Genomic DNA, 72,089 nt, shown 5'->3' with positions numbered 1-72,089 from the left:
CCTTATTTTAGTTAGTCAAATTATTTTTGGTAAACAATTTTAAATAGAAACTCCTAAGTTCCTTAAAAACCTTCTTAGGGCATTAATTGAACCCTTACTCAGTTTTTCTTATTTCGAAGATTTATTTCTGTTTTTGAATCTTTGAAATTTCTTTAAAGTTTTTATCTTGTTGTTTTTTATATAAAAGAAAATCAAGTGGCGGCTCTATAATTTTTCTTAAAATTATTTCAAAATTCTCTTGAAGTTTTTGAAGTAGTTTTAAAAAGTTCAAAACCATTTTATTTTAAATGAAATCAGAAAAGGATAAAACAGAACTGGCTACCCTGTTGGGGATTTATCTAGGTTCTAATCAAAAGGAATTTTCTGACTTTTTGTGGCTAGCTCTTATATGCCTACTTGTTTAAATTTCATATAAACTGTCATTCCATTCATATTTCCTCCACTTTGAAAAACTAACACTCACACACATTGTACACGCAGATTGTACATTGTACTTTACCAAAATTCTTTCAAATCACCTAACTTTAGAGAGTTAACACATACGTGGGGTAAGCAGGAGTTTTACTGCCGTGGGACCACGTGCCTTCTCATATAGGAAATACAAGTCTGTGTCTACCCAAATCTTAAAAACTTAATATAGATCCATGCTGCAATTTTAATTTAGGTCATGCATGAATATACCATAGTCGAGTTGATTCTTGGTATCGACTCCAGATTTAGGATATCAACCTACGCGTCGATGGGTTTTATGACCCAACAATCAACATGCATATTTTGTGCAATGGGATATGTTAGAGGAATCGTTGTTAATTGCTCGAATCAAGCTATCATAATCTTGAATATCTGACGTTTAGGCTCACACCTGGGATAAAAGGGTCACCTAATTTTGGATGCAAATATTTAGGTGCTATTATGTGGTAAACTTATCTTATATGCTATGTGTTGCTTTGGTTAAAGATAAATGGATACACTGTCTAGAACCTTTAGGAAGAAATAGAAATTCACTATCTAAAATTCCGCCCAAGACATTTTAGGTCCCTAAGTCTCCCGTAAAAGTCATCAACCATTCTTCATTAACTTCTTTTTAAACACGTTCCTATTCTTCTAGAAAAAATAGTCATGGAATCAAAATCTGCTGAAATAGAAAGAAAGATAGTGGAGTTAGCCCAAGAGGAGGAAATGCTAAAAGTAGAGACCAAGAGAGTGATTTACATTCTCTCTTTTGCAGTTATGTAAATCCAGGCACGCCCATCACTGATAACATGCAGATTTACAAATGTGACTTCACAATGTTTGAAGATACCTACCCTGGAATCTATTCAAAGCTCATTCATGCCAATATTCTAGAGCTATTGGAAAGGAAGCCTAGCATGACGTCTAATGCTTGAAGGAAATTCAAAGAGGCCTGTCGCTATCATAGAGGAATCGGAGGGCATAACTTAGAGACTTGCCACCCTTTTAAAATAGATTTGGAAATCCTGGTGGATACTGGAAGGGTTGAGTTGTAATTTCCACCATACCACCTGTAGAAGATTAAGATATGGAAGAAGCAGAATGAAGCGGGAATGCCCGCACCTATCTAAGATCTAGTCACTAATCTTGTCCCTTCTATTGTCATTTTCCTTTCATATTTTCCAGATGTAATTTATTCTTATGATATTTTAGTAAAATAAAGTTTTATCCTTGACTATTTGTACTACGTATTGCCTGATTTCTCCTTGTGAGATACGTAGGCAACCTTTCAGCCCGAACCCTATCCTTTACAATCATTAACTCTCATTTGTATCAAGAAAAATCACATGAATCCATAGACAGCTGATGGAGATGCCTAAAGGTTTAGACTTGGCAAACTTCCTATTAAAAGACCCACTTATCCTATATCAATGGACAAAGTCCTTCCCGTTAATTCCTTTCAAGTCAATACCCACTTGTGAATCAATTCACCTAAGATAAAAACAACTTTATGTGTTTACTTTATGTTGGATATCTTGTGTTATTTAATACTAATAGGATCTAACATAGTTGCCTCTATTTTTACTTTATTAGGTAATCAAGTAAGTAGAAATTGATTTGTGTTGACAAAAAGTTGGTTGAACATCAATACTTCACTAGATCTAAGGCAAATGAAAAGTCCTCCCTTGACCTTCGCTTAGTTACTAAAAAAGAAAAAATGACGGGTAGTAGCTAGGAAAATTCTCTCATCAAAATTACTATTAGGGAAGGTGTGCTAACAACACAAGGTGAGATGATCGCTGAAAATAAGGAGAATGAAGGATCTTAAAAAAAAGTACAATGAGCAAAAAATATGGCTAATTTAGCCATTGTCGCTAATACGCCAGCGTTGGATAACCGTGCTCTTCCACTTCGATTCCCTTCTCTTAGCTCTCCTAGCAATGGGAACCAACCAAATGACATACCCTCCACTTCTATGCCTAGACCTCCTGCTAATCCTATTAATCCATCATGCTAAACTCATATTCTCCCACCTATAATACAAATTGTGAAAATAATCCAAATTCTTACCATCCCCAAAACTTCATTACAAATTACTGAAATACCTTCCTAAATGCCTTCATTTCCCAAAACACTCATCCCACTTTTAATACCAATCTCAGCACTCCCTAAAACTTAGTTCCCACATATCAAAATGCCACTCGTACTTACCAAAAACCTTTAATAACCCAAAATATGACTCCCACTACCCTCTAGCCACCGTAAAACCTGCATCTTACCATATATTCCCTCAAAACCTAGAAATTAATCACTATGAGAAGATTAAAAAAGAGTGTAAGGTGCCTGAAGACAAATATATTAGGGAGCTACTGCTGATAAAGAAATAGATCGCCAAGATGAAAAAAACACATGGTTTTTCTAATGCAACGAGATTCAGTTATGATGACCTTTGCATCCACCCCGATTTGAATTTGATCAAGGGATTTAAAGTTCCTAAGTTTGAAACATTCAATGGTACTAGAAATCCTATTGCCTACTATAGAGGATATTGTGACCAAATGATAGGTGCTGGTAGAAATAAAGCATTATTGATGAGGCTCTTTAGTCGAAGCCTAAGTGGTGAGGCATTAGAATGGTTTACTTCACAAGAACTGAAAAATTGGCCTGGATGGAGTGTTTTTGACTAAGGTTTGCCAATAAATTTGCCTACAATATAGAGATGGTTCCTGACCAATATTCTTTGTACCATAATAAGTAGAACTCTAATGATTTCTTTCATGAATATGCCCATCGTTGCTGGAAAGTAGAAACAAAAGTACAACCTCTTATGACTAAAAAAAGAAATAGTTGCTGTATTTACCCAAGCTTAGGAGGAGGAGTTCTATGATAATATGATATTGGTAGTTTGTACTACCTTTGCCAATTAAGTTAAGATCGGTGAAATTGTTGAAGAAGGACTCAGGCCAGAAAAAATCAGCAAAGCCTCTGCACAACTATCCTCATGATTCCCAAAGAAAAAGAGAGATGTCTTTCGTATCCTCTAGTCTGAACCCAAATCCAAAAAAATCCTTTGAGTCTAATTCGGGGAAAGAATCATCACTATATATATGCCCCCAACTCCATAAAATCCTCAACCTGTATTTTATACCAATCTAGTCCCCAAGTTCCATAACCAAATTTCTCTACCAATCAATAGAATTACCCAGCTCTATTGCCAAATTATCAGCCCACTTACCAAGCTCTACTTCCAAATTTTCAAGCCTTCTAAACTGCCCTAGTTAACCAGAATTACCATCAAGTCCCTTCCCTTACCAGCCAAAATGACCATAATCTTCCTTGCCTCAAGAAAAAAAAGCTATTAGAAGTTTTACTACTTTTGCTGAAACTAGAACTCAATTGTTCAAGATATTAAAGGAAATAGGTCTCATCCAACCTATCCCACTAAAATTCATCAATATTATCGATTCTTCCATGCCTATCAGCATTTAGAGGGTGCTGGACATACGACTGAGGACTGTATTCATTTAAATCACAAGATTCAATATTTGATTGATCACAAGGTGATTTTGCTTCATACAATGCCACCAAATATTACTATAACCCACTTCTAAACCATAAAGAGCAGCCATCAGTATGATAGAAATAGATGATGAATGGATGGTGAACAAGTTTATAGTTCAGGAAAACCCTGAACAAATACACAAAGTGATAGGAATAGAAAGGGCAGTGGTTGCCTTAAGCAATACTCAGAAGCCCAAATTTGTTGTATTCACCATACTTTATCAAGCCTTTACCTTGGTGCCCGCAAGAGTAGAATTTGTAGTGGAAGCTGTCGTTGCACAAGGAATAACTAGATTAGGAAGATGCTATACTATAGAAGAGCTTGGTAACGATGCATACAAGAAGGGTGCTAAAAAAAGGCCAATCACTGAAGGAGAAATTGAAAAATTTTGGAGAAGAATGCAACCGAAAGAATACTCTATTATGAAAAATTTGGAGAAGACCCCTACTCAAATTTCTATTTAGGCAGCTTATGTGTTCTCAATATCATAGACAAGCCTTGTTGAAAGTCCTTGAAGAAGCATACGTACTTGTGGCACAAGTACTGAAAATTTGGTGGCCATGGTAAGTAGAGCAGTGAGAGACCATCATATTAGCTTTGGTGGAGATGTGTTACCTTTCAAAGGAGTAATGCATAACAAGATATTACATATCACTGTGAAATGCCAAGATAATATCATTAATAGGGTACTAATCGATGGTAGATTAGTTTAAATATCTGCCCATTATCCGTTCTGACTCTGTTATACTATTATATAAGAAAAATTCGTCAAAAAATAGTAAATATACGAGCTTTTGGTGGGGGTCAGAGGAACACCATTGGGGAAGTTAAGTTACATCTTCAAATGAGGCCTACAAAATTTCTAACTGAGTTTTAAGTGATGGACATTACCACATGGACTGTTTCTTCAACGTTACACCAATTAGTGAAATTTGTATGGGAAAATAATAAAGTGGTCATGTATGGTGAAGGAAGCCATCTGAGTTGCCCTAATGGTTATGTTGCTATGATTAAAGAAGTCTTGAGAGAAAGTGATTTTTATATGGTAGAGATTGAGAATACAACTGAGAAATACCCAACTTCGTACAAGCCAATGTCTTTGATCTATAAGATGTTGGCCACTGTTATGCTGAGAAGCATTTTCTATCCCGGATGCAACTTAGAAAAGAATTTGGATGGAATCGTTGAGCCTATTGCGATTTTAGAAAATTTGTCCAAATATGGGTTAGGTTATGTGCCAAATGAAGCAGATGAAAGGGGGAGAAAGAAAAAGGTATAGAATTGGCAAAGAGGTTATCTCCTCTCTACTAGTCATTTCCTATATCTGTAAAGCCTACAAACAATGGTCTCGAGGAAAAAATTGGGAACTTATTCTATGAGTGTGATACTATTATAGAAGATTTCCATGAGAAGACTGAGATCAAGATAGATGAACCAGGGGAGAAGCTGTCGAACTAGACTTTCACCCTAATCATTACTCCCCGATTGATGTGGTAGATGAAAGGACAAAAGTTTACTTTTACAAAATCGATGGTAGTCCCAATGAAGCCCGAGACCCACCTTTTAAGTTTTATTTACTTCATCACTTTATATACTTTCTAAAAGGTTTAGAATTGCACTAGTTTGGATCATAGCCAACGTTTGTAATTTTCTAAATTTTGATGAAAGCCTCCCTTATTGCGAATATATTTGTCATCTATTTTTAGTTGCATTATCTGATCACTATAATCTAACTTATGTTGTTTATTATTTCAGTAATAATAATGTAAAATATTCCAATGTCATGTCATATCAAGAGTTAAATAAACAAATTAAAGCGAACGATGATGAATGGGAAAAGTATGATGAGGAAACAATCCACCTGAAATCAGGATTGAAGCTCTCACCTTACTCTCCCCAAACTATTAACAGAGGAATTAAAATATTTTGAGGATCGAAAAAGGCCCAACCTAGAAGAGACTGAACTAATTAATCTAGGTGATCAAGGTGAAGTCAAAGAAACCAGAATCAGTGTGCATCTAACGAATAAACAAAAAAGAGAACTCATCAGGTTACTTAAAGAACACTTTGATGTATTTTCTTGGTCCTATGATAACATGCCAGGATTGAGTATAGGTATCGTGTCACACAGGTTTCCAATTGATTTGGGGTTCAACCTGTGAAGCAAAAGTCTCAAAAATTCTAGCCAGATCTGAGTCTGAGAATTAAGGAAGAAGTCACTAAGCAAATCTAGGCCAATGTGGTTTAAGTCATGAAGTACCCAACATGGATATCTAATATTGTTCCAGTACCAAAGAAGGATGGAAAGATCAAGATTTGTGTAAATTATAGAGATCAGAATAAAGCAATCCTAAATATAACTTGCCATTACCTAATATCGATATTCTCATTGACAACTATGCGAGACATGAAATACAATTATTCATGGATTGTTTTGTCAGATATCATTAAATATTGATGGATAAAGAAGATGTAGAGAAAATGAATTTCATCACACCTTGGGGTGTTTATCACTATTGGGTGATGCCCTTCGGTCTTAAGAATGCCGGTGCTATGTATATGAGAGCCATGACAACCATATTTCATGATATGATTCATAAGGAGATTGAAGTGTACGTGGGCGATATGATCCTCAAGTTTTGCAAGAGTTCATACCACTTAGTCCACTTGGGAAGGTTCTTTGATTGATTATGAAAGTACAATTTGAAGTAGAATCCTACCAAGTGTGCTTTTGGGGTACCAACCAAGAAGTTGTTAGGTTTTATAGTTAAACTAAATCCTACCAAGTGTGCTTTTGGGGTTCCAGCAGGGAAGTTGTTGGGTTTCATAGTTAGCAAAAGGGGAATTGAGCTTAAACTCTCAAAAATTAAAGCGATCCAAGAACTGCCTCCTCCAAAGATAAAGAAAGAAGTAATGAGTTTCATAGGAAGATTGAATTACATCAATAGGTTCATAACTCAGTCAATGGTTATTTGTGAACCTATCCTCAAGATGTTAAACAAAGATTCTATCATGACCCGAACCAGGCTTGGCTGTAATGGGTATCTCAAACCCACCACGGGTCAGAGACCACCCCCCTATCCTTACCTCAAGAGCACAATAATAATGATAATAAACTATAGAAGTTAACCAAATAGAAATAAGGATAGATAAGTAAAAAATATTCTAAAAGTCAAATCAATAATCCAACCCACACTTGTCTACAAAGCCTCTAAACTAGGAATACCAAACTAAGTCGGGACATACCTCCGACTATGATAGTCACAATTCCCAAAATTTGAAACCCACCCTATGAAATGACAAAGCCTTTGGAAGGATAGAGGGTCACCACTTCACAACAACTCAAGGAATGTACCGAATCACTAAATACCACACAAGTTTAACAGAAAAGCCCTCGGACCCTACATCATGAAATGATGCAACATTTAGGGAGGGTGAATAGGGCAAGAACTGGCATGTAACTCAAGAAAAGTGATAAAAGTAATGCCAATGCCAAAAACCAGTCAAAATCACATGCGCAACATTTATATATACATATATAAGATGCCAGGATAGGGACAATGGTCAATTAACATGATAGTTCAAATCATTAGCCTGAACTATGTAGCTTGCTCTGTCCTAAAAGAACCCATGGGCTATATGGGTTCATATCCTCCTGCTGAAAGGGTCCAATTTGTATGTTAGCCACATGAATCAAGGAAAAACCAAGGGAAAGATAAAAGTCACCAAGGCAATAACCATCACAATACACACACACAAATATATATAATATATATATACGATCATATATACCCCAACGTAGGAAAATGTGGTTTCCAATATTTATCTCCCCAGAACTTGCACCTTCACGGCGAGCTACACAATCCCTTTAATTCCAAATTAAAATAATTTGCACATAAACCCAACCATTAACAAAAAGGTCTTATATTAAAGCATTTTCCAATATGGTATTGTCATACCAATTATGCTTGTAAGCTTATCTAATTATGCCAAATCAATTCATGTAATCAATAAACTCCCAAGTTCCATTTAAATCCAAAAACATACCCACCAAGAGCCTTTCAAATCCTTTTTAATCCATTTATTCTTTAACGTAATGCAATGGTTTTAAAGATAAGTTAAATTATACATATATCCATGTTCAAAACCAAATTTACTAGATGGGTTGAGGTTAATGCCAATTCCAAGCCAAAATCCAACAATTTGGGGAAACCCATCTTCCCCATTTCCATCCCTAAAATAATGCACCCATTCAGTCCCAAAAACCAAAGCATGGATGACATATTCAAAACATGGGTAAAAAATTCCAGAAATAAATAACCAAAAACCCTCAACCCAATTTCAAACCCAACCATTAAATCACATGAATATTGAATAACTTATGTCATATTGTAAAATACAAGTTTAGGAATGAGAGACATGCCTGAAATACCAAAGAATTTGAAAGGGAGTCATAGTTCAGGGCTTGACTGTCTGATTTCTTTTTAGAAACCATACTGTTCTTGCCTTGAGATTTAAAGAGAAGAAAGTAGTATTTTGATTTATGATAACTAATGTTAAATGGGCCTTTAGGGTATTTTTAAGTTGTGGGGTAAAGTGTAAAGAGAGTAAAAGATCAAAATGAACCCAATTAAAATGTGAAGGAAAAATAAGGTCCAGTCATCACGAGTTAGGTAATGGCTCAGGAGGTCTAACTACGAGTTGTTACCTGGACTCATTACTTGGGGATCAAAATCTTGGTACGTCACTATTATGATAATGAGTTTCACACAATGACTCATTGTCTGATGTCATAACTCGTGATTAGAGCAAAAATCCTGGGCGACCTCACTGTTGAGACAACAAGTCTTCCTAACAGCTCATTAAGTGACCTCACGACTATTTACCTGGACTGTTACCACTACCAGTGTTGAAATTATTTCAAAAACTAGGTTACTTTAATTACTTAACTCTTGGAGGGTCTAAAACTCAAGAACTTGGGGTGTCACTGATGCGCTAATGAATGGACCAAAGAGTACCAGAAAACTTTTGACAAGATCAAGAATTATCTATTTAGTCCACCGGTGCTGGTTCCACTAAAAGAAGGAAGTCCTTTGTTGCTGTATTTATCGGTCTCAGACAATGCATTTGCATGTGTATTAGGCCAACATGATGACACCAAAAATAAGGAAAAAGCAATTTATTACTTGAGTAAGAAGTTCACTCCATATGAGGCTCACTATACTCGATTAGAAAAGACTTGTAGTGCATTGACCTAGGTGGCCCAGAAGATGAGGCACTACCTGACATCATATATAATATATCTCATTTCTAGAATAGATTCTTTGAAGTACATATTCCAAAAGGCCATGCCCATGAGGAAATTGGCCAAATGACAAATATTTTTGAGTAAGGTTGACATTGTATACGTAACTCAAAAAGTAATTTAGGGGCAAGCCCTTGCGAATCATCTAGCAGAGAATCTAGTAGATGAAGAATATAAGCCACTACGAACTTATTTCCCTAATTAAGAGGTATTGTTCGTAAGAGAAGACATTGCTGAAATATGCCCAGGTTGGAGAATGTTCTTTGATGGGGCGATTAATTTCAATAATTCAGGAATTGGTGCGGTCTTAATATCAAAAACTGGTTAACATTATCTGATTACCACAGAACTGTGCGATCCATGTGCCAATAATATGGCTGAATACGAAGCTTACATTCTCGGTCTTAAATTGCCTATTGATATGAATATTTGACAGTTACTTGTCATTAGAGATTCTAATCTATTGGCTCACTAGGTTCGAGGTGAATGGGCTGGAAAGTACCCTAAAATCATGCCATACATAGAATTGGTACAAGAGTTATGTAGAAGATTTAAGAAAGTGAAATTTAAGCATGTTCTAAGGATATAAAATGAGTTCGCCGATGCTTTGGCCACTATATCCTCCATGATTCAACATCCCAAATCAAAGTTACATTAATCCATTAGAAATAAGTTTGAAGGAGCAACTGGCACATTATGCACAAGTTGAGGCACAACCAGATAGAAAGCCATGATACTTCAATATCAAGAGGTATCTAGAAGCTGGGACATACCCAAAGATGCAACTGTCAATTAGAATAAATGATCCACAAGATGAACAATAATGACTTTTTGAATAAGGAAGTCTTTTACAGGAGGGCCCCCAACTTGGGATTTTTGTGATGTTTAGATGTATTGAAGCAACAAAATTACTTGAATAAATTCACGCTGGAATGTATGGACCATATAGGAATGGGTTCATTCTAGCCCAAAAGATATTAAGAGCCGAATATTTTTGGATGACTATGGATAGTGACTATAGCAAGTTTGAGCAAAAATGTCATCCGTGTTAGATACACGGGAATCTGATCTGGGTGCCCCCATATGAACTTAATGCCATGAGCTCACCTTGACCATTTGTATCTTGGGGCATGGAGGCCATCCACCCGATTGAGCCACCGGCTTCTAATGGATATAGATTCATCTTGCTTGCTATCGATTACTTTACCAAGTGGGTGAAAGATGCTTTATAAAATGGCCAAACCAAGAAGGTAGTGGTAGATTTTTTCAAAAACAACTTGATTTGTCGATTTGGGATACCCGAGTTAATCATCATGATGGAGCCAACTTGAATAGTCATTTGATGAAAGAGATAAATGAAGAGTTCAAGATAACTCATTGAAATTCAATCGTATATCATCCTCAAATGAATAGAGCAGTATGAGCTGCCAACAAGAACATCAAGAAAATCTTGAGAAAGATGGTCGATAGTAATCGATCATGGCATGACATGTTAGCTTATGCCTTTCTGGGATATCTCAAAACAGTCAGAACTTTGACTGAGGCAACTCCTTATATGTTAGTCTATGGGACAAAAGCAGTAATACTTGCTGAAGTTGAAATACCATCTTTAAGAATCATCCAAGAAGCAGGATTGAATAATGAAGAATGGGTACGCACCCATCATAGACAACTTATGAACATTGACGAAAAGAGGACGAGTGTTGTATGCCATGGCCAATTATATCAACAACAAATGATTCCTACTTTCAACAAAAGAGTAAGAACTCGTATGTTCAAGATTTGACAATTAGTACTCAAACACATATTTCCTTACCAAGAGAAATACAAGGGAAAGTTCGCTCCAAATTGGCAAGGACCATATATAGTCTGTAAAGTACTAGTTGGAAGAGCCTTGATTTTTCCTTAGATGGATGGCGAAAGGGGCCCCAAGCCAATCAATTCTGATGTAGTAAAGAGATACTATGTTTGATGTGATGTTTCTTTTGTGTTTATTTCCTTGTAATTGCTTTTCTCATCATTAATCATTTTTATGCTTTGAAATAGCTTTAAAATTCCCCATCCTTATGTACGAACTATGTTTGACCTGAATTCGCAATAATGAGATACGTAGGTGGCCTTTGTCAGCTTCGGTCACCCTTTTTAATTACACCTTTATTCTTTTTTATGTTGTGGGAACTATGTTTGACCCGATTTTTGTTCAACGAAATATATAGGCACCTCAACGGCTTGGTATAGCACCCTAGGAGATGGAAAGGGGGTAGAATCTTTGAGATGGAATCTCAAAAATTCAGAAGAAGGAGATCATCCTCTCACGTTGAATAAAAAATAACATAGGCATATGGTAAGAGCGAATTTTGAGGGAAATATCCATAACTGGGGCAGAAATTTTAAGGAAGTCCTCAAAATTTCCATACCGTACTAAAGTGTTCAAAGAGAAGACACCAAAGATTCATTGAAATCGAAAGAGCTAAGTCAACTTTATGGACCTTTAACTACAGAGCTCATTGACTGAATGACAGATGTGTCAATGGCTCAAGCAAAATTGTTTATTAAAGCTAGTACATGAAATGACTTAATTGACAGAGACCTCTCCTAGTTTTATTTTAATTTTTTTAAAAGTACTTATTGTAAATTAATCTATGCTATGATTTTGGCTTACATCGACCCACCCGGGGAGTCCAAGAAGGAGTTAGAGGATGACAAATACCTGAAGATGACAATGATAGGAGCTGAAGACCAAAAAAGTCGACACATATTAGTTTTGCTAAAAGACTAACAACTTTTTTGTGGATGTAGATTATCTTGAAGCCAACAAAAAACCAATAAAAGCACCATTTATTCAACACATTCCTTTAGTTTAGAGGAATACAACAAAGCCAAATATCCAAACACCAATAAAATATGACAGGATGGTCAGGAAGTTGAAAGTAGTTGAGTTTTCCAAAACTAACAAGTTTTTGGTAGTTACAACTATCATCGTACATGGAAGGAAAAATGATGACTAACTCAAATCCCCAGCAAATCAAGGATCATAAAGAATATATGGCTTTCAAAAATGGTATATGTAGAAGGTCCAATATGATTATGGATGGTCAAGGTGATGTTTTCTACAATCACTAGGTTATTTGCATCCATCCTTATATTTATACTTCATCATATCATGCCAAGAAGGCTAGGTCGAGATGGCTATGCCTAGAGGGCTATGCTAAGAGGGCTATGCCATAAGGGCTATGCCAAAAGGACTATACCATAAGGGCTAAGCCAAGAGGGCCATGCCATAAGGACCATGCAAAAAAGGCCATGCCAAGAGGGCCATGCCATAAAGGCCACGCTAAGAGGGCCATGCCAAGAGAGCCATGCTATAAGGTCCATGTCAAAAGGGCCATGCCAAGAGTGCTGCGCCGAGAGTGCCATGTCGTAAGAGCCATGTCCTGAAGATCATATTTCTCTCTTCGACTTGTTTCAAAGAGACAACAATCCAAAGGCATCTCTAAATTGTATTTGATGCCCATGATTCAAAGTTTTCTATATCTATTAATCACAGAAAGAAAAATAGTCTAGCGTTGAAGGATATTTTGAAGCATTTCCATATATATATATATATATATATATATATATATATATCCATTACTTACATAAAGGCAAAAGAGTCTAGTTTTGAAGGATATTTTAAAGTATTTCCATATGTATCCATTAATCATGCAAAGATAGAGGAGTCTGATGTGGAAGGATATTTTGAGATATTGATATCTGATCAAATCACGCAAAGGCAAAGAAGTCTGGAGTTGAGGTATATGCATTGTCTTCAAGTGCATCAATTACTAAAGATTAAATGGAATTCACTACCAAATCTCAAGAAACATATGGTTCGAAGGATGTCAACAAGTTGTTACTCGAAGACGTACGGCGTACTAGATATTTCAAAAGTTGTCAATCTTTGGGTCATCGATAATTCAAATTATTTGAGATAGGATAGTGTGCAAGATTATATGGGAGTTGATAGTCCATAGGTCATCCATAAGCCAAAACAATATCCTAACCAGATAATGTGCAAGGTTACCCAAAGATCGACAGTTTGAAGGTTATCCATAAGTCACAACTAAATGCTTACCAGAAAATATGCAAAATTATCAAAATTGATAGGTACAATGATTATCTATAAGCCGCATTATATCCAAGATCGATTATGTGTAGGATTACCCACAGACTACCAATTTGATAGATATCTATAAATCATATTGTATCCAAGGTCGGATGATATGCAAGAATGCATGAGAACTAGCGATTCAAGGGATATCTATAAGTAATCTCTTATCCAAAATCGGATAATGTGCAGGATTTCCCCAAAGCTAGAAACTCAAAGGATATTTGTAAATTGCCTTATATTCAACATCAAATGATGTGCAAGTTTATAAAAAGGTTGACCATTCAAGGGATATCTACAAATTGTATTGATACAAAAGATGCACAAGACTAACCCGAGGTCACGTACGAGAAATATTATAGGTGACTAAAAAGGTTGCCACATTAGCGTGTGATTATATGGTTGCAGAGACCATGCTATACAGTGTCATCGATGCCCAAGAGGGTCACTATACTTTGAAAAAAATTTTTGATCATCAAAACAACTATTTTATCTAATGATTGAGAGGGTTGTTGCGTCTGTTATCATAAGAATTATTGCTATCTAAGGTATATGAGAGGATGGCATCTTTTTTTGGATAGCAACTCATGCTGAGATATGGTAAACGACTATTGACCCCTTAGTGAATTATGTTTATCACCAGCAATTTTGTTTGAGATATTGTTGAGAGCATCCAAAATAATGAAAATTTCAAACCAAAACCATAGGTGTGGACGACTACAAAAAGGATGCAACACAACGTGAAATTTTTTCTTAGCAGTAAACGGGGACATAGTCTAAAGAGGAATATCAAACTCTTTGGACGCAAGCTAAAAGATGACTTACACCTCCATCCAACCACATCCCTATCATAAGGCATGTGGGTGTTTTGGGATTTTGGTTTTAAATTCACTTTTGGAGTATTTCTAAACTCATGCCAAAAGTAACTTTCCTTTTCCTTCAAATTTGGGTGACATACACCAAGAGCTTTGGGAAGAATGTTCATGTAGCTCATATTAATATATGTAAGGGCCCCATATTTTGTAATTTAGATAATTACGAGCCTCTAGTCCCTAGCTCAATTGTCCGTCGCTCATCCTAAGTCAAAGGTCGTTTTAGCATAAAAGACTACCTTTTTCTCCGATCGAGTAGAACTATAGGCAGTATGATTCCTTGAGTCTCAGAAATATGTAGGATGAGATCTATGTGGAAAACTCAACTTCACTCCCATGTACCCCCAATCCCCTTATTCCCCTGCTTTTTAGTTTCACCAAAATTTAAAAATTGAGATAGCTTGTGAATTTTTTAAAAATCGTACTTAAAAATCAAGCATTATGAACTACAAGTGGCCTGAATGCTCATGTAACCTGAGATATGTAGAAAATTTGATGTTGGATTCCGACCATGATTTCCTAAAAATTGTCCAAAAAACCAACCTCTTTTGAAAAATGAATTTGTGGTCAGACAATATTAGGAACGTCAAACTCACTTTGCCTTGGGTTACTTGTATTCACCCTACCTAAAGGGAGGGGGCAGTTGTTGACACCTAATTTTTGCCTTCCATGACTAAGTTTAATTCTGAGTTTCTTCTATTTCTAATAAAATTATAATATTTATTTTATTCGAATAAAAACTTTTCCAAAATACTTATCTTGGTAATCTTGTCATTTTAAGCAAGATTATATATTTCATATTCTGACATATGAAATCATATAATTTTGTTACTTAAATAATTATTTACTAAAAATTAAATTTTAAATTAAATTCAAACGGGTAAAATCTTGATTTAAATATGATTTGTTCTCAAAAATAATTTATTTGTAAAAATATTTATTTAATTTTGTTAAACCGAGAAGTTCCTAATTAAACTGGTTGATAATTCGTATCAGATTTTATTTTAATTTTAGCTAATTTATTGAATTTGATCATAATTAAAATTAATTTAGCTACAATTGAAATGCAATTGGCCAATTGATTTTCAATATGATCTAAATTTAATAAAATTTATTGAAATTATAACTTTGGGTTATTTATTAAATAACCTATCCCTAAACCCAACTCCTATAACCCATCAACCTAACCACCACCACCCCATCCCCTTTAAATTGCTACATGCCAAATCCAACACCAACCAGCCCAACCTGAATACCCTAATACCTGGCCTACTACCCTTTTTACCCCTTCTCCTCTAACCATACCAACAACAGCTTTAATGCGTACAACAACAGCGTCAACATCGGCAAACGTCGAACCCTAGCCACCCAATTCTTTTACTGTTACCCTCATTATACACCAATAACAACTAAGAAATTTATCTACTTTCGCTGCCCAGATTGTGTTTGTCCATTTTTGGTAAGAAGCCAACAGATGCATCATATATACTGATTTATGAGCATTTTAAGAAAATCAAATTTGAATCCAATATTTTAAATTCGAAAACCCTAATATCCCCCTCCGAAAAACCCCAAGTTCCCCTATAAAAAGATGCTAAGGAAAAGAGGTAAAAGAGAGGATTCTAGGGAAAAAATTGGGGATTCTAGAGGGGCATTCTTATAACCCCACAGAACCAATAATTCATGAATTCAAAAACTTACTTTCAATGAAAAGTTGAACTCTGACGGGTTGAAATCATAACATCGGCAGAAACAAACCTAATCTTTGATAGTGGAAAATCCTAACAAGCTCATAGTTTCGGTTGGTTGCCCCAAAATGGGTAATTACCTTGTTAATTTTCTCCATTTTAGTGTCTAGATATTTAGTTTCTTTTAGTATTGGATTCAAATATTTGTTTTGAATTTATGGCTTGGCTGATGTGCACTGGTCTTTTACTGCAATGTGTGAATATTTGAAACTGATTAATAATCATAGTAACTGCTTAGATTTTGGTTGTCATGGTTGAAGGTCTAGCTTATTGATTTTAATATTTGGTGCTATTTGAATCTTGATTTAGGCTTTTGTCAATTTTCACCTCTGTAACACCCTAGAAGTTCCCCTTGGATATCACACAGTGCTCAAGACTATGAACAACCCTAAGCTAACTCATAATATCTATTCAGCTAGAAACTCACATAACAAAAAAGATAGCATGTATATAAAATAAAGATAAACCATTCCATATCTTAATATGAATCCCTAAATTTGGAAACCTGAAATAAAATTCTTGAACTTGGAACATAAGCAGCCTGACAAGCCTCTACTGGTAACTAGAGAGCCACTGGGATAGACCCCAGCTGACCCAAACTTGATTGAAAATTAAAAAATAAAATACTTGCATCAATGAGCAGAAGCTTGATAAGCTGGGCCCTCGGACTATGAAGACTCCTCAAAAGTTAGGATGTAGGTGATGATTTCCATAGTCAATCGTGTTGCTGGAAACAAGCACTAAAACCTACCCTTGCCATCAGAATAGAACCTTAACTTATGCAAACATTATACTTCATTCATATTGGGAATAATCTTAACCTACGGTGGCTCGTTGTTTCCAGGAATTTAGGATATGCTCATCCGTATTCCCTTGTAGGTGCTAAATACTATTCCCAGAATACATATGTGCTCATACTTAAGAAATCCACCTTAAAATAGCATAAAGGTTTATTGAATAAAAACCAGTTATTCTTCTCTTTACCTTAAATCATAATCAAGATGAACAATTGTGTATTTCATTTATCCTTAGATCAAAAGATCAAGCTTTTCTTTAAATTATATTATGGAACATATCAATTGAACTTAAGAGCATAAAGTTCTTATCAATTTAGTACTTATACTTATGACTTGGAATTTATACTTTAGTTATAGAAAATCATAAAAAACTATCATGCTAAATTTTCACCTTGAAATCATTCAACAATATCCCAATCAAGATAGTGAAATTCAAATCACAATATAAACTTTACAAGTCAAAACATAGATATATGCAAACCTTGATATACTTAAAGCTTTCTACCTGATGGTAATGTCATATTCAAGAATATGGTTATATTTGGTATGAAACCTAATTAAAATAATTAAATCAAATATTAAAATCCTATTTTTTGAGAAAAAGGATGATAGAACAACCTTGTTCATTAACCTCATATACTTGGGATCGCTTTTGTTGTGAAGAGGGCTTGAACTTTGAGACTTGAAAGATGACTGGGTGAGAAAACCCTAATATTGATGTTCTTGAATATGATAGGACGAAAGTGTTTTAATTGATTGAAAATGGAGGAAAATAACACTCTTTTTAGGTTATAAGTCATGGGTTGGGAGTTATAAGAAGGGAAAAAACTGAAAGGCCCTTTAACTGAACATTACAGAAATTGGTTATCAGTATATATGAGTCAACCATATGACTCATATGGTGAGGGTATGAGTTAGCCTCATGACTCATAAGGTTAGTAGGATCAAAGATAGTATTCATTGGTCAACACGCGAGTCTAATCTTACGACTAGTAACATCACCATACAACTTGTAGTCCCTCACTCGTAACTTGGATAGAAACTTAGACAACCTAGGCTGCTAATCTTACGACCTATCTTCATACAACTTGTATAATGACTTATGACTGTAAGGGTTGAGTCATACATAGAACAAAATTTTAACCATCTCACACTATGTTGCATATTACTACAACATATAACTCATATGTTGTAGATTCAACTCAATAGAATGAGTCGTATGATGCACAGAGGCCTTCAAACAAGGGGTATTACAATATCTCCCCCTTAGAAATATTCATCCTCGAATGTGATTCATCTTGGATTGGGATTTGGAAAAAAATCAACATCTCTACACCGAACTAATAACTAAGATTGTATCTATCATAAGGATTCAATCATTCACAAAAAAAGATATGACTTAAGAGTACTTAAACAAACTTAATGAGGAAGAGTTTTGTCTGAAAATAACTGTTTACCTTCGGCAAGAACTGAGTTGGAAGAAAAGATATGAGCATACTTCATCATCAGTCTGCTTCATCTTCCTAAGTGGCCCCTTCATCCAGTTGGTTTCTCCAAAGAACCTTTACTAACGTTACTTCCTTATTCCTTAGCCTTTGGACCTACCTATCAAGTATCTCCACAAGGATCTCCTCATACGTCAATTTATGCTTGACCCCAATATTCTCTAGGGGAACTACTAAGGATGGATCTCCAATACACTTCTTAAGCATTGAAATATGAAACACTAGGTGAACTGCAGCTTACCGCAATGGAAGGTTCAATTCATAAGCCACCTTTCTTATACGCTTCAGTACCTCAGATAGACCAATAAATTGTGGACTCAACTTCCCTTTTTTTCTTAAATCTCATTATCCTCTTCATAGGTGACACCTTCAAGAATACCTAATCGCCCACTTCAAACTTGAGCTCTCTCCTTCTTACATCGGCATACGATTTCTATTGGCTTTGAGCAATTTTAAATCTCTTACAAATCAATTAAACTTTTGCCATAGCTTCAAGAATTGAGTACAACCCAAACAAAGCCACTTTACCAACCTCAAACCATCCTATTGGTGATCTACATCTACGCCCTTACAATACTTCAAATAGAGCCATCTGAATACTAGCATAATATTTATTGTTATAATCGAACTCAATCAAAGGTAGCTAGTAATCCAAAATTTCTTTAATGACTAAGACACACACCCTCAGCATGTCTTTTAATGACTGAATTGTACGTTCAGCTTGACAATCGGTCTGTGGATGAAAGGCAGTACTAATCTTAGCCTTTGTACCAAGGCCTTTCTGAAAAGACTACCAAAACTGTAAAGTAAACTACGTGCCTCTTTCAGAAATGATGGATAAAGGTATCCTATGAAGTCTTACTAACTCGCTGATAAATATTCTGGCACAATCTTCCACTGTATCTGAAGTTTTGACAGGTAGGAAATGAGTTGATTTAGTTATTCGATCTACTATGACCCAAATTGATTCATGCTGACGTCTTGTATAAGGCAACCCTGTGTTTAAATACATATTCATAATTTCCTACTTTCAAGTAAGGATACTAATTTCTTGCAATGTACCTCCCGGCCTCTGGTGCTCAACTTTAACTTGTTGGTAGTTGGGACACTTGTACACAAACTCTGCTATGTCTCTCTTAATACCATTCCACCAATAAATTTCTCGTTAGTCTCGGTATATCTTAGTAGCACCCAGATGAATAGAATACCTCAAACTATGAGCCTCGACTAGTATCATTTCCCTCAACTCGTTTATATCTAGAACACAAAGACTACCTTGATAGCAAAGTGCACCATCTCTCCCTTAGGAGAAAAACTTAACCTTCTGTTGCTAGACTACTTCCAATATTTGGCTAAGTATGGGATCATTTCACTACTTCTCGTTCACTTCTACTACCAAGGATAATTCTGAACCTTTTTGAACTACTATTCCCCCATCTTTAGTGTCGAGCAAATGTACTTCCTAATGGGATAATCTATGCACCTCTTTGGCCAGTTCCCATTCTTCCTCTTTCACATGGGCTACACTACCTATGGAAAAACTACTCAGTGCATCTATCATCACAGTGGCCTTACTCGGATAATAGAGCACACCAATGTCATAATCTTTTAATAGCTTAAACTACCTTCTCTGATGAAGATTTAGCTCCTACTGAGTAAATACATACTGAAGACTCTTATGGTCCGTGAAAACATCAACATGCACACCATAGAGGTAATGACTCCAAATTTTCAAGGCGAACACTACGACAGCTAACTCCAAGTCATGAGTTGGGTAATCTTTTCATGATTCTTAAGTTGAATGGAGGCATAGACTATTACTATCCCATTTTACATGAACACATAATTTAACCCAACTCTAGAAGCGCCATAGTACACCACGAATCCGTCTAACCCCTTCGGTAAAGCTAACACTGGAGCCAAAGTCAATCTATCCTTTAGCTTTTGGAAACTCTTCTCACACTTATCTGACCATATAAACTTTACTTTATTTTAGGTCAGCTTAGTCAATGGTGCGACTGTAGAGGAGAACCCTTCAATAAATCTTCTATAATACCCAGCCAAACCCAAAAGCTCTAGATATCAGATGGAGTAATAGGTCTTGGCTGGTGCTTTACTATATTAGACTTCTGAGGATCTACATAAATACCGGCCCCTGAAATGACATACCCCAAGAAGGAAAAAAATTCCATTATTTTTATAGACGATATACTAGGATATTTTAGAAGTGAGGAGGAACATGCAGACCATTGGAGAATAGTACTACAGACCCTCAAGGACTATCAACTATATGCGAACTTTGGAAAACCTTTGGAAACTCACTTACTACCCGAACTGACTAAACTTCGGGTCTTTAGACTAGTATCTTTGACTCAAATTAAATGGTAGATACACCCTTTTAATATTAACTTTCTGCCCTTATGATAAGATATTAAATAACCTTTGGGATATGTAGAACTACTCTCCCACTCAAGAACTGTCTCACCAAAAAATTAAAACTTCACCATACAGGTGCGACAATCTATTGATGCATAGCATAAATAAAGCCAATCTATGCCCAGAATGATATCAAAATCTATCATCTCCAACTCTATTAGGTCTGCTAGTGTGATTTTATGGAGGATGGTAATAGGAAACTTCCTATAGACTCACCTAGCAATAACTGACTCACCCACGAGGGTAGAAACTAAGAAGGTCTTAGAGAGGTCTTCAAGATTTACCCCAAAATTTACAGCAACCAGTGGTGTTACATAAGAAAGACTTGATCCCGGGTCTAACAACACATATACAACAAGGTGAAAGGAACAAAACATACCAGTGACAACATCTGGTGAACTCTCCTGCTCCTGTCGGGATGGTAAAACATAAAACCAATTCTAGCACTGACTGCCAGCGACACTGGATGATGGGCCCTATAGAGAAACTGGGCAGCCTGGCTGAGCTGCTGAATTAGTAACTTGATACTGAGGATGGGCATCTCTACCTCACTTTTTAGCATAAAAACACTCTTTGATCCCGTGGACCAACTTGCCACAGCCATAGGAACCCCCTTTGCCCATCAAACACTCACCAGGATGGGTCCTTCCATACTTTGTGTATGTCAAATAATTGGGCCTCCCACCTATACTGTTCTGAGACCTAGAATTTAAAGTCACGCCTCACTGATCTTGCCTGGTCCTGGGTGCAGGAGAACTGGATGAAAATAGTGCTGGCACTGATGAATGACCCTAATACTGTGAATGGCTTCCCCCACCAAACCTTAGCTGACTATACTCAAACTGTCCAGTCCTAGATCTCTTGTTTCTTTTCTCCCTTTCCTTCAACTTTTTTGCATTAATATATTGAGAATGAGTTATTAATCGAGAAATATCCATATCCCCAATCATCATGGCAGTCCTACACTCCTTGACCACCAAGTCAGATACCCTAGTAACAAACATACTCAAACGAGCTCTAGAATTAGATAACAACTTTGGGGCATACTTAGACAACTTAGTGAACTTAAGGCATTACTCCTTTACTGTTATAGAGCCCTGCCTCAGGTTTATGAACTCTTTCACTTTAGACTCCCTCATCTTATGAGGAATTAACCTATCTAGAAAAGCATTCTAAAATACCTGCCAACTCATAAAGTTGCATTCTCACCCCTACTATCCTTCCATATAGTGACCCAATCATAAGGAATATTCTTCAACCTATAGGATACCCACTTTATACTCTCCTCTTCAGTAACATACATGATCTGAGTAATCTTTCTTACCTTATCAATAAAAAGTTAAGGATCTGTATCTGCCTTTGATCCATAGGACTCAGGTGGATTCATCCTCATAAAGTCCCAAATCCTGGCTGCAGCTAAGTTACCATTTTTCTATAGTGGGATGGTTGCTTGTTGGTTTCCTTGAACATTGGCATTCACATCTTGAATTAATGCTTAAAAGGCAGCTCAAAATTTACTATGAGATACATTTTTATTCAGATGGTGTGTGTGCAGGGGTGATTGATCACTATTTCTACATATATTAGCTCGGAGAGGAGGATTATTTTGCTATGTAAAGAATGAGTTGAGACAGATAGAGACAACCATAAGCATGATAGATGATGAAGGAAATAACGATTTTGAACTCATTTCATAGCTTCCTACTTATAAATGTAGCGCACTTCACATTCATGATCAAGACTCTACGTAACGCGGCTTATATGAATCCCGAGGACTCTTTAAACTTGGATCCAATACCAAGTATGTAATGCCTCAAAAGTTCCCCTGGACGTTACTTGGTGCTCAAGACTAAGAATAGCCCTAGGCTAACCCATGATATCTATTATGCTTGATACTCACATGACAAGTAAGATAGAATGTATAGAAAATAAAGATAAACCATTCCATAACTTAATATGAATCCCTAAATTTGGAAACCTTAAACAAACTTCTTGAACTTGGAACATAAACCGTCTGACAAGCCTCTACTACTAATTAGAGAGCCACTGGATAGACCCCAGCTGACCCAAACTTAACCATAAATCAAATACTAAAATACTTACATCAATAAGCAGAAGTCCGATAAGCTAGGACCTCAGACTATAAGGACTCACCAAGAGTTAGGATGTAGGTGATGATACCCGTAGTCAATCTTGCTACTGGAAACGAGCACCAAAACCTACATTATAAAATAACATAGCACATAAACATATCTGTGGGTCAGTATGTCTGGAATGTACTGAGTATGTGGGGGTGAATGCATAAGTAAACAAAGAACTGAATATTTATATATATATGTAAATATATATGCACTTTCATATAATGCATGCGAAGTGTAAATGACTCACCTTGGGCTTGAGTATGAACAACAATTTCAAGATCATAAAACATGGATAATGAAGCGTAAGAGTAAACTTAGTGAGCCCTAACACTTAGTTTCTAAAATCTTTACTTTTAAGTCTTTCTTATGGGAGATTCTTCTAACCGACATAAATCATGTAAGCTACTATGGATCCAACGTCTTACCCACATTGGGAAGAGCTGTTCTACTCTTTTCATTGGAATAGAACATTAAATTAAGTGATTACTATACTTCATCTATATTGGGAAAAAGCTTAACCTACGATGGCTCATAGTTTATAGGAATTTGGGATACACTCATCCGCATTCCCTTCTCGACGCTAAATACTACTCCCAAAATACATATATGCTAATACTTAAAAATTTTACCTTAAAATAGCATAAGGTTCTATAGAATGAAAACCAGTTATGCTTCTCTTCACCTTAAATCATAATCAAGATGAACAATTATGGATTTCATGTCTTATATTTAGATAAAAAGATTAAGATTTTCTTTAAATTATATGATGGAACATATCAATGGAGCTTAAGAGCATAAAGTTCTTATCAATTCAATACTTATATTAGGACTTGGAATTTATTCTTTACTTTATAGAAACTCATAACAAACTATCATGCTAAATTTTCACTTTGAAATCAATCAACAATATCCCAATCAAGATAGTGAAATTCAAATCACAATATAAACTTTACAAGTCAAAACATGGATATATGTAAACCTTGATATACTTAAAGCTTTCTATCTCATGGTAATGTCATACTTTAAGAATATGGTTAAATTGGGCCTGAACCCTAATTCAAAACAAGTAAATCAAATATTAAAATCATGATTTTTGGGCACAAGGATGAAAGAATAACCTTGTTCATAAACCCCATATATCTGGAATTGCTTGTATTATGAAGAGGGCTTTAACTTTGGGACTTGAAAGATAACTGGGTGAGAAAACCCTAATCTTGATGTTCTTGAAGATGAGAGGAGGAAAGTTTTGTTAATTGAATAAAAGTAGAGGAAAATAATGCTCCTTTTTAGGTTATAAGTTATGGGTTGGGAATTATAGGAGGGGTAAAGGCCAAAAGGCCCTTTAACCAACTATTACAGAAATTGATCGCCAGTCTACATGAGTCAACCATACGACTCATATAGTGAGGGTACGAGTTAGTCTCATGACTCGTAATCTTGGTAGGATAAAATATGGTATTCACTGGTCAACATACGAGTCAAAACTATGATTAGTAACATATCCATACGACATGTAGTCCCCCACTCATAACTTGGACACAAACTTAGAGAACCCAGGTTACTGATCTTATGACCCATCTTCATATGACTCGTAAAGTAATATTACGACTCTAAGGGTTGAGTCTTACCTTAAACAGAATGTCAACCATCTCACACTATTTTGGATACGACAACAACATACAACTCGTAAATTGTAGATATAACTCAAAAGAGTGATTCGTATGATGCACGGGGTATTACAACCTCATATGGTGAATTCTCATTCAACGTAATTTGTATATTATTTAATTTTTCACTGAATATTGGATTAGTAAATTCGATCAAAGTTTAAAGGTTTATCTTCGATAAAGTGTTTTAAGTTTGACATCTTTATAGAAATTAGTTTGGTCACGATATTGTTATCGACTTAATTGTGTATTTGTAACTCCTTTTTTCTTCTAGAGACCTAAACTCTTTTGGTGTTCAGCTTTCAGATCCCCTTTTATTATTAAAGGTTGTAGCTTTTGACAAGGTTGGTCTCATTTATCTAGTTAATAATGAACTTGTTTAAATAATAAGCTCCCTGATCTCTTTGTTTCCTCATATAAAAATGCACTGTTTCGTAAAAAAATCAGTTTTCTTTAAACTCTAGTTGTTCTTCTCAGAAAATACGTATTTAAGTTGCCTCTCTTCTAAGCGTAACTTATTTGATGTCAATTAATTAATGATAGAGTTCTACTTGAATTTTTTTTCTCTACCATAATTTGTAACTGTCCATAGTGACTCATGTTAGTGACGAACATAGATCTTGTGTGTTGTTGCTGTGTTTGACTCTGCATATGCACTTGTTTTAATGTTGTTGCAAATGGTTATAATCTGCCTCTTCTAAATTCATGGCTATCATTGCTTTTCTTGAATAGCAGAGATACTTTTATTTACTTAACTTTCCATAAATTTGCACTTTTTGCTCATTTTTTGGATTTTGAAATAACCTAATTGATTCAGATTTGCACGGTAGCACTGTACTAATATGTGGTCCTTTTGATTCATAAAGTGAACTTGGTTGAAGTTTCAAATTGATTTTGGGATGATCTGTTAATGACATGATTGAGTTTTTGAGGTGTAAAAAATTCTTTTCCCTTTCTTTTTTAAGAATAGTAGTTGTAATTTATGTATATCTATGTCGTGTATGGCACCATTGATTCATTGTTTACTAATTCTTATCTTTTCTATGTGTGAACTCCCTTATCGAGTCCTTCAAACTCCCACTCTCTTGCATTCCATTAGATCAATACCAACCTCCATTGAGTCAAGCCTTATTAGAGTCCAAAAATGGACTGATATGCATGAAATAACACTAGTGTACATGCTGGTATGCAATGGTATACAGTGGATATACACTGGAATAACTGCATATGTACATTATTATATGGTCTACATGAAAATTAGAAGAAAATATGGGTTCTTATACTCTGATATACGATGTATATATAGAAAGACACATAAAATAGGACATGTATAAATGTGGTATATAATGTTGGAAAGTGGACCTAAAATCCATAAAACTTGGAGCCCAAAAGCAAGGCAGCTTATTGATGGGCCAAAGAAAAGGCGCAACTTTAATTCTTGTCTTTCATTCCTTGTGCTTTATAATTTATCCTTATTTATTTGTATTGGCTATCACTTTAATCGATTAATCTAGTGATCCCCTAAGTCCTTGGCCATCTATTTTGTCTTGCTCAATTCATAATTTTCTCACCTAATTTATCTCTTATCTAAAAAGTGGATTAAATTGGCCCCTTCGGCTTTTTCTTAAACAAGTCTTTTAAAAAATTAAGTATTTTATTCCAAAATGTCATTTGTTTTGTTCATGTAATTAATAGTCTATTTGGATTAAAGAAAATTTTCTTCAAACTCAAGAAACTAACTTTTCTCGTTAATTCTAACTTTTTGTAATTAATAAGATACTTTTAATTTGATACTCTCTTAACATTTTTCAAAGGTGTTTTTATAACAAAATGGACGTTTCTATAATAATGATAATAATAAATAAATAATAAGAAGAAATAAATATATCCTCTTTTTCCATAAAAACACCAACTTATTTCCTATTTAAATTCAAATTTGTAGCTTAGCTTAAACAGGTCTTTATTTTTTTCAACTAGAATATTTCTCTTTTAAATAAAAAAATGCCTTTTTAAAAATATAATCTTTGAAAACTTAGCCACCTTATTTTAGTGAGTCAAATTATTTTTCGTAAATCTTTTTAAAAGGACGCTCCTAAGTACCTTAAAAACCTTCTTAGGGCGTTAATTGAACCCTTACTCAATTTCTCTTATTTCAAAGATTTATTTATGTTTTTGAATCTTTGAAACTCTAAAAAGGTTTTTTCTTGGTGTTTTTTATAAAAAAAAATCAAGTGGCGACTTTGTAATTTTTCTTAAAATCATTTTGAAATTTTCTTGAAGTTTTTGAAGTAGTTTTAAGCAGTTCAAAACCATTTTCTTTAAATGAAATTCAAAAAAGGATAAAATAGAAATAACAACTTTGCCAGGGATTTATCTAGGTTCTAACCAAAAGGAAATTTCTAACTTTTTGTGGCTAACTCTTATGTGCCCATTTGTTTAAATTTCATATAAACTATCATTCCATTCATATTTAATCCACTTTGGAAAACTGACACTCACAGATATTGTACATATGATTGTATATTGTAATTTTCTAAAATTCTTTCAAATTACCTTACTTTAGAGAGTCGGCGCATACGTGGGGTGAGCGGGAATTTTATTACCCTGGGATCATCCTAGGAAATCCAAGTCCGTGTCTACCCAAATCTTAGAAAACTTAAGATAGAGCTATGCTGCCCTTTTAATTTAACCCATGCATGCATATACCTTAGTCCAGTTGATTCTTGATATCAACTCCGCATTTAGGATATCTACCTAAGAATCGATGGATTTCACAACCCAACGATCAACAAACATATTTTGTGCAATAGCATATATTAGACAAATCCTTGTTAATTGCTCGGATTAATCTATCATAATCTCAATTATCTAATGTTTAGGCTCACCCCTAACATAAAAGGGTCACCTAATTTAGAACGCGAATATTTACGTGCTATTATATGGTATAATTATCTTATATGCTATGTGTTGATTTGATTAAAGATAAATGGATCCACTCCTATCTTTTTCTAGAACAATTAGGAAGAAATTAAACTCACTATCTAAAAGTCCGACCAAGATATTCCAGGTCCCCAAGTCTCCCAGAAAAGTCACCAACCATTCTTCATTAACTTCTTACTAAACAAATTCCTGTTCTTCCAAAAAATGGTCATGGAATAAAAAACTATTCAAACAAAAAGATGGATAGTGGAGTCATCCCAACTGGAGGAAATGCTACAAGTAGAGACTAAGAGAGTGATTTACATTCTCTCTCTTGCGATCATGTAAATTCAGTTATGCCCATCACTGATAACATGTAGATTTAAAAATGTGACTTCACAAAGTTTGAAGATACCTACCATGAAATCTATTCAAATCTCATCCATGCCAAAATTCTAGAGCTAGTGGAAAAGAAGCCTAAAACGATGTCTAAGTCTTGGAGGAAATTCAAAGAGGTATGTCTCTATCATGGAGGAATCTGAGGGCATAACTTAGAGACTTACCATGCTTTTAAAATAGATTTGGAGAGCCCGATGGAGATTGGAAGGGTCGAGTTGTAATTTCAACCTTATCACCAATAGAAGATCAAAATATGGAAGAAGCAGAATAAAGCGGGAATGCCCACACCTATCTAGGATCTAGTCACTAGTTTTGTCCCTTTTGTTGTCATTTTTCTTTCATATTTTCCTAATGTAATGAATTCTAACAATATTTCAATGAAATAAAGTACTATCCTTGCCTATTTGAACTACGTTTGACCTGATTTCTCCTTATGAGATATGTAGGCAGCCTTTCGGCTTGACCCCTATCCTTAATATCATTATCTCCTATTTTTATCAAGAAAAATCACATGAATCCAAAGTTAACTGATGGAGATGCCCAACGATTTAGACTTGGCAAAATTCATATTAAAAGACCACTTATCTAAAATCGATGGATAAAGTGCTGCCCGTTAATTTATTTTGAGTCAATACCCACCTGTGGATTTATTTACCTAAGATGAAAACAATTTTACGTGTTTACTTTATGTCAGATATCTTACATTATTTACTACTAATAGGATCTAACATAATTTCCTTTGGAGTTTTTTTTCTTACTTTATCAGGTAACTAAGTAATTAGAAATTGATCTATGTTGACAAAAAGTTGGTTGAACATCAATACTTCACTAGATCTAAGGCAAATAAAAATTCCTCCCTTGACCATCGTTTAGTTACGGGAAAATGAAGAATGACTGGTACACGATACAAAAATGCTCTTTCCAAAATTACTGTTAGGGATGGTGTGATAATAGCACAAGATGAGATGATCACTGAATTAACTAGGAGAATGGAAGAGGTTCAAGAAGATGTACAATGAGCAAAATGTATGGCTAATCTGGTCATTGTCGCTATTACACCAGCCTTGGATAACTGTGTGCTTCCACTCCAATTCCCTTCTCTTAGCTCTTCTAGAAATCTAAACCAACCAAATGACATACTTTTTGCTTCTACGCCTAGACCTCTTGCTAATCCCATCAATCCATCATGCCAAACTCATACTCCTCCCACCTATAATACCAATCGTGACAATATCCAAATGCTTACCATCCTAAAAAATTTACTCCAAATTACCAAAATACATCCTCAAATGACTTTATTAACTATAATCCCAATGTCAATGCTCCCTAAAACTTAGTTCCCATCAATCAAAACTCCACTCATACTACCTAGAACCATTTGCTAACCCAAATTATGCCTCTTGCTACCCTCCATGCCACTATAATACCAACATCTTACCATATATTTCTTAAAAACCCAGAAATTAACTAATATTAGGAGATGGAAAAAGAGTGTAAGAAGCCAGAAGACAAATATACTAGGGAACTATTATTGATAAAGGAAGTGATCGCCAAGATGAAGAAAACATATAGTCAAGAGGGGGAGTTCTATGATAAGATGGTATCAACAATTCGTGCTACCTCTACCTTTTTAGTTAACATCGGTGAAATAGTTGAGGAAGGACTCAAGACAGGAAAAATCAGCAAAGCCTCTACACAACTTGGATCCTCGAAATTCCCCAAAAAAAGAGAGAAGATGTGTCTTTCGTATCCTTTAGCTCAAACCCAAAATTAAAGAAATCCTTTGGATCCAATTCCAGGAAAGCATCATCACCATTTATATACCCCCTAATTTTACAAAATTCTCAACCCATGTTTTATACCCAACCCAGTCCCCAAGTTCCACAACTAAATTCCTTTACCAATCAATAGAATTTCTCTACTCTATTGCCAAATTATCAGCTTACTTACCAAGCTCCACTCCCAAATTAACCTATCCCACCAAAGCCCTAGTTAACCAGAATTACCATCAAGTATCTTCCCCTATCAATAAAAATAACCATAATATTCTTCTCCAGCATCAAGAAAAGAAATCTACCAGGAGTTTCACTGCTTTGACAAAAACTAGAACTCAATTGTTCGAGGGGTTGAAGGAAGCAGGTTAAACAAATTCCCTTTGTGAAATATAATCTTTGGAAACTTAGCCACCTTATTTTAGTTAGTCAAATTATTTTTGCTAAACCATTTTACGCGGATGCTCCTAAGTGCCTTAAAACCTTCTTAGGGCGTTAATTAAATCCTTACCCAATTTCTCTTATTGGAAAGATTTATTTCTATTTTTGTATCTTTAAAATTTCTTTAAAGTTTTTTTTCTTGATGTTTTTTATACAAAAATCAAGTGGCGAATCTATATTTTTTCTTAAAATTATTTTGCAATTTTCTTGAAGTTTCTGAAGTAGTTTTAAAAAGTTCAAAACCATTTACTAGATCTTGATAGATATCCACTATATCTTGATAGGCAATCAATATAATATAAATATATTTACAACAGAAAAAGTATTTTCTAACGTGGGCTTAAAAATGTAATTATAGAAGGGATTCTTATTCATAGCCCAAATAAATTATTTATAATTAATATAGACCCAATATGAATGGGAGCCTTGGGGTAGTTGGTAAAGTTTCTATCATGTGACCAGGAAGCCATAGGTTCATGCCTTGAAAATAGCCTGTAGTGGAAATGCAAGGTAAAACTTCATACAATACACCTTTATGGTGGGGCCCTTGTAATATCCCTCACTTTTCTAAATTCAGTCCATCTCATAGTACATGTACAAGAGGCTTAAAACCTAAAAGTTTGGCTAAGTGTTGGCACTTAGTTTTATTTTTGGGGTTTCCAACTTTGAGGATTTTTTAAGGTGACCTTCTCGACCCCGAGATGTAAGTTTTTAAGTTGATTCATGTTTAAGGGTGTAAGTAGCATGTCTCGGGAAAGTTTCAGATTTTTTGGATGAGGTTTGGACCCCATTTGGTTTTCCAAAATAGTAGCTCACCACGATTGGACTGCGTCTGGATGAGTATAACGATGAAGGGGTCATCTCATCGCGGTGAAGGTCAATTCAAAATTTTTTCAATTTCCAGTGAGTCACCACAATTGCATTACATTGCAGTTGAAATCATGATGATAGCCTTGGCGTATCACTATGAGGGTCTAATCCAGGTTTTAGTTACAAATTTTGATTTCCTAGGGAAAGTTTATTCTTTTACCATGGCCCTAATCCATGAAAAATACGGGATTAAAGGTCCCAAAAGCACATTTGGTCGTCTTTTATTCAAATTCTCTCCATTTAAAACCATTCTGTCTCAAGAACAAACCCTAGCACTTTAAAGATTCAAGCTCAAGTTCAAGAAACCACCAAGAACCTTCAAGAATTCTTTAGTTAAGGTATGTTAGATGTTCATTCATGGGTTCCTTTCACCCATGGAGTCCAAGAACCCAATTTCAAGTTTAAAAGAATGATTTTTACATGTTATCATGAATTTTAACCGTGAATTCCGACAAATTTCAATTTCATATTATGTTTATAGATGATTTGTTGTTAAAGTTAATACCTACACGTTTGAATGATGCTTACTCATTGGTTTGTAACTTAAATTATGATTCAGTATTGAAATCATGATATTACTATTTGTTTAAAACTATTCCCATGTTTAAACCATGAATTGAAAGTGTTTGATAAAATGCCCAAAAGAATGAGTTTTGGATAATGGTTACTTTTCATGTCCTTAAGGTTTTGTACGGTCTTGTTGTTATTACTATCGAGTCCTGGGTGTTTTGAATACCCAAAATATAGCTGCTTATCTAGTCTTCAGTGACTACAAAATGGTTTAGGATAGTAATGAGCAGTTTCAGTTTAGTCAGCCACCATAAAGAGCTAAACTTAGTTCAGTCTAGTATTCAGTGTCTTTTAGTTAGGAGTAGGATTTAGCACCAAGTGAATGCAGGAATGATGACTTCCTTGTCAGTTAGGCAGATTCATTAGTAGCAGTAGCTGTATTCCAAAACTATGTAGCTTGCATAGGATATGAGGAGTCATCTATCATTTTAGTCTTGACTACCTCTCAAGGGTCACTTGTCAATTTAGGATTGACACCTTGGTCCTTCGGGACATCAGTTAGTAGATGCACCCAGCCATTGTTAGTACCTGTGGCATGGTACTAACTCCCTTTCAAGTAGAGTTACAAGTTGGACCCTCATAGTACATTGAGGCATGTCGGTTATAGTTAGGTCCCACTGTCTCAGTTCAGTATTCAGTATAGAGTACAGTTTCAGATGTACTTGACCATAGCATACAATTATCCATTGTTTAGTATGTGTATGTCAGTACTTTAATTTACAGATTATTTTAGTATCATTTTATATGCTTGGTCATGCATCCTCAGATTTTACAACTTTCATGTATACTATTATACTAGCCATCTCATGCTATTTTTTCAGTCATGTATTATTCATGTTCATAAACCCATATATATCAACCTAACCTTATTTAGCATATCATTATAATAAAAGTACTAACCGCATACTCATTTTTTGTACTATGATGCCTCATATCATAGGTTTGGATGCTCAGGTTCCTGACCGCACTTAGACATTCCACTGCATAAATAGTAGCAACAGTGGTGAGTCCTCATGCTCCGAAGACCAATGATATTTATATCAGCATTTATTTTTATTTTAGTAGTCCTCCAGAGTTAGTTGGGGACTTATCCCATCAACTCCATAGTTTATTTAGAGGCTTTCAGACTAGTACAGACAGATAGTCAGTTTTCAGTCAAATTATCAGTTGCTTTATTAGTATTGATAGTATGTTTCAAATGTGTTAAACTATGATTCAGTATTGATTTTTTCGTTGTTAAAAACCTAATGGCATTTTTATTTAAAGTTCCACACATATCTTTGTTATTTTGTTCAGTGCTCACAGCAGGTACTAACTCATAGGTTAGCTTGTGGTCCTTTATGGTTGTAAGCACTGTGTGGCGTCCAGGGTGTACTCTTGGGGCATTGCAAACTTGGTATCAGAGCCTAAGGTTTTAAGGTGTGCTAGGGAGTCTTAAAGCTACGTTAAGTAGAGTCTTATGCATGTGTATGAAGCGCACCACTTACGGACATAAGGCTATAAGACGTTTTATGAAAAGTTTCCCTTTTTTCAATATACATGTCATTCGAATAAGCATGAGCCTAAGTTAAACTCTTTGTATAACTTAATCTTCCTTTTGTTTACAGAACATACCACCCAAAAATACTAACAGAAGAATAAATGGAAACCAGCCAGCACCTCCGCCTGTTCAGGAAGATCCCCTGAATGAGCACATTTTGCATGCTGAGTTCAGGGATACTTCCACTACTTTGGATCACTTAGTAGCAGCCTAGAATAATCAGCCGATTGCCTTTCCAGTGGTAAATACTACCGCAGCCAGGATTTAGGACTTCACCCAAATACATCCTCCTTTATTTCTTAGATCCAAGTCTAACAAGGATCCGCAGGAATACCTTGACACGATTCAGAAAGTAACAGACATTATAGGTGTGACTTCTAGCGAAAGTGCTATATTGGCTGCTTACCAGTTACAGGATATAGCTTACACCTAGTTTAAATAGTGGAAAGAAGATAGGGGCACCGATATAGGGCCTATAGAATGGGAAGAGTTTGCTACAACATTCTTAGATAGATTCTTCCCTTAAGAGCTGGAAGAAGCTAAGGTATTAGAGTTTATTAACTTGAAGCAGGGAAACATAAGTGTGAACGAGTATTCTCTTAAGTTTACTTAGCTAGCCAGGTATGCTCCTCATGTAGTGACTGATAACAGGTCTAGGATGATCAAGTTTATGTTTGGGGTATTTGATAGTGTGGTCAAGGACTGTAGGACCGCAATGTTAATTAAGGAGATAGATTTATCTAGGTTTATGGTCCATGCTCAGTAGATTAAAGAAGAGAAGGCTAAGGACAAAGAGAGAGAGAGAACAAGAGGGCTAGAATAGGTAGCTTTAATTTTACTTAGCCAAAGTCAGAGGGTGGTAACCATCTTCAATTTTTTCAAAAATATTCAGTCCCAGCTCCGTCTTCGGCTAGTGCACCAGTGCCTAAATTCAGAAATGATAATCAGGATAGGGCGCCAGGATCTAAGTCCCAAGGCAACATTAACAGTGGTTGTACAATTCCTCTTAGCCAGAAATATAGTAGAAACCATCAGGGACAATGCAGGGCTAGTAGCAACGTGTGTTTTAGGTGTGGAAAACCAGGCTACAAGATTCAAAAGTGTTGAGTAATGGAGCAGAAGGGTATGGATGTGCACTATTAGGGCCAGTCTCATTTGTCATCAACACCAATAGGTCGCCTGACTTAGCAGGGGGCCACTTCCAGTGCTACCAGCGGTCAACATCCAAATAGTCTTTATGCACTGCAGTCCCGATAGGATCAAAAAAGTTCTCCTAATATGGTTATAGGTATGTTATAGGTATTTTATTTACATGTTTATAATTTAATGGATCCCGAAGCTTCTTTTTCTTTTGTGACCCCTTAGATAGATGTCAACTTCATAGTCAGTCCTGAAACCTTAATAAATCCTTTCTCAGTATCTACCCTAGTAAGTAAGTCTATTATAGCCTGATCGGTATAAAAGAACTGCCCAATTATAGTGTCTAACAAAGTTACATCAGTAGACCTTATAGAACTAGAGATGACGGATTTTGACGTCATTCTCGGCATGGATTGGCTTCATTAATGATATGCTTCAGTTGATTGTAGAAAAAAATTGTTCACTTTCAGTTTCCAAATGAACGAGTCCTTGAATGGAGGGGTAGTACCATAGTGCTTAGGGGTCAGCTTGTTTCGTAACTTAGAACGAGGAAAATGATATCCAAGGGGTGTGTCTACCATTTTCTGTGAGTCAAAGACTCTAGTTATGAAACTCCAAGTCTTGAGTCAGTGTCTGTAGTAAGGGAATTTCCTAATGTGTTCCCTAAAGACCTTCCCAAAGTTCCTCTTGAAAGGGAAATTAACTTCGGAATAGACCCTCCTCTTATAACTAACCTATCTTTATTTTACCATATCAAATGGCTCTAGCTGAACTTAAAGAATTAAAGGAACAACTAAAAGACCTCTTAGATAAGGAATTCATTAAGCCAGTGTTTCCCCATGGGGTGCACCAGTTCTTTTCATACATAAGAAAAATAGTTCTCTCAGGATGTGCATTGATTACCGTTAGTTGAAAAAAGTTACCATCAAGAATAAATATCCACTCCCCAAAATCGATGACTTGTTCGACCAACTTTAGGGTGACAGTTAATTCTCTAAGATAGACCTCAAATCCAGCTATCATCAGCTCAGAGTTAGATAATGTAACATTTCAAAAATAGCTTTTAAAACTTAGTATGGTCACTTCAAATTCCTAGTCATGTCTTTTGGTCACTCCAATGCTCCGACAGCTTTTATGGACTTGATGAATAGAGTGTTCAAACAGTACCTGGACATATTTGTCATATTCTTCATTGATGATATTCTTGTATATTCCCATAACAAAAATGATCATGTAAACTACCTCAAAATAGTATTACAGACTCTTAGAGCCCATCCATTGTTTGCCAAATTTAGTAAGTGCAAATTTTGGGTAAGATCAGTAGCTTTTCTTGGTTATATTATTTCCAGTGATGGCATTAGAGTTGACCCTCAAAAGACTAAAGCTGTGAGAAACTAGCCCAGACCTATTTCTCTATTAGATATTAGGAGTTTCTTGGGTTTGGTTGGATATTACCAATGGTTTGTTTTAGGGTTTTTGTCTATTGCATGCCCCATGTCGAGATTGATCCATAAGAAAGTAAAGTTTCAATGGTCATCTTCTTGTGAGAATAGTTTTTAGAAGTTGAAGACTTGACTCACCTCAGCCCTAGTTTTGACCCTACTAGATGGTGCAGATGGGTTTGTTGTTTACTGTGATGCATCTAGGGTGGGTTTGGCTTATGTTCTTATGCAGAGAGGAAAGGTCATATCCTATTCCTCTAAACATCTTAAGTCCCATGAGAAAAATTATCCTACCCATGATCTTGAGTTAGCAACTGTTGGTTTTGCCTTGAAAATTTGGAGGCATTATCTTTATGGGGTGCATGTAGATGTGTTCACGGATCACAAAAGTTTGTAGTATGTATTCTCACAAAAAAATTTAAATCTTCGCCAGAGAAGGTGGTTAGAATTATTGAAGGACTATTACATAAGTATTTTGTATCATTTGGGTAAGTACAATATGGTGGCGGGATACCCTAAGTAGATTGTCTATAAGTAGTGTTGCACATGTTGAGGATGATAAGAAGAAGTTAGTTAGTGAAGTTCACCAGCTTGCCAGATTAGGTGCTCATTTGGTTGATTCAGTTAAGGGTAGTGTTTGGGTTCAAAATAGTTTATAATATTCTTTGGTTGCCGAAGTGAAAGAAAAGCAAGATAAGGGTCCCAGTTTGGTTAAGTCGAAGGAGTCAGTCAGAGATCAGAAAGTAGAATTTTTCTCCTAAAGGGGAGATGGTGTGTTGCGTTATCAGGGGAGACTGTGTATGCCATGTGTGGATAACTTGAGTCAAATAATTTTTGCAGAAGCGCACAACGCACGTTATTCTATTCACCCAGGAGATACTAAGTTGTATCATGACTTGCTAGAATTCTATTAGTGGAGCGGTATAAAAAGGGATGCCGTAGAGTTTATAGCTAAGTGCTCTATTTGTCAGCAGGTTAAGATTGATCACCAAAATCCTAGCGGCACTATTTAGGAGTTCAGTTTTCCCACTTAGAAATGGGACGAGGTGAACATAGACTTTATGGTGGGTTTGCCCCGTACTTGTCATCATTATGATTTGATTTGGGTCATTATGGATAGAATGACCAAATCAATCCATTTCATACTTGTCCATACTTCTTATCCAACCGAGGATTATGCCAAGCTCTATATCTGAGAGTTAGTCAGGTTGTACGAAGTTTCATTGTCCATTATTTTTTATAGAGGTACTCAGTTTACCTCTCATTTTTGGAAAGCTTTTCAGAAAGGTCTTGGCATCCAAGTCACCTTAGTATAACCTTTCACCCTAAAAAAGATGGGCAGGAAGAGAGGACTATTTAGACCCTAGACGAAATGTTTAGAGCATGTGTTATCGAATTTAAGAGTAGTTGGGATGATCATTTTCCATTAATTGAGTTCGCCTACAACAACAACTATCACTTAGTATCCAGATGGCTCCGTTTGAGGCTCCATATGAGAAAAGTTATAGATTTCCAATTGGTTAGTTTGAGGTAGGTGAGACTGCTTTGATAGGGCCTGAGTTAGTATATGATGCATTGGAGCAAGTTTAGTTGATTAGAGAGAGGCTTAAGATAGCCCAAAGCCGCCAGACATCTTATGCAAATGTGAGAAGAAAAGATCTCAAATTTTATATTGGTGATTTTGTATATTTGAGAATCTCTCTCATGAAGGGAGTGAAGAAGTTCGGTAAAAAGGGGAAGCTCAGTACCCTATATGTTGGCCCTTACAGAATCCGTAGCCGCTTTGGAAAGGTAACTTATGAGCTTGATTTGCCTGCAGATTTGGCTTCTGTACTTCCAGTGTTCCATGTTTCTTTACTGAAGAAGTGTATTGGTGACCCAACTATTGTAGTGCCCTTAGAAAGCGTTGATGTTCAGGACAATCTCTCTTATGAGGAGTTGCCAGTAGAAATCCTCAATCGTCAAACTCGTAGACTAAGGAATAAAGAAGTTTCCCTAGTTAAAGTTCTTTGGAGCAACCTGTCCGTTGAGGGAGACACTTGGGAAGCAGAAGTAGATATATGAACCAAGTAACCTCATCTTTTCTCCACAAATTCAGGCTCAACTTAAGGTAATAGTTTTACTTTTATTATCTCTATTCCATTCTCATTTCCAACTATGTAATCAGTCTAATATTATTTCATACATTCGTCCTCGAATGAGACTAATAAAGCTGAGACTGAACAGCTTTGGCGCATCGTGATGAGGGTCTAATCCGGGTTTCAGTTACGAATTTTAATTTCCCATTTATAGTTTAATCTTTTCCCATGACCCCAACCCATGAAAAATATGGGATTAAAGACCCTAAAAGCACGTTTGGTCATCGATTATTCAAATTCTCTCAATTTAAAACTATTCTCTCTCAAGAATAAGCCCTAGCCCTTCAAAGATTCAAGCTCAAGTTCAAGAAAACCACCAAGAAACTTCAAGAATTCTTCAATTAAAGTATGTTAGATGTTCATTCATGGGTTCCATTAAGGTATGTTAGATGTTCATTCATGGGTTTCTTTCACCCAAGGAGTCCAAGAACCCAATTTCAAGTTTAAAAGAATGATTTTTACATGTTATCATGAATTTTAACCACGAATTCCCATAAATTTTGATTTTATATTATTTTTATACATTATTTTTTGTTGAAGTTAAAACCTACACGTTTGAATGATGATTACTCGTTGGTTTGTACCTTAAATTGCTATTCAGTATTGAAATCATGATATTAATATATGTTTAAAACTATTCCCATGTTTAAACCATGAATTGAAAGTGTTTGATAAAATTCCCAAAGGAATGAGTTTTGGATAATGGTTACTTATCATGTCCTTAAGGTTTTGTACAGTCTTGTTGTTATTACTATCGAGTCTTGGGGATTTTGAATACCCAAAATATAGCTGCTTATCTAGTCTTCAGTAACTACAGAATGGTTTAGGATAGTAATGAGCAATTTTAGTTCAGTCAGTCACCATAAATAGCTACACTTAGTTCAGTCTAGTATTTAGTGTCTTTTAGTTGGGAGTAGGATTTAGCTCTAAGTGAATGTAGGAATGATGGCTTTCCCATCAGTTAGGCAGAATCGTTAGTAGCAGTCCCTATATTCCAGAACTACGTAGCTAGTGTAAGATATGAGGAGTCACCCATCAGTTTAGGTTTGACTACCTCTCAAGGGTCACCCGTCAGTTTAGGCTTGACACCCTGGTCCTTCGAGACATTAGTTAGTTGATCCACCCAGCCATTGTTAGTACCCATGGCACGGTACTAACCCCCTTCCAATTAGGGTTACAAGTTGGACCCTGATACATTGAGGAATGTCGATTATAGTTAGCTCCCACTGTCTCAGTTCAGTATTTAGTAAGAGTACAATTTTAGATTTGCTTGACCATATCATACAGTTATCCGTTATTCAGTATCAGTATGTCAGTACTTCAATTTACAGATTATTTCAGTATCATGTTATAGTCTTGGTCATGCATCCTCAGATTTTACAGCTTTCAGGTATAATATTGTATTAGCCATCTCATGCTATTTATTCAATCATGTATTATTCATGTTCATGAACCCATGTGTATCAGCCTAACCTCATTTAGCATATCAATACATTAAAAGTACTAAACGTGTACTCGTTTCTTATGCTTTGATGTATCATATCATAAGTTTAGACACTCAGGTTCCCGACCGCACTTAGATACCCTAGTGCATTAGCAGTAGTAGCAGTGGTGAGTCCTCATACTCTAAGGACCAATGATGTTTATGTCAGTATTTTTTTTCAGTTCAGTAGTTGGGGTCTTGTCCAATCAACTCCATAGTCAGTGTATTTAGAGGCTTTTAGATTAGTACAAGCAGATAGTCAGTTTTTAGTCGTATTATCAGTTGCTTTATCAGTATTGACAGTATGTTTCAGATGTGTTAAACTATGATTCAGTATTGATTTTTTTGTTATTAAAAACCTTATGGCATTTCTAGTTAAAGTTTCGCCCATGTCTTTGTTATTTTATTCAGTGCTCACAGCAGGTACCAAATCATGGGTTAGCTTGTGGTCCTTTGGGATGTAAGCACTGTGTGACATCCAGGGTGTACTCTCAGGGCGTTACAGCCCTTCCCAGAGCCCCACGCATAATGGGAACTTTAGTGTACCGGGTTGCCCTTTTTTATATCCCCTATATCTTTTACATCTAAAACAACCAACATATTTTTAATTGAATTTTATGAAGCCAAATCAATTTTAATGTTATTCTTTTGCCATCTTTCCCGAGCTACCATACTCATTTTTCTCTTTTCATTTTTAAAATCTATATAACATAATACATATACACTTTAATTCTTTACATATACTTATTATACACTTGTATATTGCATATACATCCTTGTACATTATTAGGCATTATATATGCATTGTATATATCATGTATATCTAATGTATATTCTTTGTATAACCATTAATAAACATATTTAACCAATGGATGATAGGTGAACCTTGAATTTAAAGACATCCAATTAGGTTATTATTCCCGAGTACATCTTTTAGATTTCAATTTTTAACAGTGTATTGTGAGTTAAAAAATTCAAACTATATTAAGTCATGCGAGAAAAGAGATACAGGGAAAGGGTGAGGGAGATGATGTAAAGAGAAAAAAGAAACTATGAGTTAGGAAAAATCACACAGAAAGAAAAAGAAAGAAATTGAGATTTGGCTTTAAAAAGAAGCGGCTTAAATATTTTTTCTACTTATAAAGGACAAAGGGCTAAATGAAATTGTGCCAAAGTAGACATGTTGACCTGCTCCCTGCTTTGACACAATTTCATAGGTCCGTCCTTTCCCTTGCCTTATTTTTTTTAATTTTAATTTGTTTGTCTTATTTTTTAATGTGTTATATATTTTAAAAAATACGTAAAAAATACTATAAATCACAATAATTAACAATTTTAAAAATTTAAAATATATAAAATATTTGATTGAATCTCAAAATTATATTAGTTCCACTTAAATTGGAATATAATAAAAAGTATTATAAATAACAATAATTAAAAATATAAATTATTTTAAAAATATAATTGACTATTAGTGCTACAAAAGTTTGGACAGGGAGAGTAACATATAGTATTTTAAAATCACATAAAAATATTATAAATTACAATAGTTAACATCTTAAAATATTTTTAAAAAATTAATCTGTTATATATTTCAAAAAATATATAAAAATACTATAAATCACAATAATTAACAACTTAAAAAATTTAAAAGATATAAAATATTTGGCTGACTCTCAAAATTATATCAGTGCCACTTAAATTGAAATAGAAGAAAAAATATTCTAAATCACAATAAGTAAAAACTTAAATTTTAAAAGAAATATAATTGTCTATTAATGCCATACAAGTTTGGGTGAGGAGAGTAACATATATTATTTGAAAATTACATTAAAATTACTATAAATTACAATAGTTAACAACTTAAATATCTACAATATATAAAACTAGTAATTGGTTATCTAAATTCTACTTGTGTCATAAACTGAGACAAAAAATACCATATATTGCATGGACCCTCGATATCTAGTATTAAAATAAATGATTTTTTAAAGAAAATTTATGTTTGTTGATGGAATTATGAAGAGTTAACCAATCTTTTTATATAATTTTTCAATTTTGGTATGATTTTTAAATGTTTTAAGTTATTATTTATTGTAATTTATAATACTTTACATAATTTTCAGATAATATATGGTATTCTCTCAGTGTTAATTTATGTGATACAGATGAAATTTGGAGAGTCAACTATTATTTTTGTATATAGTTTTTTTAAACATATTTTGAGTTTTTAATTATTGTGCTTTATAATACTTTCTACATTATTTTTGGATAATCTATGTTACTTAAAATAACTTTTATAATTGTTAGTAATTAAATAGCAAGTGAAAGTTCAATTATATTTTCAATTTCTTTTAATCTCTAATTTTTTTACCCATGTATTGTCAATTTTATTCAAAATAGAGGCCCCAAAATTGGCCAAATTTAAAATCTTAAACTAACCCAATTCAATAATCCTCAACCTAGCCCAAATCCTAATTTTAATCTCAACTATCCACACCTTTTGATCAGACAGTCCCTATTCATTCTCTAGTATTTTTTTTACTTTACCTGTCACCCATGAACTTAATCTAATTCCTCAACCTCAACCGCCATACTCTCCTCTCCTCCTCCCGCTGTAATGATCATCTTTATTGATGAAATATGTGCATTGTGTGTTTATGTGTGATTTGATTGTTTTAGCCCTTCCTGTAGTTGCATTATAGTATTTCTAGGGTGTAGGGGTGATTGACGTAGTCCTTAACGCATTTTGGTACCATTTATGCGATATTGTGGTTTTTGATGGTTTCAAGTACCTTATTTTGGACTATGTGGATATCTTTTGATCCGTGTGATGAATGACTGAACGGACTATTCCAGTAGCTCCAGAATATCGATTTTAGGCAAGAAAGACCTTTAGTTCGAGTCCCGGTGTACCCGAGCTCATTTCAACCTATTAGTCAGAAAATTAGAAAATTAGAAATATAGGTGTGGGACCCATATTTAGTCTAAACGACCTCGGATGGAAAATTCAACTTTAACAGCAGATTCGGAATGTTGATTTTAAGGTGGTAACATATTTGGTATGATTTTACGTCTTTTAAATCTCATTTCGATCTTCGGTCTAAAAAATTATGATTTTGGATTTCGGGGGTCAATTTTATTGAAGTGATGTTTTTTCAAAAATCTGATATTGACATTGGATTTGGGCATCGAATTTAGTGTGATTACATAGTTCATTTGCATATATCAAATTTCGAAAGAATCTCGAACACCCCGTTGAAATCTATTTGGACTTAAAAATCTGGTGCACCAGGTTGCTGGTGTAACCAGGAAACTTAAAGGGTATATCACATTCCCTAAGTGCGATTTATTCCTTACTTTACTTGGTACCCAAATACAGTATAAATAGCCCCTTTTATCTAATTTTTGCTCATTCTTTCACCTCACTCTTGAAAGTTAAACCCTAAAATTAGTGTGAGGGCTTAAAGTAAAGCTTGTGGGTGCTTGAAAAGTTCGATTAACATCTATTTCTTGATTCTCTTATGGATTTAAGGTAAGAAATCAACCCTTTTCTTAGTAATTCTTGATTAAATTCTCAAAAACCCAAAAATTCTAGGGCTTGATTTTGAACCTCAATTTCAATTGAACAATATTTTAATCTTGTAATTACTAGTTTTCATCAATTTAACCTCCAAACAACTCCGATTCTTGATTTTAACCCGGATTTCAAAGATTTTACCCGATAAAACTTAAAAATAATTTTCTTTGATTTGAACTTCATTTTTGAATCAATTTGACTTGAGTTTTTAGTTGTAGGTTCCTCAAAATAGGGGGAACACATTTTTAAAGTAAAATTATGATTTTGCCTTTTTTTTTGAAAACCCATTTCAAGGGTCTTTTTTGACTCCGAAATAAAAGTAGTCCATATGTATGTCGTTGGATTTACTTTAATGTGTAGATTCCATATTTGATGTTTTCAGTGGAGTTCAGGATTGTTCATGAAAATTAAGGTCATGGGTACGAAGTGTGGCAGATCAATTTTGATTTTTGAAGTAGGTTATGATATAGCTCTTTCAGACTGGGTCGGATAGTAAATAATGGTACAAAATTTATGTTAAGGGTAAGAGCTAATAATGAAAAATGGCTATCTATGTGTTGTACCCGTGTGGGGGCCTATATGTAATGTAATTATTGAAATTGAGATATTATGTGATATGTGTGACCGTGTGGGGTCCTATCTGATGTTTATAGCCTTGAATATATGTGAATAATTGTATTGTGTCGTTGAAATACCTAATGTGGTATCATTGGTGCATATTGATATGTTCATACTTGTTATATGAGACATATGGAAATTCATGAATGAAACAAAAATAATGAGTTAATATTGGCTCACGTAGTTGTGGAAATGTATAATTCTGATTGGTTGTGGAAATATATCATTATGATTGGTTGTGGAAATACATCATTGTGATTAGTTGTGAAAATATTAATTGTGATTAGTTGTGAGCATTACATTCTCATATCATACTTATTCATGAAATGTTGGTACCACCGTGGTAACATTAGAGAAACACTGGCAACATTTTTTATAAAACCCTCCCCGAGGAAAGAGTCGAGTAGGAGATATTGTAAGACCTTATAATACCCTCCCTGAGGGATGTTCCACAGAGGAGATATGATATATGTGAATTGCATATGAGTTGACGAGCCCCTAATGGATCCGGCGTTGGGAGGCTTGCCTCCGTAGGTGTATACGGGGATTATGCGACAATCTCAAAGGTTGTGAGATGACCTCGTGCATCATCATCATCATTGTTGACACCTAATTTCTTCTCTCCACGACTAAATTTAATTCTGAATTTCTTCGGTTTTTAATAAAATTAAAATATTTATTTCATCGAATAAAAATTTTTCATAATATTTTTTGTACATAATTTTGTCATTTTAATTAGCGATTATATATTACCGTGTTTAGTTATACGAGATTATATAATTTGATTACTTAAATATTTATTCTATGAAATATTGAATTTTAATTAAGGATTATTTTGAAAATAAATATAATGATTAAAATCTTGATTTTAATATAATTTATCATCAAAATAATTTATTTGGACAAATATGCATTTGATTTTATTAAATCAAGAAGCTCAGAATTAAAAGAAGTATAATTACTATCGAATTTCAATTTAATTTAGCCAATCTATTAAATTTGGCTATAATTGCAATGCAATTCGGCAATTAATTTTTAATTTAGTCAAAATTAAATGAATATGGCTAAATTTTAAATCCCAATTGGATTTATATTTTAAATAATCCCAGAATTCTCAAAAACTCTCATAACTTCTACCCAATTTCCACCAAAAATAATTTTAAAAATTATACTACATTGTATAATTCCCCCAACTTTGTCCTTTTTCAATTTTAAAATTCAAAAATTGTACTATATTGTACAATTTCCCACATCCTTTTTTCTTTTTTTTTTTCAAATTCCAATTTTGAAATTCAAAAATTGTACTACATTGTATAATTCCCGCCACATTATCTTCAACCTCACCTTATCTTCAATATTTAGATTCCAAAACCACGCCTAAATGACTTTTCTCCCACATTAGTGGAGGAAAGGAAGGAAATCCGCATTCTCCCCTATAAATACTACTACTACTTTGTTAGAAAAGGGGGGTTGAAAAGTAAAAAAAAAAGAGGCTAGAAAGAAGGGAAAAAAAAATCCTTTTAAGAAAAATAGTTATTTTTATTTAGTAAAAATTTTTGTTTCATAGAATTGATCGGCTAATCAAAATTTTTGAGTTGCCGGCGATGTTTTTCGGTGGTAGTTGATTTCGACGAAGCTCGTAGTCTCATTTAGCTGCTCCCAAAAAGTATCTCGAGTCTAAATTGACTCCTCTCCTTTTGCATCTCATAATGGGTCAATGAGGCTCACCTCTTTGAGTCAAGTCCAAAGTTTAAACTCAAGGTCCACTACATGGCGTGCGGGTGCTAAAAGATAGACGAAGAAGGAAAATGGGTCAAAACCCATTGATGAGGTCACTAAGAGACTTGAAAAGTCTCGATTTTATTATTGTCTTATTTTTATTTGTTCATTTAGTCATTTATTTATTCATTCATTAGGGTCTCTAAGCCAAAGTTGTATTTTAATACAGGTGAGATAGATTTTGGGCCTCAAAGGTATGAAACCAAGCTTAGGATAGGTTGTGGGCTGAAAGCCCAATATTTAGATTAGGACAGGTGCAAGTGGGCTAAAAGCCCAATTAGATTAGGACAGGGTCTATTGATTTGGACTCAATGACCTAAATCTTTTATTTTCTCCCCTTCCCCTTTTACATGCTTTGTTATTAATTTGTTTAGACCTAGTTAAAATTCCTAATAAGTCATCCAAATCTATTTTACACAAGTATTTTCCCTAAAATCAATTGCTTTTCAACAATCAATCTTTCTTTTTGAAGTTAGTTAAAAGATATTTTCAAATAGTCCAGATAACCGCAAGTAGCAGATACTCTTGGTGCCTTAACAACCTTCTAAGAGTATTAATAGAAACCGCTTATTCAGAATCTTCAAACTTAAATAATTTTTTTTGTCTTGGATCGTTTAAGTAACTTTCAAAGGTTTTCTTAATTCCTTTTCAAATAAATTAAGTGGCGACTCTAAATAAGTAAAAATTTCTACAAAACAGAAATGACGACTCTGCTGGAGAATTTAATTAGGTTCTAACCAAATCTTTGATTTCATCTTTTGATAAACTATTTAATCACTTACGTGTTTATATGTTTTGATTTTGCAAAATTTAATTATTGCAACACATAGCATAATCCCGCATTGATTTATTAAATTGTTTTGGGATTTCATGGATGTCCTGGCCCCTGTTGTTCAACTCCAAATAAAGTGTTGGAAATACGAACGCTTATTAGCACATGAGGCGTCTGATGGCCGTTCGTATTTCTAAACCTAAGTCGTCCGCTTGGGAACCTGGTTCAAACCTACTCTAGACACTAGGATAGAGCAAAACCAAAACCTTATTTTAGGCATGAGCCTAGGATGATCCAATACTCGAGGGAGTATTGGGCCCATTAGAAAACTTGTCCTGTGTCTATTGACCCCGAGTCAATTACAGATGACTTATATTTATGTGCTGAAGAAATATATGTTTGTTTAATTCAATTCATTATCCTTTGGGAGTTGAGAGAAAGCTTTCTTTGCTTACTTTCGTGTAAGGATGCCTCAATTATACACCAATTGAGAGAGGAATCAAAGTAAGCCAAGCAAAAAATTAATCGATTTGGATGGTTGCATCTAGGGAACAACTATACAGAAATAGTTTGATCATCAACAGATCTCTGCAATGACAAGAAGTGGACAAAGCTAAGAGGGCGAAGGCCGATAGAAGAGCATTCAGGAACTAGTATTTCCTATCCCCTGCGCGGGACATTATTCTTTTTCTTATGTTATTTTCCCTTTCCCTAAAGATTGTATCCCTTACGTGCAACTTTTGTAGACATTTATGTCATTTATGTATACCTATGAAGGTTTTTGGGGATAATGGATTCTTTAAAAAGGTGTGTATTTTCTTTAAAATTCGATAGGCCTAAACCCTTGGCTCAAAAAGGTCACCCAATTAGGATACACGTTTATTATAATATGGTTGTGTAATATAACTGTTTATGTGATTGTACGTGTTATGTTGATTCGAATCAAAGGAGAATTGATCCAATGCCATTTTCCATAGAACATCTTTAGGCAGAAATATACCCCACTATACAAAAGTCCAACCAAACATACTCCAAGTCTTCCAAGTTTCTTAGAAAAGTCTGCAGTCATTCTTAAAACTTCCAAAATAATCGCGACCATTTTAGGAAAGTTGACTTTAGAATCAGAATAAGCCATTATAGTTTTGAACTATATAGGGCTTGATTTCTCCTCCGTGAGATACGTAAGCATCTTTTCTGCCCCGCCCCCATCTTTAAAAACTCTGTTGTCCTTCACTTTCTTGAAAAAGTAATAAGATCGGATAGAAGAAAAGTTGAGCCTTCCTGATAATCCATATCATTGAGCAAAATCCTGTTCATTGAAATTCTCGAGTCATCATTACTTCATGGATCAATTTACATGAGATAAGAAACAACTCTATGTGTTTACTTCCTACTTTATTGTCTTACTTTGCTTATTACTAACAGAATCTAACACCTCAGTGTTTGAGTTATTTTTACCTTGAAGGTAATAGAAACTATTCTGTGTTGGCACAAAATGACCCTATTTTACTAGATCAAAGTGAATAAAAGACCCCCTCTTGATTATAGCTTTGTTACAGAAAAAGAAAAATGACTAGTTGTAAAACTGGGCTCTACCAATTATTTTTCAAAACCTGTAAGTGATGGTCTCGAGGATGGAATAAGAAAATATGAGTGAAGAATTTTCCAAGATACCCGAGATTAAGAAAGATGAATTGTAAGAAACATTGCTGAATTGGACTTCCACTTCACTTATTACTCCCTGATCAATAGGTAGCAGTAGTTTAAAACTTGCAAAAGTCATGTCATGTCAAGAGTTAGATGAACAAAGTGAGGGGAATGATAATGAATAGAAAAAAGGTGATGAGGAGCAGTTAGTGAAAGATATAAAGGAATTTGAAAAACTAAGAGAAGCCCAACTTGGACAACACTGAGATAGTTAACTTGGGCAATCATGATGAAATCAAAGAGATAAGTGTTAATGATCACTTAGCAGAAGCATGCACAATTATGATGCGACAAAGAGATACTATGTTTGAATGATGTTTTAGTTTTATTTCCTTGGTTTATTTGTAATCGTCTTTATGATAGTATTTGTTTTATGATATGTAATTAGCTAGAATCCTTTTCCTTTACGTACGAACTACGTTTGACCTAAATTCCCAAGAAAGGGATATGTAGGCGGCCTATGTCAGTTTCGATCAACTCCTTAGGAAAATTTATCCTTTCCTTTCATGTACGAACTATGTTAGACCTCAATTCCCAAGAAAGGGATACATAGGCCGCCTATGTCGGATTCGGTCAACTCCTTAGGAAAATTTATCCTTTCCTTTTATGTATGAACTACGTGATGACCTGAATTCCCCAAAAAGGGATACATAGGCGACCTATGTCGGCTTCGGTCAACCCATTAGATTTTTCTATAAATCCTTAGCGTAGTCCTGAACTACATTTGACCTGATTCCTGCTTCAACGGGATACGTAGGCTCCCAAATGGCTCAGTCATATATCCCTAGGAAATAGAAATCGGGGCAAAATTTTTGAGAAGGAATCTTGAAAATTCACAAGAGGAAGATCATCTTCCTAAAACAAAGAGAGTGAAGACTAATAAAGACTTTAGATCCCCTCGAGCTGGGATCATCTCAAACAACTTTAAACTGGGGCAGAAATTTCAAGAAGGTCCTCAAAATTTCCACTAATATATTGGAATATATTTCAAATCCCCTAGCACTAGAGGTCAAAGTCAAGTTTTGCAAATCACCAACTGCGATAAAGTCTAGATAGACTAAATCTTTGGCTATGATAAAACTTCTGATAGAGAGTCTCAACAATGCTGAAGCCCTAGCAATTCTTCATCAAATATTAGATATTGTCATAACCTAGAGGAAGAAGTTCATCGGGCTTTTACATGACATGAATGGCAGAGATTTCGTAAATCTTTTATAGAAGTATTGAAACTAGTTTTTAGAAAAATTAAGATTACTTTCAAAAATCCATGCAAATATTTTTACTTAGTAATTGCCAAAGCATCTATTGGGATGGGGAGTCAGGGTGGAAGTACCAACATGATGGAGTACTCGAAAGATGGCGAGGAGTAAACCCAGATTAAAGAAGGTCAACACAGAGTAGTTTGATTCAAAAAACTAATCATTTTTCTGTGGATGCAGGGATCAATACACAAAAATAAAAGTCTTTTTCAAAAAAATAAATAAATCTTCAAACAGGTTGCAAGCCACACCAAAGTACATAATGCTCAAGAACGGTATTTTCGGGTAGCCCCAAAGGCGGGTTTAATATCTATTTATCGAGGTCCTTTTAAATTATCTATGTAGGACAAACAAAGATGCCTTATCTTCTTTATGAATATTGTATTTAGGATTCTTTATATAAAAGCAATCGCTAGCATAAGCGACTTTGTGTCTATTAAATATTTTCTTTTAGCGCAGGTGCATTCAAAGAAATCGGAACAGTAAATACAATAATCAAAAGGATCAATTACCAGGAAGAAGAGTGGAAATTCTTCCTCAAAATTCATTAAAGTGAAAAGAACGGTATTTGAGTAACCCTAAAAAGGATTTTACCCATTCATTTATATCTGGTGGGTTTGCTATTTAAATACTTCTTGGAAAAATGATGAATAACGGATTAAACCATTCAGATTATGATGCCAAGTGTATGACATTTAAACTTCTATAAATTTGATTGTGGTCACCAAAGAGAGCGACATTGTGTCTACTAATTGTCTCCATTGAGTATAGGTACATATGGAAAGAAAAAATGCAGACAAACGGACTTAGGTGAAATCATTTTCATTGCCAAGAAGGCCATTACACAAAGGATTATCAACATTTAATATCTATTGATACACGAGACACAAACGCTGGAGTCAAAGATATCATCAGCATTCAATATCTGTTGACACACGAGACACAAATACTGGCGTCAAGGAAATCATCAGTATTCAATATCCATTAACACACGAGACACAAATGCCGGCGTCGAAGATACAATCAGTATTTCATATCTGTTGACATGCGAGACACAAATACTGGCGTTGAGGATATCATCAGCATTTAAATATCTATTGACACGCGAGACACAAATGCTGGCATCGAGGATATCATCAGCATGCAAAATCTGTTGAAACATGAGACACAAATGCTGGCATCGAGGATATCATCAGAATCTAATATCTGTTAACACGCGAGACACAAATACTGGCGTAGAGGATATCAACAATATCTAATATCTGTTGACACGCGAGACACAAATGTTGGCATCGAGGATATCTCATCATTTTATGAATTAGAATCTGAATGCATCAAGAGCACACGATTTGAAGGGATGCCTTTAAGTCGCTATATAAAGATGAGTGATATATGAGATTTCTTAAAAGTTGACAATTTGAGGGTGATTTATAAGTCATAAAATTTGAAAGAGGATAGTGTACAAGATTACCTATGAGTTAATATCCCATAGGTCATCCATAAGCCACAACGACATCCTAACCGAATATTGTGCAAGGTTACCCAAAAATTGGTAGTCCAAAGGTTATCCATAAGTCGCAACTAAATCCTTACTGGAAAATATGAGAGATTATCAAATTGATAAGTCTAAGGGTTCTCTATAAGCCGCATTATATCCAAGATCAATTATGTGCAGGATTACCCAAAGACTAGCAATTTGACAGATATCTATAAGTCATATTGTATCCAAGGTTCGGATGATGTACAGGAATACCTGAGAGCTAGCGATTAGAGGGATATCTATAAGCCATATCTTATCCAAGGTCAAAAAATGTATAGGATCACCCAGAAGCTAGCAATTCAAAAGATATATGTAAGTTGCCTCGTATCCAACATCGAATAATGCATGAGATTATCCAAAGATTGATAATTTGAGGGAAATCTATAAGTCTTATTGATACAAAAGATGCGCAAGACTTATCCGAAGGTCACATGGAAAGAATCATTGTCAATAACCAGAGATGTTATAATGCTACATATGCAAGGCATTATAGGTGACCAAAAAGTTACCGCATCAACAAAAGATTACATGGTTGCAGGGATCATTCTACATAAAGTATCGTCGATGTCCAAAAGGGCCACCCCACTTTAAAGACACATTCAACTGACAAATGAGCTAATTATGCAACAACCAAGAGGGTTGTTGTAATATTTTATTGCAAGTTATTTCCTTCCAAACAGCTACATAAAAGGATAACTTCACTTTTCAGGCAACAACTCACGTGGAGATATGGTAAAGACTATATACCTCTTTCGTGAATTATGTTTAGCACTAACAATTTTGTTTGAGACATTGTCGAGAGAATTCGAGAGGATGAAAATCTCTAATCAAAACCACAGGTATGGACGACTCCAGATAGGACGTAACATAACGTGGAACTCTTTCTTAGCAGGAAAATGAGATATAGTTTAAAGAGGGACGTCAAACTCTTTGGACGTGAGCTAAATGATGATTGCCACCACGATTCAACCACACTCTTGTTAGAAGGCATATGGGAATTTTGAGATATTCTGGTTTCAGCTTCACCTTCGGGATATTTCTAAGCTTATACCGAGGGTAAATTTTTTTTTTCTTCAAATTCGATTGATAGAACACCTAGAGTTTTGGAAATTATGTCTGGGTAAGTTCTTGCCTATGGATGTGAAGGATACCACATTCATGGTTAAGAGGTTACAAACCTCTTTTCCACAACTCGATCAACTTGACACTCATCTTGAGCCAAAGATCGTCTGAAATAAAAGACTATCTTTTCTACCGATTAAGTTGAACTATAAGTAGTCTGATTCCTTAATTCTTGGGGATATGCAGGCTGGGCTCTTTGTTGAAAACTAGACAGCATTCCAACACCCCCCAAATCCCTCTACTTCCTAGCTTTTTAGTTTTGTCAAAAACTCCAAAAATTGAGATAGCTGCTGATTTTTTTGAAAATCATGCTTTATAAAATACAAGTGGCCTGAATTCTCATGTAATCTGAGATATGTAGGAAACCTGATATCAAGATCCAACCATAACTCTATAAAACTCATGCGAAAGCTAACCTCTTTCATATTTGAATTTGTGGTCGGACAAAAATTAGGAACGTCAACCTCCCTTTGCCCAGGGTTACTAGCATTCATCCTACCCAAAGGGAGGGGATAATTGTTGACACCTAATTTTTGCCCTCCACAACTAAATTTAATCTTGAGTTTCTTCAGTTTTTAATAAAATTAAAATATTTATTTCATCTGAATAAAAATTTCAAAATATTTTTTGTACATAATTTTGCCTATTTTTAGTAGAGATTATATATTATCGTGTTCAGTTATACGATATTACATAATTTGGTTACTTAAATATTTATTCTATGAAATATTGAATTTTAATGAAGAATTATTTTGAAAATAAATATAATGATTAAAATTTTAATTTTAATATGATTTATTATCAAAATATTTATTTGGATAAATATACATTTGATTTTATTAAATCAAGAAGCTCGGGATTAAAAGAATTATTAATTCGTATCAAATTTAAATTTAATTTAGCCAATCTATTAGATTTGGCCATAATTGAAATCAAATTGGCCATAATTGCAATGCAATCCATCAATTGATTTTTAATTCAATCAAAATTAAATGAATATGACTAAATTTTAAATTCCAATTGGGGTTATATTTTAAATAACCCCAAAATTCTCAAAAACTCTCATAATTTCTATCCAATTTTCACAAAAAATAATTTTAAAAATTGCACTACATTGTACAATTCCCCCCAACTTTGTCCTTTTTCAATTTAAAATTCAAAAATTGTACTATATTGTACAATTCTCCCCAACCTTTTTCCTTTTTCTAAATTTCAATTTTGAAATTTAAAAATTGTGCTACATTTTACAATTTATCACATTATCTTCCACATCACCTTATCTTCAATTTTTAAATTTCAAAAACACCCCTAAATGTCTTTTCTCCCACATTGGTGGATGACAAGAAATAAATCTCCATCAATTTCTATAAATACTTTTCTCCCACATTGGTGGAGGAAAGGAAGGAAAACTCCATTCTCTGCTATAAATACTACCACTACTTTGGTAGAAATGAGAGTTGAAAAGTAAAAAAAAAAAAGGCTAGAAAGGTAAAAAAATCATTTTGAGCAAAATAATTATTTTTATTTAGTAGAAATTTTTCTTTCATAGAGTTGGTCAGCTGCTCAAAATTTTTGAGTTGCCAGCGACGTTTTTCGGTTGTGGTTAATTCCAACGAAGCACGTAATTTCTTCATTTTTTACTAAAATTGAAATATTTATTTCATATGAATAAAAACTTTTCAAAATATTTTTTGTACATAATTTTCTCATTTTATGTAACAACTATATATTATCGTGTTCAGTTATACGAGATTATATAATTTGTTTACTTAAATATTTATTCTATGGAATATTGGAATTTAATTAAGGATTATTTTAATGCTAAATATAATGATTAAAATCTTGATTTAATATAATTTATTATCAAAATAATTTATTTTAATAAATATACATTTAATTTTATTAAATCAAGAAGCTCAGGATTAAAAAATATTAATTCGTATCAAATTTCAATTTAATTTAGCCAATCTATTAGATTTGACCATAATTGAAATTAAATTGGCCATAATTGCAATGCAATCCATCAATTAACTTTTAATTTAGTTAAAATTAAATAAATATGACTAAATTTTAAATCCCAATTGGGGTTATATTTTAAATAACCCCAAAATTCTCAAAAACTCTCATATTTTGAGTTGCCGGTGCTGTTTTTCGGTGGTGGTTGATTCCGGAGAAGCTCATACTCTCATTTTGCTTCCCTTAAAAAGTATCTCGAGTGTAAATGGACTCCTCTCCTTTTGTATTTGCAATGGATCAATGAGGCTCACCTCTTCGAATCAAGTCCGAAGTTTAAACCCAAGGTCCACTACATGGCACGCGGGTGCTAGAAGATAGAAAAAAAGGAAAAAAGATCAAAACCCATTGATAAGGTCACTAAGAGACTTGAAAAGTCTCAATTTTTATTATTGTTTTTATTTATTTATTTATTTATTCATTCATTTGGGCCTCAAAGTCAAAGTTGTATTTTAATAGAGGTGAGGTGAATTTTGGACCTCAAAGATCAAAAAACTTGCTTAGGATAGGTTGTGGGCCGAAAGCCCAGTATTTAGATTATGACAGGTGCAAATGGGCTAAAAGCCCAATTAGATTAAAACAGTCTATTGATTTGGGCCTAATGGCCTAAGTCTTTTATTTTCTCCCCTTCCCCTTTTAAATTCTTTGTTATTAATTTGTTTATACTTAGTTAAAATTCCTACGAAGTCATCCAAATCTATTTTACACAAGTCGTTTCCCTAAAATCAGTTTCTTTTCAGCAATCAATCTTTCTTTTTGAAGTTAGTCAAAAGATATTTTCAAATAGTTTGAATAATCTCAAGTTAGCGGATACTCTTGGTGCCCTAACAACCTTTCAAGAGTATTAATAGGAACCGCTTAATCTGAATCTTCAAACTTAAATGATTTTTTTGTCTTGATCGTTTAAGTAACTTTCAAAAGTTTTCTTAATTCCTTTTCAAATAAATTAACTGGCGACTCTAAATAAGTCAAAATTTCCACAAAACAATCATCATATATATTGCACTTACTTTATTGTCTTTATGTTATGTTACATTGCCATATTGACTTGTCATCTATGTATTTGTCATACATTGTATTTGATGATCTTGTATCTACATGTTCTCCCTTATTCTACTTATATATGACATAATGAATACTTGTGTTCTATATTGGTATGTTGTTATAATATATGTGATAAATTAGAACTATTAGTGCAAGTGGTATGGGCTACCATTATGGGATATTTTCTGATTGCAGGTGACGTACCTTTAGTGTGTATTTTGTATGCTTTATTTTCTACTTTACTTGATCGGTCTATGATACCTACTGAGTACAAGTGGACTGTACTCACTCTTACTTCACCCTTTTGGTGCAAATTTAGGTTCGGGTGCGCTGACTGATTGATTTTCAGAGCCTTCAGATTTCTTAAGATAGCGGTTGGACATTTATAAGTCCAGAGTTCACCTCTATCTTTCTATATTAATTATGTATCTATTAGTGTCCGAAGACAGATATTTTTATTTGTGTTGATTTTATTCTTTTCTCTTTTATTATATCTACGTGGTTTAGCTTCATTCTAGAAGCCTTACCTTGGGGGAATTTCTGTCTTTTGCTCGGGTATATTAGTTTGGGTGAGAGACTTACTTGTCAAGTTATGTGACAACAAGTGCCATCATGACCCATCATTTTTTGGGTTATGACAAATTGGTATCAAAACCAGGTTTCATTGGTCCCAACAGTGTAATAACAGAATGTCTAATAATGCCATGCAAATCGGTACGTAGACGTTCGTATCTATTTTTGAGAGGCTATAAGACGTGTTTAGGAAACTTTTCTTATTTTATTCTTATCATGCAAAGTTTTTTCATACCTTGTGTTCAGAGTTATGTTTTACAATTTTTACATAGATGGTGTTTCTTATACGACCTATTAGTTAAGAGATGGTGCTAGATATTGGTGGAGGTTGCTTGTGAGATGTAGATCTCATGATTCTCCTGAGATGACTTGGGATCAGTTTGCTGATGCCTTCTTGGTGAGACTTGTGACTTTTAATTTGAGAGATAGTATGCGAGATGAGTTTGATCAATTGGAGTAGGGCTCTCTGATAGTTGAGAATATGAGGCATGCTTCCATGCCCTGTATAGATATTTCTATAATAACATTTCCATTGAGTCTAAGAAGGTTTAGAAGTTCATGAAGGCTTTGGATGTTTTCTCTTCCGTTGGCTACATCTAAGATGGTTATGTTGGTTTTTTTTTTTGAGTATTGTGGATCATGCTAAGATGACAGAAGATATTCTTAATGCATCTCAGGGAGGCACCAAAAAAACACGGTATTTTGGTGAGTTCTGGAGTCAGACCTCTAGAGGTAGAGATTTTAAAGGTTCTCATGGATACCATGGTAGGCCAATGTAGATGGATTTATAGAGTTCAGTTGGTAGATCTTCTAGTTCAGCAGTTCAAGGTGGCTGTTCGGACCTAGTTGTGCTTTCTCCTATTGAGACTGGTCATAGAAGTTGCTATGTGTATGATGAGATTGGCTATATATCTAGGGACTTTCCCCGCTGGGTAATTTGGGCTACTCTTATTTCAGCTATGAGAGATAGGGGTACTACCAGAAGAGTGAGAAGTAGAGATGATGAAGCCTATGATGGTGGTCATAGGGCTACTCAACCAGTTGAGGGCCGTGGTCAGTGTTAGGCTATACCATTCATACCTAAGGTAGAGGTTTCTGATGTTATGATTATAGGTATCGTCCTATTTATTTCAGATCTGCATCTGTATTATTTGATCCGGGATTGACTTTCTCCTATTTTTCTATATATTTTGCTTGGTTTTGATTCCGTTAGTGAACCTTTTCCATTCTTATTCATGTATCTACCCAGATAGGTGATTCTTTAGTAGTGGATCGGGTGCATCGATCTTATGTTGTGACTTTTATCGGGCGTGAGATATGATCGATTTTGATGTTATTTTGGGTATGGATTGTTTGGCTCCTTATTATATTGTCTTAGATTGTTTTGATTAGACTGTGGCTTTAACTTTGCTGGGTATGCCAAGGATAGCTTGGAAAGGTGCAATTCATTCGGGTCCTAAGAGAATTATATTTAATATCCAGGCTCGTAAATTGGTTGAGAGAGGATATTTATTTTACTTGGATCATATTCATGACACTAGTGTTGTTTCACCTCCTTTCTTGGATTCTATCTGTGTTGTCCATGAGTTTATAGATGTGTTCCCTACAAACTTGCCTGGTATGCCTACAGATCGAGATATTGATTTTTCTATTAATATTGAGCTGGGCACCAATACCATTTTTATTCATCCTTATAGGATGGCCAAAATAGAGTTGAAGGAACTAAAGGATCAGTTGTAGGAGTTGTTGGATAAGGGATTTATCCAACCTAGTGTTTCACCTTGGATGTTCCTGTCTTATTTGTGGAGAAAAAAGATGGACTTGCGGATGTGTATTGATTATTGGTAGTTGAATAAGGTGAAGGTTAAGAATAAGTATTATTTTTCTTGCATTGATGATTTTTTTGATCAACTTTATGATGCTGCAGTGCTTTCGAAGATTGATTTGAGGTCCGATTATCACTATTTGAGGATTAGAGATTTGAATGTTCCAAAGACAGCTTTTCAGACTCGATATGGTCATTTGAGTTCTTGATCATGTCCATTGGGTTGACCAATGCCCCTACCACGTTCATGGAGTTGATGAACCGAGTGTTACAATCGTATCTTGACTCCTTTGTTACTGTATTTATAGGTGATATCTTGGTGTATTCCAAGAGTGAGGTTAAGCATTAGGAGCATTTGAGGATTATGCTTCAGAGATTGAAGGATGAGAAGTTGTATGCAAAGTTCTCTAAGTGCGAGTTTTGGTTGGAGTCTGTTTCTTTCTTTGTTCATGTGGTGACTAAGAAAGGTATTATGGTTGATACAACCAAGGTTGTAATAGTTCGTTATTGGGATAGACCTATTCCACCCACTGAGATTCAGAGTTTTGTTAGCTTAGTAAGTTATTATCGGCGTTTTGTTGATGATTTTTCATCCATTACAATTCCTTTGACTAAGTTGACTCAGAAGAAGAGGTTTCTTTTAGTGGTATGATTCTTGTGAGGCGAGCTTCCAAAAGCTCAAGAATTTGTTGATTTCAGCTCCTATATTAGCTTTACCTAAGGAGGGCGTAGGATTTATAATATTTTTTGATGCTTCAGGTTTTGGAATAGGTGCGGTGTTGATGCAGGAGGGCAAGTGCTCGATGACAGTGAAGGAGTACTGCTTGAAGTTCAATCAGTTGTCTAAGTATGCCCCTGATACGATGGCTGACCCTAAGTTGAGTATGAGTAAGTTTGTTACTGGAGTGTCTAATTTGGGAGTCAAGGAGTGTAGGACTACCATACTTATTGGGGATATAGATCTTGCTAGGCTGATTACTCATGCTCAGTAGATTGAAGCTGAGAAGCTGAATGAGAGAGAAGGGAAATAAGAAGGCTAGAATCAGTCAGTTTGAGTATGGCCAAACAAGGTTTGTAGGGGAAAATTGTTTGTAGTTTTAGGGTCGCTCATCTATGCCAGCGCTATCATCAGCCAATGCTCGCACATGCATAACCAAGCAGGAGCAGTAGGGTAGAACTTCTATGTCTCGGTCTTAGAGTAGTGTAGGTGGAAGGCCCAGTTATCCGATATGTGCTAAGTGTGGTAAGACTTATCCTGATGAGTATTTGTTGGGACAAAAAGGTTGTTATGGATATGGTAAGTTGGTTCACGGAATCAAAGAGTACCCGTATGCTAAGCAGGGAAGTAGGGATGTTCGTCCCCAGACTTAGGTCACTAGTGCACCAGCTCCATTATGTCGCCCAGCTCCACCTCAGGGCGCATCATCCAGTACCAGTGGCGGTCAGCGCCAGAATTAGTTCTATGCTTTACCATCCCGTCAGGAGTAGGAGAGTTCATTAGATGTTGTTACAAGTATGCTTCGTATCTTTCATCTTTATATTTATGTATTGTTAGACCCCTGGTCAAATCTCTCTTAGGGTCGCTTATGTGACCCTGTTAGTTGCAGTAAATTTTGGGACAGGTCCTTAAAAACTCTCTAAGACCTTCTTAGTTTCCACCATAGTAGGTGAGTCAGTTGTTTCTAAACGAGTTTTTAGAAAATGTCCTATCACTGTCCTTCATAAAATCATATTAGCAGACCTGATAGAGTTAGACATGATTGATTTTGACATTATTCTTGGTATAGATTGGCTCGATTCCTGTTATGCATCTATAGATTGTCGTACTCTAGTAGTAAAGTTTCAGTTTCCTAATGAGCCATCCTTTAAGTGGGAAAGTAATTCAGTGTCTCCCAAGTGTCATTTCATATCCTATATCAAGGCCAGAAAGTTGATATCAAAAGGGTGCATCTATCATCTAGTTTGAGTCAAAGACACTTAGTCTGAGACTGCAATAGTTAAGTCAGTCCGTGTAGTCAATGAGTTTTCCGAAGTTTTTCCTGAAGATTTTCTAGGTGTAACGCCCCAAGTCTGTACCCCGAACGCTACACGGTGCTCATAATATCGAAGGACCACAAGCTAACCCATGACTGGTACCTACTGCAATAACTGAGTAATAAATACTGTAATAATGCACAAATAGGCCAAAACATATGCCAGAAGGTTCAAATCTATAAATAAATCTAAATGCGGTATCAAAATACCAAAACTGAATATAAGTACTGAAAAAACTGAACAACTGTCTGAAAAATACTCTAGTCTAAAAAGCCTCTAACTATCTGAACTGTGGAGTTGATGGGATAAGCCCCCAACTAACTCCATCTACTGAAATAAAACTGAAGTACTATAAATAATATGTCCTCGAACTATGAGGACTCACCACTACTTTGAAAGCTGAGAATCTAAATTGCTAAGAGTGCTCTGTAACTCGTGCGTCTGAACCTATGATATAAGACATCATAGCGTAAAGAAAAGCATGTGTTAATAATTTGAATATATTGGTATGCTCAGTAAGGTAGGATGATATGCATGGGTTCATATGAATGCACAATAATAAATGAATAACATGAGTATGACTGAGTAAGAGTACATGCATGAATGCATAGCCTGTAACTGAGATCGTGCTAATACTGAGTCTGAATTGGACTATTGATAACCAATATCAGAGTTTATGAACACTGTATTACTGATTATTTGAATGAATGTATCTAACACTTTTGAATACTGTGGAACCATATTGAGTTTCATACTAAGTTGAGTGACTACATCTGATAGTCCTAGATTTGTAGAACTGAACTGAGTTCTATTCTGAGACTGAGACTAGAACTGAGACTGTGGGAGGTAATCATCTAACCGACATGGCCCTTCTCTAAATGATTTGGGGTCCAACCTGTAACCCCAGTTGGAAGGGTGTCAATATCGTGCCATGGGTAAGGACAAACTGTGAGTTAACCCTCTCTGACAGGAAGCTCTTTCAACAACATTGCTGGCAGGATAACTCGGATGAGAAATATCAATCCTCATAATGCCTAGTAGGAAGATACCTCAAACTACACTGGCTACATAGTTCTATAATGCAGGGATTGCTGCTAAGGGTCAAACCCTCTGCTGATAGGAATACGCTCATCCCTGGGTTAACTCAGTGCTGAATCCTACTCCCAACAGAATAGACATCGAACTGATTTATAGTATGTACTAGGCTGGATTGAATAGTTACTGAGATTACTGTTTAGTTGAACTGAACTGAGTTCACTGAGTTCCATTGATTGACGGAATACTACTGTATTCTGTTAGCTAACTAATTTTACTGAGGTCTCAACTAGATACTGAATTAGACTGGACTAATATGGATTCTATTGAGTTTTCCTGAGTTCTGTAACTGACTGAGAGTACTACTATACGTGTCATGACTGATACTATTCTATGATTAACCATGGCTCTAGGTAATCAGCTAAATTATCGGGTACAAGTACCCCCAGGACTCAAGAGCATAAATTAAGAGACATGACATAACATGATTCATGTAACTATTAACTTGATCATCATTCATTCATTGGAGCATTTTGACAAACACTTGCAGGATATAACTTGCACATAAGCTAACTTGACATGATTTTATTCTCTTAATAGTTCACATGGACAATTTATCAATCACTTGGTGAGCAAAGTATATGCACATAGTATTGAACAACAAGTGAGCATCATATTTCATCTCTAATTTCACAAGTCAAGGGTTTATCATGGATTCACATGAATCTACACACATAATGATCAATTTCACATGAGATATATATATAAAAAATCATAAATTAGGAACTTAACCTGTGGTTTCTGCTGCACTTCTGGCAAAGAAGATTGGTTTGGGCACTGCTAACACTGCCTTGGGGTTTATAGCCTGATGCTCTAGCTCGGCTGCCATCTCTGAATTTTGGCACTGGAGCATTAGATGAGGAAGGAGCTAGAACTGAGGATTTCAGGCGGAACTGAGAACGATTCCCAACCTCTGACTTTCACTGAGATAAATTAAAACTACCTATTCTTGCCCTCTAATTATCTCTCTCCTTCTCTTTATTATTTTTCTCCTCTATATACTGAGTATGGTCCATGAGCCTAACTATGTCCATCTCCTTAATAAGCATTGTAGTCCTACACTCCTTGACCATGCTGCTAGACACTCCTAACACAGGCTTACTTATCTTCGCTCTGCTATCTGCTACTAGATGCGGGGCATATCTGGCTAACTGAGTAAACTTGAGATAATACTCTTGCACTATCATATCACCCTGCTTCAGGTTTATAAAATCCAAAACCCTTGCTTCCTTTAACTTTAGTGGGACTAACCTATCCAGAAAAGCAACTGCAAACTCCTCCCATTATATGGGCCCTGTATTTGTGGCCCTTTCTACCTTTCACTGTTTAAACGATAAGTGATCCATATCTTGTAATTGATATGTGGTTAACTCAATGCTCTTAAAAGCAGTCACCCCTATGATATCGGTAACCTTCTGCACCTGATCAATAAATTCTTGAGGGTTCTCATCTGTCTTAGACCTAGTATACGATGGAGGGTTCATTCGGGTGAAGTCCCAAATCCTAGTAGTAGTAGTATTGGCCACTGGGTTAGCCAAAACCGTAGCTGGACATTCATTCTAGGCTTCCACAGAATGAGCTAGGGTGGTGAAGGCTGCTCAGAACTTCACGTGGGAGACAAGTTCACCCAAAGAATTTGGATGGAAGGGTTAATAGGCTGACTGATCTCTCGTTTCTCTCCCCTGAGTCCTCTTTGGAGGCATATTTTGTAAGCAGAAGAGAAGCTAGGATTAGAAAGAGAGTGTAACTAGAGCTCATGCTCACTCGCATGACATGAATACTAAAAGAAGGGAGAATTTTCCTAAAACATCTCGTAGCCTCTTGTCCATAGATGTGGAGCGCAACACACCCATGCACAAGACTCTACTAGATGTGGCTTTCAGACTTCCTAGGACACTGTTGAACCTTAGTCTCTGATACTAAGTTTGTAACACCCCGAGTCAGTACCCCGGATGCTACACAATGCTCATAATCCCGAAGGACCACAAGCTAACCCATGACTGGTACCTGCTGCAATAATTGAGTAATAAATACAGTAATTATGTGGAAATAGGTGGAAACATATACCATAAGGTTCAAATCTATACATAAATCTGAGTACGGTATCAAAAGACCAAAACTAAATATAAGTACTAAAAAAACTGAATAATTGTCTGATAAATACTCTAGTCTAAAAAGCCTCTAACTGTTTGAACTATGGAGTTGATGGGACAAGCCCCCAACTAACTCCATCTACTAAAATAAAACTGAAGTACAATAAATAATAAGTATGTCCTCGAACTATGAGGACTCACCACTACTCTGAAAGCTGAGAATCTAAACTGCTAAGGGTGCTTTAGAGCCCGTGCATCTGAACCTATGTATAAGACATCATAGTGCAAAGAAAAACATGCATCAGTATTTTGAATGTACTGGTATGATCAGTGAGTTAGGCTAATGTGCATGAATTCATATGCATGCACAATAATAACTAAATAACATGAGTATGACTGAGTAAGAGTACATGCATGAATACATAGACCGTAACTGAGATCATGCTAATACTGAGTACTGAATTGGAATTCTAATAAGCAATATCTGATTTTATGAATACTATATTACTGATTATCTAAATGACTGTATCTAATAGTTTTGAATACTATGGAACTATAATGAGTTTTGTACTGAGCTGAGTGACTACTTCTGATAGTCCTGGATCTGTAGAATTGAACTGAGTTCTATTCTGAGATTGACACTGGAACTGAGACTGTGGGAGGTAATTATCTAACCAACATGCCCCTTCTCTAACTGATTTGGGGTCTAACCTGTTACCCCCATTGGAAGGGTGTCAATACTGTGCCACGGGTAAGGATAAGCTGTTAGTTAACCCTCTCGAACAGGAAGCTCTTTCGTTAACCCTCGCTGGCTGGATAACTCAGATGAGAAATATCAACCCTCATAATGTCTGGCAGAAAGATACCTCAACCTACACTGGCTACGTAGATCAGTAACGCAGGGATTGCTACTAAGGGTCAAACCCTTTGCTGACAGGTATACCCTCATCCCTGGGTTAACTCGGTGCTGAATCCTACTCCCAACTGAATAGACGCTGAACTGATTTCTAGTCTGTACTAGGCTGGACTGAATGGTTACTGAGATTACTATTTATTTGAATTGAGCTGAGTTCACTAAGTTTAGTTGACTAACGGAATACTACTGAATTCTATTAGCTGACTGAGTTTACTGAGGTCTAAACTAGATACTGAATTAGACTAGACTAACATGGATTCTACTGAGTAATCCTGAGTTCTGTAATTCACTGAGAGTACTACTGATCGTGTCGTAACTGATACTTTTCTATGACTGACCATGGCTCTCGGTATTTAGCAAAATTGTTGGGTACAAGTACCCCAGGACTTGATACAATAAATTAAGAGACATGGCATAACATGAAACATGTAAACTATGAACTTGATCATCATTCATTCATTGGGGCATTTTGACAAACAATTGCATGATATAACTTGCACATAAGCTAACTTGACATGATTTTATTCTCTTAATAGTTCACATGGACAATTTATCAAGTACTCGGTGAGCATAGTATATGCACATAGTATTGAATAAAAAGTGAGCATCATAATTCATCTCTAATTTCACAAGTCAAGGGTTTATCATGGATTCAGATGAATCTACACACATAAGAATCAATTTTACATGAGATATATATATATATATATAATCTTGAATGAGGAACTTAATCCAAATAGCAATCATGGATTCACTTTAATTCATACCATGGAAATCATAAAATCAATTACTTGAAGTTCAAAAGAGATTCTTGGACTCCAAGGGTGGAAGGAACCCTTGGATGAACACTTCACATACCTTTGTTGAAGAATTTATGAAAGCTTATGGTTGAATCTTGAGTTCTTGATTTGAAATTGGATCTTCTAGGGGTTTGTTCTTGAGCAAATTTGAGAAGGAATGACTTTATTTTCTCTATAGAGAGGTTAATTGCATGTTTTGGGGGCTGAAGGTTGAGGGAAAAAGGTCTAAATACCCCTAAGAATGCAGTCTTTTAATTATTGAAAATTAGGTTACCAACACGCATGTTGACACGGCGCGTCGATGCCATTGACGCAATAGGCACTGCGTCGTGCCATATTCGCGTTGATTCACTAGACGCTGGTATCTGTGGAAAATAGTAATCAATGTGATAGTCGATGGGCACACCAAAATCGCGTTGATTCACTATTTAGGGATTCCAAAGGGGTTTCAAACGAACTCTGAAAAATCCAAAACTTGTTTGAAAACACCTACGGACATTCCTGATCATAAATCAACCTAAACATCAACATTTGATAGATGTAATGGTCAAAAAATAAGATTGCCAATCTTCGTAGGTTAAAATGACACTAAGTATGAGTACTTAGCTAAAATATTCTAAGTATGGGGCCCCTTGAAAGCCTAAAGGACTGAATTAAGCTTAGGATTTTGTAGGGTCTTACATTATCTCCCCCTTGGGAACATTCATCCTCGAATGAGACTACTGAGATTTAGAATAATGAGAGTCTGACTTACTTACTGGGCATAAATATCTGAAACATGGCTATGTGAGATATATTATTGGTATTTTGAATTATCATACTGAACATGCATATCTGATGCATAGATATAACTGAACATGATTCATGAATGCATGACTGGGATTACTGATAAATTGAATTTATGTATTGAACATGCATATCTGATACATGGATACATGACTGAACTGGCTTATGAATGTATAACTGAACATGCAATGGTAACTGATACCAAGTTTGTAACTAAAATCTGAACATGAAACTGATTAAGCTGAAGGAAATTATTACCTTGAGCTAAGTCTGGATTAGTGGAGAATAGATGAGGATACTTGGTTCGTATATTTGCTTCTAGTTCCTAAGTATCCCTCTCAATGGACTGATTCCACCAAAGAACTTTGACTAGAGGAACTTCTTTGTTCCTCAGTTCGCGAATTTGATAGTCAAGGATTTCGACTGGGATCTCTTCATAAGAGAGGCTATTCTGAATATCTATGCCCTCAATAGGAACTACGACTGTTGGGTCACCTATGCATTTCTTTAGCAAGGAGACATGGAACACTGGATGAACTGAAGATAAATCTGAAGGTAACTCAAGCTCGTAAGCTACCTTTCCGAAATGACTGAGGATTCGGTAAGGATCGACATATCGGGGACTGAGTTTTCCCTTCTTTCCAAAATGCTTCACTTCTTTCATAGGGGAGATCTTCAAGTACATATAGTCACCAATCTCGAACTCAAGATCCTTTCTGCATACATCTGCGTATGATTTTTGCTGGCTCTAAGATGTCTTAAGCCTTTCCCTGATCAACTGGACGTTCTCTAAGGATCAAACACCAATTCAGGCCTTACCATTGCAACCTCACCCACTTCAAACCAACCAATGAGAGATCTACACCTCTTTCTATAATGAGCCTCAAATGGAGCCTTATGAATACTGCAGTGATAGCTATTGTTATAGGCAAATTCAATCAAAGAAAAGTGGTTATCCCAACTACCCTTAAAGTCTATCACACATGCTCGCAGTATATCCTCTAAAGTATGAATGGTCCTTTCTACTTAACCATTTGTATGAGAATGAAAGCTGTACTGAGATGAAATTGGGTACCAAGACCCTTTTGGAATGCTTTCCAAAAATGGGAGGTGAACTGGGTACCTCTATTTAAGGTAAGGGATAACGAAACACCGTGCAATCTGACAAACTCCCTGATGTAGAGTTTGGCATAATCCTTGGCTGAATAGAAGGTATGAACTAGAAGGAAATGAGCTAATTTGGTCATCCTATCTACAATGACCCAAATTAAATCATGCTAACGATGAGTACGAGGCAAGCGTATCACAAAGTCCATGTTTATTTTTTCCAATTTCTAGCTGGTATTACTGAACTCCTTCATGGACCCACTAGGTTTCTGATGCTCAATCTTAACCTGCTGATATGTTGAGCACTTAGCCACAAATTCTGCAATGTCTCTTTTCATCCCACTTCACCAATAGATCTCCCACAAATCGCGCTACATCTTTGTGGACCCTAGATGAATAGAGTAATGCGCACCATGCATCTCTACGAGAATTTTCTGCCCTAAGTCATCTACACTTGGCACATACAGATGACCCTGACAACACAAAACACCATCTCCCCCTTGGGGGAAAACCTCTAGTTTTTGATTTATGACTGATTTCTTCAACCGGACAAGACTGGGATCCCTATCCTACTTTTTCTTTACTTTGGAAACTAGGGATGATTCTGAGCTACTCTATACCCACACACTACCTTCTGCTGAATTGACTAAGCGAACACCTATTCGGGATAGCTGATGAACTTCCTAGGCTAACTTCTTCTTACTGTTCCCAACATGGGCAACACTACCCATAGACATTCCGCTGAGAGCGTCAACCACTACATTGGCCTTTCCTAAATGATATAGAACACTCATGTCATAGTCTTCAACAATTCCAACCATCTTCCCAGATGGAGGTTAAGGTCTCTCTGAGAGACCACATACTACAGGCTCTTATGATCAGTGAACACATCAACGTGCACACCATACAAGTAATGCCTCCAAATCTGTAAGGCAAAAACTACTGCTACTAACTCAAGATCATGAGTAGGATAGTTATTCTCATGGGGCTTATGCTGTCTAGAGGCATAGGCTATGACCTTTGCTCTCTACATCAAAACACAACCCAATCCAACTCTGGAAGCATCAAAATACACAATAAAACCATCGAAACCATCTGGTAGGGTCACCACTGAAGCTATGGTGAGTTGAGTCTTTAACTCCTGAAAACTCTTCTCACAAGAATCTAACCACTGGAACTTAACTTTCTCCTGAGTAAATCTAGACATAGAGGATGAAATAGACAAAAATACCTCAACAAACCATCGGTAATAGCCAGCCAAATCCAAGAAACTCCTGATATCTGACGGAGAGATAGGTCGGGGACAATTTCTCACTGCTTTGATCTTTTGGGAATCAACTCTAATGCCATCATCAGAAATTATATAGACAAGGAATGCTACTGAACTTAGCCAAAATTATTAATTACTGAATTTGTCGAATAGCTGATGGTTTCTGAGAGTCTGCAATACTATTCTGAGGTGGTCTACATGATTGCGTTCACTACGAAAGTAAAAAAAATGTCATCTATGAGGACTATGATGAACATATCCAAGTACTGCTTGGACACATGGTTCATCAAGTCCATAAATGCTATTGGGGCATTAGTAAGACCAAATGACATGACTAAAAATTTAAAGTGACCGTACCAAGTTTGGAAAGCTATTTTTGGGATATCACTTTCCTTGACTCTGAGCTGATGATAGCCTGATCTGAGATCTATCTTAGAGAAATAATTGGCACCCTGAAGTTGGTCAAATAAGTCATCAATTTTAAGGAGTAGATACTTGTTCTTGATCATGACTTTGTTTAACTAACGGTAATCTATGCATATTCTGAGGGAACCTTCTTTCTTATGCACGACTAAAACTGGTGTACCCTACAGGGATAAACTGGGTCTGATAAATCCCTTCTCTAAGATATCTTTTAATTATTTCTTTAGTTCTTTGAGTTCTGTTGGAGCCATCCTGTATGGTGGGATAGATATCGGTTGAGTAGCTGGGAGAAGATCAATTTTGAAATCAATTTCCCTTTTGGGAGGAACTCCGAGAAGATCTGCAGGAAACACATCTGGGCTACTGATACTGATTCAAGAGTAGGGGTTTCTGAACTAGAGTCCTGGACTCGAACGAGATGGTAGACACATCCCTTATATATTATCTTTCTAGCCCAAAGGTAAGAAATAAGTTAATCGCTAAGTGCTGAAGTACTACCCTTCTACTCTAGGATGAGTTTATTCAAAAACTAAAACTGGACAATTCTATTTCTGCAATCGACTGAGGCATAACAAGAATAAAGCCAATCCATCCCAAGAATGAATCAGAATCAGTCATCTCTAATTCGACTAAATTTGTTGAAGTGACTTTCTGAGATATCATAACTGGACAGTTTCTTATACCCGCTGGGCTATGATAGATTTACCCACAAAGGTAGAAATTGAGAAGGGCTCTGCTAGAATTTTGGGACTAACTCCAAAATCAACTGCTATATATGGAGTAACAAAATAAAAAGAAGCTCTTGGATATAGCAAAGCGTAAACATGCAAATGGAAAACTTGTACTGTACCAGAGACCACATTAGGAGAACTTTCTTGATCCTATCGGTACTGAGGAGCATAGAGTCTGTTTGGGCGCTACCCACTGGTGGCACTGGAAAAGGTACCCTGCTGATTCGATCGATCGAACTGAGCTGGGGGACGGTTATGCTGACTCTGCAAATCGACCTGAGGACATTGTCTGACCTTGTGGCCTATTTTGCCACATTTGAAACATACATCGCTGCCAGCTCTACAGATAACCTATGGTTTCTGTCGCACTTCTAGCAAAGAAGATTGGTTTGGGCACTGCTAACACTGCCTTAGGGTTTAGGGCCCAATGCCCTGCCTCAGCTGCTATCTCTAAATTTTTGGCACTGAAGCACTGGCTGAGGAAGGAGCTAGAACTAAGGATTTTAGGTAGAACTGAGAATAATTCCCACCCTCTAACTTTGACTGAGCGGAATTAAAACTACCTGTTCTCGCCTTCTTATTCTCTCTCTCCTTCTCTTTATTATATGCCTCCTCTATCTAATAAGTATGGACCATGAAACTAACTATGTCCATCTCCTTAATAAGCATTGTTGTCCTATGCTCCTTGACCATACTGCTAGACACTCCTAATATGGACTTACTTATCTTCACTCTACTATCTGCTACAACATGCAGGGCATATCTGGCTAACTGAGTAAACTTGAAAGAATACTCTTTCACTATCATATTGCCCTACTTCAGGTTTATAAACTCCAAAACCCTCTCTTTCCTCAACTCTAGCGGGAAAAACCTATCCAGAAAAGCAACTCCAAACTCCTCCTATTCTATAGCCCCTGCATTTGCGGCCCTTTCTATCTTCCACTATTTGAACCATAAGTGAGCCACATCCTGTAACTGATATGTGGTCAACTCAACTCTCTCAAAATAACTCACCCCTATAATATCGATACCCTTCTACACCTGATCAAGAAATTCCTGAGGATTTTCATCTGTCTTAGACCTAGTATACGATGGAGGGTTCATTCGGATGAAGTCCCAAATCTTGGCAGCAGTAGTATTAGCCACTGGGTTTGCTAGAAATGTAGCTGAACATTCATTCTGGACTTCCAAAGAATGAGCTAGCGTGGTGAAGGCTGCTCTAAACTCCACGTGGGAGACATATTTGCCCAAAGGATCTGGATGGATGGGCTAAAAGGCTGACTAATCTCTCATTCCTCTCTCCTGAGTCCTATTTGAAGGAATATTCTATAAATAGAAGAGAAGCTAGGATTAGAAAGAGAGTGTAATTAGAGCTCATGCTCACTCGCATGACATGAATACTGAAAGAAGAGAGATTTTTCCTAAAATATCTTATAGCCTCTTGTCCATAAGTGTGGCGCGCAACACACCCATGCACAAGACTCTACTAGATATGGCTTTTAGACTTCTTAGGACACTGTTGAACCTTAGGCTCTGATACTAATTTTGTAACACCCTGAGTCTGTACCCCGGATGCTACACAATGCTTATAATCCCAAAGGACCACAAGCTAACCCAGGATTGGTACCTGTTGTAATAATTGAGTAATAAATACAGTAATTATGCAGAAATAGGCAAAAACATATACCATAAGGTTCAAATCTATACATAAATGTAAATGCGGTATCAAAATACCAAAACTAACAATTGTCTGAAAAATACTCTAGTCTGAAAAGTCTCTAATTGTTTGAACTATGGAGTTGATGGGAAAAGCCCCTAACTAACTCCATATACTTAAAAAAAACTAAAGTACTATAAATAACATGTATGTCCTAGAACTATGAGGACTCACCACTACTCTGAAAGATGAGAATCTGAACTGCTAATGGTGCTTTAGAGCCCGCACATCTGAACCTATGTATACGACATCATAGCGCAAAAAAAAACACGCATCAGTACTTTGAATGTACTGGTATGCTCAGTGAGTTAGGCTGACATACATGAGTTCATATGCATGCACAATAATAACTGAATAACATCAAGTATGACTAAGTAAGAGTACATGCATGAATACATAGACTGTAATGGGGATCATGCTAATACTGAGTACTGAATTAGAATTCTAATAACCAATATCTGAGTTTACGAATACTGTATTACTGATTATCTGAATGACTGTATCTAACAGTTTTGAATATTGTGGAACCATAATGAGTTTTGTACTGAGCTGAGTGACTATATTTGATCGTCTTGGATCTGTAGAATTGAACTGAGTTCTATTCTGAGACTTAGACTTGAACTGAGACTATAAGAGGTAATCATTTAACCAATATTCTTCTTCTCTAACTGGTTTGGGGTCTAACCTATAACCCTAGTTGAAAGGGTGTCAATACTGTGCCACGGGTATGGATAAGTTGTTAGTTAACCCTCTCGAATAGGAAGCTCTTTCGTCAACCCTTGCTGGCAGGATAACTTGGATGAGAAATATCAACCCTCATAATGTCTGGCAGAAAGATACCTCAACCTATACTAGCTAAGTAGTTCTATAATTCAGGGATTGCTACTAAGGGTCAAACCCTCTGCTGATAGGAATGCCCCCATCCCTGGGTTAACTCGGTGCTGAATTCTACTCCCAACTGAATAGACGCTGAACTAATTTCTTGTTTGTACTAGGCTGGATTGAATGGTTACTAAGATTACTATTTACTTGAATTGAATTGAGTTCACTGAGTTCCATTGATTGATGGAATACTATTGATTTCTATTAGCTGACTGAGTTTACTGAGGTCTAAACTAAATACTGAATTAGACTAGACTAATAAGGATTCTACTGAGTAATTCTGAGTTTTATAATTGACTAAGAGTACTACTGATTGTGTCGTGAATGATACTTTTTTATGACTGACCATGGCTCTAGGTATTCAGCAAAATTGTCGGGTACAAGTACCCCCAGGACTCGATAGCATAAATTAAGAGACATGGCATAACATGAAACATGTAAACTATGAACTTGATCATCATTCATTCATTAGGTCATTTTGACAAATAATTGCATGATATAACTTACACATAAGCTAACTTGACATGATTTCATTCTCTTAATAGTTCACATGGACAATTTAACAAGTACTTGGTGAGCATAGTATATGCACATTGTATTAAATAACAAGTGAGCATCATAATTCATCTCTAATTTCACAAGTTAAGGGTTTATCATGGATTCATATGAATCTACACACATAATAATCAAATTTACATTAGATATATATATATAATCATGAATTAGGAACTTAATCCAAATAGCAATCATGGATACACTTTAATTCCAACAATGGAAATCATAAAATCAATTACTTAAAGTTCAAAAGAGATTCTTGGACTCCAAGGGTGGAAGGAACCTTTGGATGAACACTTCACATACCTTTGTTGAAGAATTTTTGAAAGCTTATAGTTGAATCTTGAGTTCTTGATTTAAAATTAAATCTTCTAGGGTATTATTCTTGAGCAAATTTGAGAAAGAATGACTATATTTACTCTATAGGGAGTTTAATTTCATGTTTTAGGGGCTGAGGGTCGAGGGAAAAAAACCTAAATACCCCTAAGAATGCGGTCTTTT

The sequence above is a fragment of the Capsicum annuum genome, chromosome 12 (assembly GCF_002878395.1).
Source record: "Capsicum annuum cultivar UCD-10X-F1 chromosome 12, UCD10Xv1.1, whole genome shotgun sequence".
NCBI lineage: Eukaryota > Viridiplantae > Streptophyta > Magnoliopsida > Solanales > Solanaceae > Capsicum > Capsicum annuum.
This window is presented reverse-complemented; position numbering follows the sequence as displayed.